At 45.6% G+C, this 71,380-nt stretch overlaps 2 protein-coding genes across 3 annotated transcripts; both read right to left on the reverse strand.

The window, feature by feature from the left end:
• Window positions 1-10,778: 10,778 nt before the first annotated feature.
• On the reverse strand, window positions 10,779-29,590 carry RAE1 (ribonucleic acid export 1). The gene is made up of 12 exons (XM_059897508.1): window positions 29,394-29,590; window positions 26,246-26,342; window positions 25,565-25,669; window positions 24,472-24,564; window positions 20,441-20,527; window positions 19,378-19,464; window positions 18,861-18,932; window positions 17,718-17,825; window positions 15,293-15,399; window positions 15,133-15,208; window positions 14,352-14,546; window positions 10,779-11,241 (listed from the first exon to the last, which is right to left on the reverse strand). The coding sequence occupies exons 1-12, from the start codon at window positions 29,573-29,575 to the stop codon at window positions 11,155-11,157; spliced, it is 1,296 nt and encodes a 431-aa protein (XP_059753491.1). The 5' UTR covers window positions 29,576-29,590; the 3' UTR covers window positions 10,779-11,154.
• A 5,929-nt stretch (window positions 29,591-35,519) lies between these two features.
• SPO11 (SPO11 initiator of meiotic double strand breaks) lies at window positions 35,520-48,140 on the reverse strand. 2 transcript variants are annotated; one of them, XM_059897771.1, is made up of 13 exons: window positions 48,010-48,140; window positions 46,073-46,186; window positions 44,686-44,774; window positions 44,198-44,264; window positions 43,857-43,965; window positions 43,429-43,512; window positions 42,684-42,720; window positions 42,283-42,392; window positions 39,884-39,983; window positions 39,429-39,466; window positions 38,419-38,495; window positions 36,124-36,235; window positions 35,520-35,639 (listed from the first exon to the last, which is right to left on the reverse strand). In XM_059897771.1, exons 1-13 carry the CDS (start codon window positions 48,138-48,140, stop codon window positions 35,520-35,522), a joined length of 1,188 nt encoding a protein of 395 aa, XP_059753754.1. The 2 variants fall into 2 exon arrangements, with proteins under 2 accessions (XP_059753754.1, XP_059753755.1); XM_059897772.1 differs by lacking the exon at window positions 46,073-46,186.
• Window positions 48,141-71,380: the final 23,240 nt, after the last annotated feature.

Raw genomic sequence — 71,380 nt, forward strand, 5'->3', positions numbered from 1 at the left:
CAAGGGGACAGAGCAGGACACGGGCGGGACATTGGTCAGCCCCCGGGTGGGTGGGCTCACTGCATGCACCTTGCACTCGGGCCCAGCCAGGAAGGGGACAGGGGGAGCATCGGTGTCTCAAGAAGAGGACAGCCAGGTTTGAATCATTGACTCATTCATCCTCTGTCCCCTTAGGTCTCTGCATCACCAACAGAAGGGAAGGTGGGTTGGGAAGCCAGATGGAAAGACACAGGAGTGACGACTTAGGCCAGGCTGCTCGGGGTGAGGGTCTGTCCGCTGCTGCCCAGCACACATGCTCCCTCTCCTCCCCTGAGGACACTTTCCCAGGCTCATAGCTCTGGATGTGGCAGGTGGATAAAGCCCCGTCCCCCTGCCCACTGCCTACCCTCGCCTGACACAGCTCACTCAGGAGATGGCTGAGTATGAAGTCCCACCTTACAGGCTTTGTCACTGTCTCCACGAGGGGAGCCTGGACTCAGGACCCTGCTCTGAGACTGTGCCTGGATGTGGGCATTTGCTATGGGTTGGATTGTGTCCCCCAAGAATATATTCAAGTCTCTGGTACCCGTGAATGTGACCTTATTTGGAAATAGGATTTTTGTACACACAAGGAGGAGGCCATGTGAAAACAGAGACAGAGGTTGGAGGGATGCGCCTTCAAGCCGAGGACCACCGTGATTGCTGGCAACCCCAGAAGCCAGCACCGAAAGGCATACAGGGGACAGTCTTCCCTCTTAGCGCCTTCACGGGGAGCACGGCCCTGCCGACACCTTGACTTTGGCCTTCTGGCCTCCAGAGCTGTGAGCGAGTAAATTTCTGCTGTCTGAAGTCTTCCAGTTCATGGTCAGATGCTGCAGCAGCCCCAGAAGACTAGCACGGCCAGAGGGGAGAGGAAGCCAGAGCCCTGAGCGGGTGGAATCACGGCTGTCAGACGCATGGTTTGCAACGGCCTTCAGAGCCACGTGAGGGTCCTGGGACTCCCTAGGGTCATTCCAGGACCGGGAAGCACCCCCTGTACCTCTCTGGGCTTCAGCTGCTCAGCTGGGAAAAGTGGGGGTCCAACTAAGGATCCTTTCACTTGAAACATCCCCAGTTTATGTCCGGTCCCATCCTTCCCTCCCAACCCCCACTGGGAATGGAACCCGTGCCCACCTTCCCTGCTCCCCCTCCTGGCCGTCTCCTGAGTCTGGGCCCTTTCACTCAGCGAGTAGCCAGGCTGAGACCCCACCGTCCATCCCCACCTGCATCTCAGAGGCAGCATCTGGCTGCAGCCCCAGGAACGACACAGATCCTCTGTTCCCAGCCTGTCCTGGAAGGCAGCCGGCCTGGTGTTTGGATCTGCTGTCGCTGATCTGGATGCTCCCAGGGCCTGGGACTCGGACTCCATCCAGGCCTCTCCTCCAGCATCCCTCAAAAGCTCGTGTCCCTGCCCGACCCTGCTTTATACATCTGTTTGTTTCTGTGTGGACCACCTCCCCACGAGAGGCCAGCTCCAGGAGGACGGGCTGCTGGCTGCTTTGTTCACTGCCGTGTACCCAGGGCCTCGCAAATAGAAAGCACTCAGTAAAGATGTGCTGAGTGAAGGAACAAGTGCGTGAATGAACGCATTCCAGAAGACTGAGACTGGGAATGTGGAGGGATCCCCAAAGCCTGTTTATCTTAACGGAGACGCAGGCTACGCAGTGTTCCTGTGGAGTCAAGCTTGGGCAGCCCCCTCTGCATCCCAGACCTGCAGCTGGGGCCGTGCAGGCCACCTGCACCCACCTCCACCCAAAACGGCGGAGGCCCGAAGAGCCTTGAAATAAAACACCGACACAGCGAACCAAAAGAGGAAGCGCGAGAGACTTTTGCGCACCAGCCGGGCATGGGTTGGGCTCTGCTGTTTCAGCTTCCGAGAGTAACCTGACCCCTGGGCTCCTCTCTGATCATCCCCGTCAGGTAGTGAAGTCCCTCCCCCTTCTTTTCGGGCAGAGGGCAGGCCACACTTGTGTCCTGCACGCATCACGTGCTTGCTAGCCAACGCCTCTCTGGGCCTCAGTTTTCTCAGCTGTAAAATGGGCATAATGACAATGACTTCCTTCTAGGGCTTTGGTGAGGCTGAAGTGAGATCATACACAGAGTGCCGAGCTCATCCTCATACTGAACGGGAGCCTGGTAAATGTGAACTCCTGCAGTTCTGGTTTTTTCACCAGGCACGCATCAGTTTCCAGGGAACCTGGCAGCCCTCCCACGTGTGCTGCTTTGGTGGCTCCCCAGTGCCCTGGGGCAGAGTCCCAGATCCCTTTGTTCAAGATGCCTTCCCTGCTCTCCATACCAGAGCCAAAGGGCCCAGCCTCCTCGAGTCATGTCCCTTCCCAGGGGCCCACAGCTCTGTGTAGGCCACGGAGTCCTGGGCAGTCTGCTGAGACTGGAGGACCCTCCTCAGACGGATGGTCTTAGACACTTAATAAAATGCCTAGGAAAACAATCATACTAAAACACAGCTGTTAAAATAGTTAAAAGCAAGCATACGCTCCTTTACTAATGCATTAAGCAATAAAATCCAGCAGGGGCGCTAGTGAGTCTGTAGTTTTGAAGGCCTGATGAGCAAGATGGCTGTGTCAGGATATCAGAGAAACGGTGCGGTACAGCCTCCGTGGTTGGGTCACAGCTGCTGCTGACGGTGGGATATCAGAGAAACGGTGCGGTACAGCCTCCGTGGTTGGGTCACAGCTGCTGCTGACGGTGGGGCCCCGTCCAAGTTCGTGGCTCCTTTGTGCCTCAGTCTGACTCTGGTTGCTGAAGATGAACACTTCCCCCTTCCATTTCATGGACCCCGAACTCTACATGTGGGATCTATGGGTCCCAGGTAAGGACCCCTTTGCATTAGCTCCCGTTGTTGCTGTCACAGAGTGCCCACACCTTATGGCTTAAAGCAGCAGACATCTATTCTCTTACAGTTCTGGAGGTCAGAGCCCAGAACGGGTCTCACGGGGCTTAAGTCAAGGTGTAGGCAGGGGTGGTCCTTCTGGCGGCTCCAGGAGGGAATCCGTTTGTTTGCCTTTTCTGGCTTCTAGAAGCCGCCTGCACCCCTAGCTCGTGGCCTCCTCCTCCACATTCAGAGTCGTGTCTCTCCCACAGCATCTCTCTGACGCTCTCTCCCTTCTACCCCCCTCTTCCACTTTAAAGACCCTTTCAACTCCACTGGGCCACTGGATAATCCAGCATAATCTCCCCATCTCATGGCCCAGGGCCTTGGTCACATCTGCAAAGTCCCTCTTACCAGGTGAGGTGGCATGGCAAGCGGGGGACGCCTTGGGGACTGATGATGGTGTGTCAGTGCACACCTTGGGACACCACCTCTGTCAGCCTTAGAAGAGTGGCCGCTGCTGGTGTGAAAATGTGGACTAAACACAGTCAGTCCCATCCCCCCGGGAAGGCTACGTGTGTCTTGGTTTTGGGTGCTCTCCAGGCCAGCAGGTGTGCTGGGAAGCCTGTCCTGCCAGCAGGAGCCCCCTTCCCCAGGATGGTGTGCGGCTAATCCCCAGCTGAGAGTGGTCCTCGAGAACCAACGCTGGGATGAGGGCCAGCCTGTCCCTGCAGTGGGAGGGAGGGCGCCCCTGCTGGCAGGGGTCTTCCCAGTGAGCGCTGGTGGGAGACCCTGCCCCGGCAGATGCAGCCTGGCAGGTGACTCAAACCACCTGCTCTGGGAGCCCAGGAGTGTGTGTGAAGGTTCCTGTAGGTGCAACATGAACATGGGCTCTATTCCAAGGAGGACACCTTGTCACACAGCTGAAATTCACATGGCTACCTGGGAACACGTAGCTCAGGGTGCTGTGACAAAGCACCACCAAAATTTATTTCCTCACAGTTCCAGAGGCCAGAAGTCCAAGATCAAGGTGTGGGCAGGGTTGGTTTTTGCGAGGCCTCTCTCTCTGCAAGACGGCTTGCAGATGGCCGTCTTCTCCCTGTGTCATCACATGGTCTTTCCTCTGTGGTGTCTGCGTCCTAAACTCTTCTTTTAAGGACACCAGTCATATTGGATTCGGGCCCATTCTAGTGACCTCATTTAATCACCTCTTTAAAGACCCTTTCTCTCCAAATCCAGTCACATTCTGAGGTACTGGGGAGTTAGGACTTCAAGATACAATGGGGGGGCACAACTCAGCCCATGACAAATACCTTCTTTGCACCTGCAGGCGACTGAGTTGTTAACCAGAATCACGCTCGGGGCCTTCCGCACTGGTCAAGGGCCCTCACTGCAGAGTCCCACCGATGCGGCCAAGGAAGAGGTTCATGTCACGTGAAGTCCGAGAGCTGAAGAGCCTCGGGGGCGTCCCTGGGCCCTGGCACCAGGAGACACGCACTGATCTGAGAACAGCGGGTACTTTCCACTCTCGGCCTCCACTGCACTTCTGTTTTAAGGGCCAACCCAGGAGTCAGAAAGATCTGTGAGGGAGTGGAAATGATGGCAGATATGGTGGCCGAGGAGGCGCCCAGGGTCAGGAGGAGCCGGGGTTCGACTCCACTGCAAGCAGTGAGTCCTGGCCGGAAGCCCGGGTCACAGGGAGCACTGGCCAGCCCCTCCCAGTCCCAGGCAGCCTTGTGAAATCTGGTGAGTGACCAATGCCCACAAGCTCACCTGGAGCAGTGCTGACACTGTGCCGAGGGGCTCGCGGCCACATCTAAATTCAGGACTCAAGAGCAGAGGGAGAGACCTTCCCTGCTGACCAGTGACGGGGAAGAGAACCTGGAGGTGCGGGGGTGAGCCAGCACTGCCAGGGGTCGTGATGACCCAAAGGGCGGTGCTGATCTGGATCCATGGGATGCCGGGGGGTTGACAGTTTCTTCTTAGTACTGCGTCCAGCTCCTCCCCCATCACCGCCTCTGCCCCACACCTGGGGGCAAAACCAAACGAATGCACACCAGTTGCTTTCTAGGGGCTGACTTACTATTGCAGCAAGTGCGTAACAGGTTTTTCTTATTTGCTTCGGAAATGGCCCTCACCTTAAAGAATATTTCTCAACATACATCAATGTAAAATTCACAATAGACTTACATACAAAAGGCTACAAAATTACTTACTCTCCTTCCATTTGCCTTTTGGTGACATAACACCTGTCGTGATTAAAAACTCTCAAAACTGCAGCCGCATGGTTTTGCCACCTTCTCCCACCTTCTGCTGGACAAGATCTGTGAAATCTGGGTAACCTCACTTAGCAGGACATCCTGCAGAGCTATGAAACAGTGGCAGTCTCTGGGTATCAACCCAGCACCTCTCAAGGAAATAGGACGCTTGTGTTGAAACTGCCTTTCCTAAACACTGCAGCCCCGAGAGATTTCCCACCAGGCAATGGGGACCCAATGACTGGGGCTATACAGCTTGTTCAAGACTACAAAAGTGTCTGGGGGTGGGAGGAGAGAGGGGGAGAGGGGGGAGAGAGAGGGAGGGGGCAAGGGGGGGGAGGGAGAGGAAATTGGCTTCAAAATATAAAAACAACAACCCAAAATTAACATTTCATTGTGTCTACAAATGTAATACTATCAAACGGTTTAGTGTTCCAAACATTTGTCAGAAAACATGTATGAGAAATTTCCTGGTATTCAAGGTGATCATTAAGAAATCATTGCCAAGTGTGAATTAAAGACTGCCAAATAATTTCAGAAGTAACATATGAAACAAAAATTTTCAGAAAATTTGCAGCAAGAATGTGTATTTAAGGAGGGATGTGGGTATATTTTAACATATGATGTGATGAGTGGGGAAACCTACAAAAAGTCAGAGGGCCTGGGGCCCCAGTGTCCCAGGGAAATATACTGCGAGCAGTAGATTTACATTTCTAGGAGCCACAGGTACAAAAGTATGATCAGGTGGAATTAATTTTATCATCCAGAATATTATTTCAACGTATAATTGATATAAGAAGTTAATGAGATATTTACATTCTTCTTTTTGTTTTTGAAATCTTCTGTGCCAAATTTTACATTTACATCTCAATTCTGACTAGTCACGCAGAGGCCTAGAGCATCCAGAGTTACTAAAACTCATTGTAAAATGGCCTGTTTGCCTCCAGTACCCATCTGGGATGGAGATTTCCCGAATCTTTCCTTCCCAAACCAGGGCAGGGATGCTGAAGGGTGAGCAGGTGCTCAGAGCCCCCTGCACCCCACACAACAAGGCTTCAATGTCCCAGGAGGAAACCAATGGGGACATTAAATTTTAAGTAGAAAAGTCAGGAATCTGACCACTGAAAAACTGTCCCCTTCAGCATTTCCTAAGGAGGCCATCAATCTTCTAAAGATAAAAGTGTATTATTTTAAAGAATAGTCTTCTAGCAGGATAAATAATCTTTGACTCCACTTTCCAACTATTTGACAAGCTTACTAACAGCAGCAAACGGAGAGTAAACATGCCATTTCTTTTAATCAGCTGAAGTCGGTGAAACTGAATACGGAACCTTGTCCCCAATACTGCCATTGGCGTCATTGGCGCCATCTGCTGGCCACACTGAAACACAGCCTCCCCCTGCGACAATCCTCTTGTCGTTTTTGTTCCAGCAGTCTCCGTGGGATAGGAAACTTCCCACCGACGCCATCCCCCCTGAAGTTACAATAGCAGCAGCTGACATTGGAGCATTTATTACATGCCAGCCACAGAAGCCCTTGGCATGCATTAGCTCTTTAAATACTCACACCCACCTTTTGCGGTAGCTACTTTTAATGTCTCCTATTTTACAGATGAGGTCACTGAGGCTCAGAGAAGTTTAAGTCACATGCTCAAGGTCGCAGAGTTGGTAAGGGACAGAGCTGGGATGTGAAGACAGGCAATCCAACTCTGAGTGCATGTTCTTAACTATAACGTTGTACAGGCATTTCAAATGTCACATTAGAATTGATATAATTACCCCTCCTATTTTGGGGAGAATGCAAGGACATAACTTATGACTGGTACTCATACAGTACTACTTGAGGTTATTCTTGAACCACAAGAACTCACTCTAAACCATAAAAAAAGCAACAGGGACAGAGAAAAATGCCCATCTCCGATATTATTAAAATATATCATACATACATGCATAGATTCATATATACACATGTAATGGTAGCACAATACTTACCATTACTGTATGCAACGTACTGGAATGGGTTCTGTCATCTTTTGTGGCTCCATTTTAAAAAATGCTACAACTACAGTCATTATACCACCTATGAATGGGTCATGATTTAATTTGGAAAATGCTGGCTTAGATGTTCCTATATGCATTCAAGGTTCATTTCTTACAGAGCCCTTCCTTAAAAGGAAACTCAAATTTTGAATAAAAAAAAGTATCCCTCCACTCTACCAAGTAGCCTAGAACACATGGAATAATGTCACCTTTGCAGAATTTTCCAGCGAGGTATGTTTGCACCTTGAAGACGACTCTCAGGTGTACGTTTTAACTTCCATTGTATTATTTCCTGTCTCATTTTCATTGCTTTATTTTCACTGTATTATTTTTTATGGTTACTTTCTACAATACCTTGGGCAAGAGATACTAGTTTTCCATATCCTGAAATTTTTTCTCTAAATTTATGGCAGCAACAAATTTATTTATTTAAATGTTGAGTTTCTTTAGGAGTTTTTGTTTAAATTCCTCTACTTTTTAAAAAAAATTAATTTATTAATTATTTATGGGTGTGTTGGGTCGTTTCTGTGCGAGGGCTTTCTCTAGTTGCGGCGAGCGGAGGCCACTCTTCATCGCAGTGCATGGGCCTCTCACTGTCGCGGCCTCTCTTGTTGCGGAGCACAGGCTCCAGACGCGCAGGCTCAGCAATTGTGGCTCACGGGCCTAGTTGCTCCGCGGTATATGGGATCTTCCCAGACCGGGGCTCGAACCTGTGTCCCCTGCATTGGCAGGCAGATTCTCAACCACTGCGCCACCAGGGAAGCCCACAAATTTATTTTTGAAAGGTAACTATGTTTTCAAGAAGTGGATCGATTTAAAGACAAATCAGTAAAGACCAGTGGAAGCGGTGGCTCAGCCTGCCTGGGAAGCTGCACTGACACCCGCCGTCCAGCGCAGGGCCCCGCCCCTGAGGAGCTCCTCACCTGCTGGAACAGCCGTTTCTCTGGAAGGACAGCAATCCCTCACTGCAGGGAGTCGGGCACACACATTGTCCCACCCAACCCCACCCCTGCATCCTCCCATCCAGGGCTGGTGACAGATGAAGCCGCCCATAAGGCAGCCTTGGGCAGGGAGGGTTCGGAAGGCCTCCCTGCCTGAGCGGGATTCTCGCAGGCAGGCTCAGACGCGGGCCTGCAGACCTGCGCTCACACACGGAGAACCACAGTTCCCTGCCATTTCCAGGACCTGCCCCTCTGAACCCGGGTCAGACCAAACCTAACAGGATCAGAGAGGTGCTCCTCCCTGTACTCAGGTTTGGGAAAACCCGCAAGGACACCTTGTTTCAACAGCATCTTTTTTTTTTTTTTTTTTTTGGCTGCACCATGAGGCATGCAGGATCTCAGTTCCCCGACCAGGGATTGAACCCACGCCCCCTGCAATGGAAGCGCGGAGTCTTAACCACTGGACCACCAGGGAGGTCCTGAGCAGCATCTTAGTATGATCATGTCCACAATTAACCAAGAAAGTTATGTTATAAATAGGGATGAGAAGAAGCCTAATAAAACCAAGTGGAAGGGGCTTCCCTGGTGGCGCAGTGGTTGAGAGTCTGCCTGCCAATGCGGGGGACACGGGTCCGGGCCCTGGTCTGGGAGGATCCCACATGCCGCGGAGCGGCTGGGCCCGTGAGCCACAACTGCTGAGCCTGAGCGTCTGGGGCCTCTGCTCCGCAACAAGGGGGGCCACGATAGTGGGAGGCCCGCGCACCGCGATGGGGAGTGGCCCCCACTCGCTGCAACTGGAGAGGACCCTCACACAGAAACGAAGACCCAACACAGCCAAAAATAAAAATAATAAATAAATAAATTAAAAAAAACAAAAAAAAAACCAAGTGGAAAACTGAATGGAAGCAAAATGTTAACTGTAGAATCTAGGTGGTAGATATATGGTCACTATAAATCTCCAACTCCTCTGTATGTTTGAAAGTTTTCATTAAAACTGTTGGGAAAAAAAAATAAGTGAAAACAAAACTTGTCTTCTCCATGAGGTTTACATATTCCATCTGCAGCAAAAGCAGGAACTCTATTTTTAACTGGGTGTAAATTTTTAATGGCAGAATGACTTGACGCTTATTAAAGCACAGTCAAGATTACACTTGTATCTTTCCAAACTAGAAGATGCCATCAAATTTATGACTACCTATTGAGCACCTACTGTATGCAACATACAGTACTGGTGCCTGCAGGGATGAGGAGGTTGAAGATGCAGAGTTCCTCAGACTTCACATACCTTTTAGGAAACATGAGAACAAGTATCTTAAGAAGTTTAATGACTTCAACAAATATTTACAGGTTCATCATTAGAAAAAATACAACAGACTTTTATGTTCTGGGTTCTAGGCCGACAGAGAACTGAGCCCGTCTCCCAGCAAGGAGCTTACTTTACTCCTGGTTTCTGGCAGCCCCAAGTCCAACCCTGGACTTAAGCAAATGTTTTAAATTTGCCAATTAGAAAAACTATCCCCTCGGTGATGTGACAAGGGCCAGTCTTGGAAAAGAACACTCTAAAAGGCTCATGACTTAAGACTCACTATTTTGTGGTCATTTTCAACCATAGCCAGTCACTAGCTTGTAAAAAAAGAGTAACAAAACTGCGGCTAAACTAAAAGTGATCCATCTATTCTCACCTCCAACGAACATTGGCTTCTGAAATAGCCTGAGCTTGGCTAGAGCTTGGCTCTCCTCATGGCAATCTTTCCTACTCGCCGTATTTGCCGATACACACAGATCGCAGAGCTGCAGGGCTGATTCATAAAGGGAAGGAAAAAGTTAGCTGTAAACAGTTAACTTGAATATTAAGACATTTCTAGTGCACCTGCCTTTCCCTCTCTCTCAAAAAAATAAAAGAAAAAAATAACCAACCCAAAACAAAACTTTTCAGACCAAAAGAACCGGAGAGTTAATGGTCTGAATTCATCTGTGATCTGACTACCAAAGAATTTAAACCATTGAGTGCTGGCAATGTCTTTCAGTAGGAAACTTTATTTTGTCTTTTAAGAGTAGGCAAACATGTCTTACAGGATTATCAATGCCAGAGCTCCACACTCAGGAAGTTAATTTACACACCAGCCCCAAAGAGTAAAGCAGAAAAAGCATTTGGGATTGCGGGGTAAAAACACAACAGACTCTCATTTCAGATACTTACCAATCAGGAATTTTGAATTACATGAAATAAAAAAGCAACACCCCAAACCTATGGCTACTGGGGGCACCAGCTCCGAGTACTTCCCATGCAGGGGACTTGGGTTCTAACTTGAAGGCCACACATGCGTCACCCACTTGGGCTTTGCCCACAAAGGCCTGTCACTCAGAACAGGAACACCCCTGTTCCAGTCACCAGGACATCTGCCCTGCAGAACTGAAAAGCACTGGAATGTCCAAGACAGGAATGAAGGAAGCAAAAGAAAAACACATTCAAACTCTGCCCACCAATGCTTGGAGAGACTGCTGCTAGACAATCCACACAGCAGAAATACTCCCAGCTCAGGATTTCCTCTCCCCTAAGGGGCAAAATTTCTGCATTTCCCACAGGGCATCTGCAATCACAAATCAAAACCCAGTGATGATGCCAAGCAGGGCCACCACTTCAGAGCTTACGGGGTGGGCAAGGGGAGAGACGGACAAAGGGAGCTTAGTAGACAATCTTCAAAATATTTTATTACAAAATACAGTACAGGGCTCGTAGAATGTTTCCCAATGTTCTCTAATACATACACTGCTGAACGAAGCACTGCAAAATACCTGGCAGTTGCCCACATAAATCTAAGAACTTCTATAATAATTTTAATCCCCTTAGAGCTACAGACGAAACCTGTAACCGGCAGTGGAATGGAGAGACGGACAGTCACCGTGGCCGCCAGGCTCCTGACTGCTGAACAACGACATCGTTTTCTCCAGGGGTTGAAATCCATATCCATGGCTGACAACCCACCGAAGGCTGGGACCCAAATTCGTACAGAGATGAGGCAGAGTGGAGAGAAGACAACTCTGGACAACCCACAAGTCTCCAGCCACTACTTCTTATTCCTGGGCTTTAGCTCTTCAGCTGCGTTACGTAGGAAAATGTAATTTTTCTTTTGGGGGTTATAAAATTCATGTCCCTAAAGGGGAAAAAAAACAGTACCTTAAAAATTGATTAAAAATCAGGTTAGCATTTTGTGGGCACTTTTAACATGCCAAGTCCTGTGCTCCATGCATGATGCGTAATCTCTCTGGAGGAATAAAACAGGTAAATGTAGAGAAATAAAAGTCAAACGTTAAAGAAAAACTTTAATCCTCAGAGTAAAGGTTAAGGACTCAGTGGAAATGTCTTCAATGTGCCCCTTAGAAGGATGATCTTCTACATATTTATCTTTTCAGCACTGAGACTTCTGTCCACCTCCCACTGCTTTAATGCCAAGATGACTCCCCCTCGGTGAGCACAGGCTGGGGAGGGAGGGTGGCGGAGGATGGGCTGGAGGTTTCTCAGCACAGGAGACTTCCGGTCTGTGACGTCACAGGGAGCGGGGCAAGCCCCAGGATGCGCCACCCCAGACGCAGAGGGAGGCGAAGTGCAGGTGTCAGCGTGTCTGCTTGCGCCTGTGCTGAGGAGGAAGGGGGGCTGTGTGACACTGGGGGAGTCGGAAGCACCCAGCTCAGGCCAGGCTAGAAAGGGCTGTGGACAAGCCGAGGCCTGTGAAAACTGTCCCACAGGGAAAAGGAATGGCAGCCACAAAGCTAAGTGACAATGACAATGACAGGACTTATGTTTCAGGAAGACAGCAGAGTGGTGTGGGTAAGACAGATGAGTGGAAACCCGAGGTAACCAAAAGGCCTGGAACAGGGAGGTGGGAAGCGCCTCTGGGTGCGTTCTGCCGCCTGCAGTGCAATGATATGCTTTATTCTCACTCCTTGACAGTTACGCCAAGATAGTTCTAGAAGTTCTGCTCACCCAATGACCATTAAGTCTCATCGTAATACACAAAGTGCAGCTTTTCGGAACAGTTACGCTCAAGCAACAAGCTAATAATATTAATCATATGTGGGGATAACTGTCCTTCGACTAAGAACAATGGAAAATTCGTAAGCAACTTTTTTTTAAGTTAAAAGATTATAATTTAAGTGTTCCACGGTTAAGTTGACATTAATTGCTCAGATGAATTAATTCTGAGTAGCATTCAAAGCGATGAGCTTTGATTTTACACTGTTTTCAATTTACAACTATTTTTTCAACGCCTGAAACATGCAGAGCCATGAGTGTGATGTGAGTTAAACATGGAGTTTTAATGTGGCTGCAGGCTGAGCAGCTGAAGAAGAGGAGATCCATCGAAGAGGCCCACGGGGAAACTGAGGCCTCAGGCCACAATCTGCCTCCAACCCCAGCCAGGCAGAACCAAAAAAAGCACACTCTTTGCAAAACTGAGTGCGTGGCTTCCACAGGTGAACGGATAAACAAACAGTGGATACATCGAGACACCATGGAATCCTACTCAGCAGTAAAAAACAAACTAGTGACGCATTCAACAGCAAAAAAGAGTACACAGTATATGAGGCCACCTATACAAAATTCTAGAAAATGCAAATTCACCTATAATGACAGAAAGCAGATCAATGTGTGCGTGAAGGAAAGGATTACAATGATACACGCAGAAACTTTTGGGGGAGATAAAAATGTTATGTTATCTTGACTGTGGTGAAGGTTTCCTGGGTATATACACAGATACTGAAACTGATCAAACTAAACTTTAAATGTGTGCAATTTACTGCCTTTCAATTACAACTCAGTAAAGTTGCTGGAAAAAGGCAGCTACGCGGCTCACATAAGCAAACGCTCAGAGAGACTGCGCCTCCCACAGGCCTGAGCAGGCATCACAACAATGCGCTGAGCGGGCAAGATGTACCGCAGGTGAAGTGGACAGAGCTCCGTGACTGCCCAGCTCTTCTGAGAAAGAGAGAGAACCAAAGGCGACTCCGAGACTGACACCCCACTGACTAGGAGGTGTTTGCCTCAAAGAGGAACGAACACAGGAGAAGCCGCAAGCAGGAGGGTAAAGCCAGGGGCGGGGTGGGGGGGGGGGGAATCCACCGGATTTTGATCTCCTAGGTTAAGGTGCTTAGGGGGTAGCCAGGGGCGGACATCCTGTTGGGACTGGGACACCGGAAGAAGTGGGGAGCGAGGTCAGGAGCCAAGTTAGACATGGAAGAGTCACCAGCTTAGGCTGGAAGAGCTGCTGCTTCGTGAATGCAGACACGCCTGGAGGACCCGAAGGAGAACCACAGAAAAAGGCCTGCATACAAGAGGTGGGCAGAAGAGCAGAAGCCACCAGAGATGGCGAGCAGCAGTCAGGAGAAGGAATACAACAGACCACAGAAAGGTCAGAGAAACCAAGGGGAGGGCTTTGTGAAGGGAAGAGGAAGGGATGGACTGGTGCCCAGCACAGACAGCAAGGAAGCTTCTGTACTGGACAAGAACAAAGGCAGCAAGAACCTGACTACAGTCCAGGAAACTGAGGAGACAGAGGTGGGGGAACAAAGAGGGCAGGGGGTCACCACTCTGGACAAGTTTAACAGAAGGGAAACCAGGCTTCTTAACACTTGTTTTAGAAGAGCCGAAGTGTGTGCTTACAGACGGGGTAACGAGACAGGGGACAGGCAGAGAAGAACGGAGTCGAGAGAGAGAGAGAGAGTTGTGTGCTGTGTGTGTGTTGTGTGTGTCTCGGGGAAGGGAGGGGGCCAGGGCCAGTGAAGACAGACACGTGTGGAGGTGAGCAAGAAAGACACCACGGCTCTGGAACCCAAGTACCCAGGTCTGCTCTCTTCACCATCACGCTGGGATGACTCCAAAACACAGCCAGGACCCTGTCAGTCCCTAACTTCCCTCCTCCCCACACAGCAAACAAGCAAAGAGCCAATGCCTCTGGTGGAAGCCCCACGGCCTTGCTGAGCCCTCTTCACTCTCGCCCAACAACCCCTGGCAACACTGGATGACTCGGACCCCCCCGAGTGGCGGCCGCTGGGTTTATGCTGACCAAGCTCTTGACGTGGGCACGTTCTCAGGGAAAGCATGACAGGGAGGCCCTGCTGTTTCCCTTTGCAGTGAGGTGACGGTGACATGCCATTTGCAGACACACAGCGTGTCTGGGGAGGCTTCGCGACTCAAACCCAGGCCTTCTGACTCCAGGGCCTGGCTCTGCTGCCTGACGGGGCCCAGCGCAGGTTTGGGAATTCTCACCTTTGACCAGTCGTAGCTGGAAGCATATGCAAATATGTTTCCATTGTGATTGAAGCAGCAAGCCGATATCGGTTGATCTAACTGTTCCGAAGTTTTTAGTTTTGTTCTGGCATCTTTGTCCCAAAAGCTGAATCTACCATCAGATCCCACAGTTGCAAGGGTGCCATGAACAGGATGGAACGCAATTCCATTTACCTACAAATGATGGATATGTACAATGAGAAGCAGAGGCAGAGGAGGGAGGAGAAATCAGGTTTTCGCCAATGCAGACTTCCTGGTTCAGTCAGGACACAAAATGGAACAGACGGTCAGTTCAGTAGAGCTGGCGGCCCGCTGATCACAGGATAAACTAGCCCCACTTCCTGAACCAATCAGCAGCCCAGGACTGAATCTCGCCTCTTGTTCAAAACACAAGTCAGCAGAGGTTAATAAGTATGTAAGCTAGTGACACCAAGGAGCGAACCTCAGGAAAATGCCTTTTTCTTTTTCAGCAAACGGCAATTTCTCGGTTTTAGCTAAGTGTATCAACTGTCTACCAGCACTCATAGAGGTGGAAGTCGCTCCCCAAAACTCCTAAGCCTGCATTCAGAAACAGAGAGAACGAAGACGGTCAACATGTTCATAAAAACAGAAAACTGAAACCTCTCACGTAAGCCATTTACCTCTGCACGCGAACACACACAATGACAGTGATCTTTTCTGATCCCATAATGACTCAGCTACCCACCTCCAAGTCTAGTTTCTAGACACATTCTCAGGGTTACAGTTTCTAAAAACGTACCGCGTAAATGTCCTGAGGAGCTGAAGTGTTGGTTCCGTTAGATCGATGACATTTAAAGGTGAAGTTATCTTTGGCACTGAAAAACAAAGGCCCAACTTAGTTTTCCTTTTTTAAAAAAAGCTTCAAGTGAAAATCTTCAAGCTGATCAGGCCTCACTTACGGATTTGGGGGGTTGATGTAGTGAATGGCAACTCTCCCCTCAATGCTTCCCAGGGCAAAACCTGTCGGCTTGTTCTGTTTGTCTTTAAAAATAGCCACACATCGATGCTACAGTTGGGGGGGAAAAAGTATATCATCACAATGTAAGCTGTAACATTCCATAACTAATGTGACTGTAAACAGCTTTTAGGGTTTTGAAAGAACCAGAAACAGTATTTCTCAAATACGGTAAAGAAGATAACTTCTATTCCTCCAGTAAGCATTATTTTCTTTTTACTCAGCCACATGATTTTATGAATAAACCTCGGACCAAGTGCTTCCATCCAGGCACTGTTCTCCCTCTGCCACCCTAAAGGCCCTGCTGTCACTGCAGCAGGGCACATGGCCCTCAGAGCCCCGCCAGGTCCTATTCTGCCACCCTGAAGGCCCTGCTGTCACTGCAGCGGGGCACATGGCCCTCAGAGCCCCGCCAGGTCCTATTCTGGCGCTGGCCCCCTGGTAGGTCGGGAGAACATGTCACTTTGATTCACAGCCCACCACTGACTAGGCAAGTGCCCTCCAGCAAGTCACCCAACGTTCCAGAGCCTCTGCATCCCCAACTGGAAAAGGGAAGTAGTGTCTGCCTGTGGAGCACGGGGGACCAAGGGTCAAGCATACAGTGGACGCGGCCAGAACTTTCTAAACCGTGCATAAGCTACACAAAAGCCAGACACTGCCCTTGATCCAACACTGAGTTTGAGGGCCCAAAGGAGGGTTTCCTGGACTCCACAGAAGATCCCACAGCAACAACCCACGGCCCAGCCTCCGGGGGCAAAGGAGCACAGATCCACATTCTTATTGTCATTCAAGAAGAGCTGCATTAAATGTGGACGGAGGGAAGGAGAGAAATGAACAGATCTGAAACCACATGCAGGGTAGAAGTGAGCTTGGTGGTTGATGAGATGGGAGAGGAGGAAAGGAGGGAGAGTGAATCAAGGACGACTCCTGATTTCTGGCTTAGACAACTAAGGGGCGGAGGCCCCATTTAGTGAGATGCAGAGCACAAGGGGAAGAGCAGGCTGGGGTGGTGGGAAGGGGCAGGTAAAGACTGCTCACTCGGCAAACACAGGATGCCTTCTATTCAGGCCTGGCTCCAGGTGCCAGGAATGAGGCAGCAATGAACACAAAATCCCTGCTCTCACTGAGTCTATGCTCTGGTCGAAAGAACAAGATGAGTAAAATCTACACGTACGTATATATAAGACACACACACATATCTATATATACATAGCCTGGGGAGAATGAGCAGGGAGGATCCTGAGAAGAGGTAACACGATCTGCAGAAAGTGGTCCTGGGTTTGGCACGGGTTTGGCTCTTGGGCTGAGACATGAGGAGGACACAGAGGAGCTGTCAGACTGTGGGTGTCCTTGTCAGGAGCGCAGAGGCAAGGCCTGCTGGGATCCAAGTCTCCAGCCCGCAAGGCGCACCTAAGCAACAGCAGCGGCCGGCAGACGTAGAGAAGGCAGTGGCCAAGGGCAGACGCCTGGGGAACCTCAACATGCAGCAAGAACCAGCAAGGAAGACAAAGCAGCAACCAGAGAGGCAGGACGTAAGAGGCTGGCATTACAGAAACCAAGGACAGAGTTTTAAGAATATGTAATAAGAACAGCAGCGAATGCTGCTGCCACGGTAAGATGAGGGTTGATGAGTATCTCACTGGAGCTACTGATTAGAAAGCCATCAGTGGCCATGCCAGAAACAGTTTCAGTAGAGTAATGGGGGCAGAAATCTCAAAGAGGGTGAGAGATGAGTGGGAGGTAAGGGAACCAAGAAAGCTCACGTAAGACACTTACTTGACTTCAAAGGGAAAAAGGGACCGAGGTGGCAGAGGATGTGGGGGTCAGAAGAGGCTTGTTTCCTAGGATTGGACTTGAGCCTGGTTCAGTGCCAATGAAGTACAAGAAGAGGGGAGATGAGACACAGGAGAGAGGCAGGTGGCTGACAGCCTAAGGCTCCTGAGAAGGCTCACCTAACAGCTGGGAAAAGGCAGGGAAGATGCAGGTGTAGCCAGAGTTCTAGATGCAGCAGGAGGACGATGGGGAAGTTCCCAACCATCAGCTTCTATGTTCTCGGAGGGAGTGTCCAGGGGTCTGAAGAGAGTGAAGGAGATCTAAGAATCTGTGGCAGGTAAAGACCAAGCTAAAGACGGAAGCTGTGATTCACGATGGAACCAATCCACCGAGGTGTGCACCCATTCAGCAGCATGCAGCGAACCCGGGGGATGTTTGCAGAAGATGGTATTTACTCACTAAATATTTGTGTTTATATCCTTAAATTCACCCCCTCTGAATGTCTGAAAGTACAACGATTTCCATATGTGGCCACATGGCCAGATTGCCTGCGACAAGTGCTAAATACGAGCTTCTTGATTTGACTTGTGACTCACCTGATGTTTCAGCGGAGATTCTATCCTCCTGAATTCAGAAGGTTGATTCTCTAACTGATAGACGATCAGTCCCCGCTCTGCAGTCGCCACGACAGCCATAGGGTATATCTGGAAAACACAGGAAAGCAGAGACGTGCTTAAAGTGGACTGTGCTCTTTTTCATACCAAAGTATTAGATCAATTTTTTTTAGAGTCTGAATTTTTTTCAAGTTTAACAGTTCAATGATATTATCACATTTCAAGGTAACCTAGAGAAATCGTATTTGAAAGTAGAACATTCATATCTTTTTAAAAGACTCGTTTTTTAAAACTACAAAATATACATTTAGAAAATGTACTGAGAAATAGAGAAGAAATGAACATCACCTCTATCGCCCCATCAAATGATAACTGCTGTTAGCATTATGGTATGCTAACCCCCGTGTTTTTTCCTGAACGTTATACAGGTGTGTATATGTATGTTTCTATATAATGCTGATCCTTTACTCAAAGCGTGTTTAGTGAGCACCACCCCACACATTTTCCAGAGAACACTAGCAGTGGCCACATATCTAACATTCCCTCAAATGAACCCACCACAGGGTTCACTTAACCATGTCTGTCTTGTTGGGCCACTGGGTCACTTCCCATGTTTTTACTATATTATAGAGAACAAAAAACATTTGCATCTTTACTTTTCTCATGATAAATTCCTAAAAGTGGAATTACTGGGGCAGTTGGTATAAAACTTCAACTTATTGCTAAACCAACAGAGAAAGTTCTTTAGTTTCTATCCCGCTCACTCAGAGACAGTCACCAGAGCTCTGGCACCACACCACCAAGCTACTGCCAGTTCTCCTCCAGCCACACAGTGCATGGCATTCTGGGGACAGCGTGGCATGTGGCTATCTGCCTATGTTCATACAAGTGACTAAAAAAATGTGACATCCAGGTTTCTGTAATTCTGGAACATATGCAGCACAAAAATCTACAGATTTAAGACGACTGAGGCAATCCAAACTACATCCCACGTCTATTATTAAAGTTTGAAGGGTTTTTACATTACCCTCTGATTGCAAGATATCATAAGGTAAGAAGTGCCTTTTTTCTTCTTTTTTTTTTTTTTTAAAGGAAATAATTATTACTAAGTTAAAAATTCCTTACCATGTCAGCACAGTAACACCTTTCAGGGAGTTGTAAAACCATCATAGGATTTGATGATCGTGTATCCCAAAACTAAAAGACAAAAAAAAACCAAAAAACAAACCCATAAAAACCCAGTAAGTGACCATTCAGAGCTAAAGTCCAAACAGTGCAAGAATAAATATCGGGCTTCCCTGGTGGCGCAGTGGTTAAGAATCCGCCTGCCAATGCAGGGGACACGGGTTCAATCCCTGGTCCAGGAAGATTCCACATGCTGCAGAGCAACTAAGCCCATGAGCCACAACTACTGAGCCTGAGCTCCAGAGCCCACGAGCCACAACTACTGAGCTCGTGTGCCACAACTAATGAAGCCCGTGGTCCGCCACAAAAGAAGCCACCGCAATGAAGAGTAGCCCCCGTGCAGCAACGAAGGCCCAATGCAGCCAAACATAAAATTAATTAATTAATTTTTAAAAATAATAATAAAATAAATGCCAATCTTGGTCAGGCCATGCAGTCCCTCAACAGTATATTATACCTTCAAAGTCTTATCCCAGCTCCCGGTCATCACACAGCTGTAGTTTGGTGCTTTGATCCAATGTATGGTTTTAACAGGAGCATCGTGCTTTCAAGATAAAACCAAAATACACCAAGGTGAATGTAATAATATGCTACACAGCTTTGGTTCTGGAAATTCAAAGAAAAGGAACCTTAAATACTGAAGTCATACCAAACAAAAACCAAAGGATAGTTCAGCCCTTCCCCATGACCAAAACATTCAATGTAACATCAAGAGCATGTATCTACCTTCCATTCTAACAAAATTTAATGTGATTTTAACCATAATTAACTAGCATGTGAGAGTGAAAGGGGGAGATATTCAGGAATAACTCATAGGGAACTCCACCACGGTTGTATCACTTAGATGACACGCACTGAGAGACTGAGGAGGTGCTTCTAGCACACAGTGCTGCGATCTCACGGTACAAAACACCTTCCTGAAAATGTCTCGGTGTCAAGAGGCTCTTCCTCGCCAGGCCAGACCCTCCGGTTCCAGGTTCTCTCATCTTCCTCATTTCTGCTTTTCTTAGCAGTCTTCACACAGAACCTGCCTGCTGTCCCGAGCAGACTGTAAAAGCTCCTGGCATGTGGAAGGGTCCCTCTTACTCACTGCTGCATCTCTACTCCTAAGGACAGTGCCTGGAGTATCACAAGCATTCATTCAATACAGACTTGTCGAATGAATATGTGACCAAATGCAGTTGGTACAAGGCAAGCCACACATGGGTGTCAGAATGTTGAGGACCAGCTGTACCACTTACAGATTTTAATGTCACTAGCTCCTTATTATGCCCTCCTCATCCACACACTACGGAAGACCCATGACAGAACAATTTATGAAATACTAGTTAAAACGAGAATGTGTACAAAATTGGTGTCATTTTTGTGCTACAGAGGTTTCTGGTATATTTAAATCTAATTGATTTGGAATGGTCAAACTGCATCTTTCCTATAATAGAGAATTATTGTAATTAAGGAATCATCGCAACCCTGGGCACCAGCCTTGCCCAGCCTTCCTGCAGAGGGTAAGTTTTTACTACCTGTGCTATCTGTATCGCCTGGTTACTGTTGAGGTCCCACATTTTGGCAGTTTTATCACATGATGCCGTAAATACTTTGCTCCCATCCTAAAATAAAATAGAAAAAAATCTGACATTCTAAGAAAAATAAAACCTCTATATGAACATCTAGATATTAGACTGAACATACCGAGGCAGGTGTTATTTTGCAATTTTAATTTTCCCAATTATTTGGGGGCCAGAGTATTGCAAGCTACAATATCATATACAAAACACATTTTCTGCTCTTAATTGTTAATTTTTTCTAAGAGATAATATGTAAAAAGGTCAAAAAAACCTGAACAGCATTTAGAATTATAGAGTGAAAACGAAGTCTCTCCTGACCCCAGCTCGCCGCTCAGAGGCAGCCATGGCCACTGGCATGTCCTCCGGGAACAGCCTTTGTACATCCTGTATCGATGTGTGTTACCTACCAGGAGCCACTTCAAAATTTTTTTCTTATTTTCATCAATTTCAAGCCTTCACAAAAGTTGCAAGAATAATACAATGAATACGCATAAACCTATCACCTAGATTCACCAACTGTAAACACTTTGCCACATTTACTGTATCTCTTTCTACCCCCCCATTCCCGCTCTATACCACACGTACAATCATTATTACTTTTCAGCTCAGTATCTCATAGCATTCTAAAGTGCATGCAATAAAACTACACTAATTTATGATAGTCACTGGTCCAATGTAAACTATAGAATAGCTTAAAAAATTGGCAGTCACTGTATAGTGGTTTTAAAATACATACAGAACTCATAAAGTAGGTCAGTCAACATGAAGCACAAGGTAATTTAAAAACAAAAAGTACTGAGTTGAAAATTCTAGACCAGCTGTCAACAAATTTTTTCTCTTAAAGGGCCATACAGTAAATATTTCAGTCTTTGCAGGGCAAGAGGTCTCTGTTGCAACTCCTTAACTCTGCTGTTGTAGCTTGAAAGCAGCCATACACATTATGTAAATGAATGATGTGGCTGTGTTTCAAGAACAGTTCATTCACAAAAATTGGTAATGGGTCAGATTTGGCCCATGGGCCATAATTTGCTGACCCCTGCCCTACAGTACTTCATTTCTGGTTCCACAGCTCAAAGATTTACCACTATCTTCCCCTAGCAAAAACTTCTTCCCATTTGAAGTCGCCAGGTCCCCACGCGAAAGAAGAGAGAAAACCTTCTTCTCTATTAATGAGGCTATGAGGGCAACTGCACAAATCCTTGGGAAGATGCTACCGTATGGAGCAGGATGCTCCGAGGCTGAGTGGAACGCTGGCCCCTCAATCTCATAAAACGCCACTCCTGCCAGCTGCAGGATGCCAGGCCCCAGTGGACACACTGAGACAGAGGCCAGTCTATCAGACGGCTGGGGCACAGAAACGAGATTCCCAAGCGCTCTCGACTCAGCTCCTCTCAGGTCCACCTGCTGTGGCCAGACCGACCGTCCTCAGACTGCCAGAGAATCACCCTCAGCAAGTTTGGCTTTTATGCCTCAAGCGTTAGCCGTGGCTCTTCTGTGCTTCGGTGCCTTTCCACAGCTGCCTTCCTCTCCCAGGCTAGCTCCTATTCCTGTAAGCCCCTGTGAGGGAGGCTGTTAAGTGCATGGGCTCTAGAGCCAGGAAGGTCCAGGTCTGGGCTCAGCCTTTCACCCCCTATATTCCCTCAAACAAGTCTCTTAACCACGTCCCACAGGTGCCCCGCTAGTCTTTACGTGGCTGAATCTAGCTGTCACTGATTTCCACTACCTGCAATCCTTCTCTGTTTCTCTACGTCTGTCTTAACAGATCATGAGTTCCATAAGCACAGGATTTGCCTACCTCGCCTACTTTGACTTCCACTATATCCCAAGTGCTTAGCATACAATAGGTGCCTGACAATTACTGGAACTAAATAATGTTATTACCTGTTGTAAATACTATTATTATCGTCATCTTATAAGTGAAAAATCAGACTCAGAGAGATTAAATAACTTGGCAAAGTCAAAAAGTGGAGATAGAGCCGAAATTTGAACCCAGGCCTGGAATGGATGCGACAATGCTCTAAAGCTATATAAGCGGATGGTTTACTTTTAAGATTCAGCTCAATTCTCGCCTCTTCTGTGGAGCATTCACAGCCCCCTTCCCAAACTTTATAGCTGCCTTCTGGGTTCTGCCCACCCAGCACAGTGCATCCTGCCTCTCTCAGAACTCAGCTCACTGAATTGCAACTCTTCATGTCTATGTTTCAATGCCTCCACTAGATGGCGCACAACTCTAATGGAGATGGAGAAAGGAAACAGGCGGTACACATCTCTGTAAAAGCCAACAGCTACTCGGTAACATCTGAGCAACAGAATTCCGGTGTCAGTTAATTCTATTTCTTACCATACTTGATAAGAAACTTACAATTCTGATCTGTTACCTGATCAGTAAAGAAAGACAGGCAAAATAAATTAGAAATATTTAAAATCTATTCAAGTTGCTATTTTTCTACAGGTAAATTAAAACTATTATTAGTCTCATAATAACCCAATCAGACATGTCAGAAATACATTTTACAGATAACAAAAATGCTTTAGAGAAGGCTGTCAGAGCTAATGATTAAAATGGGAGCAACTCTGGCTCCTTAACCATCTCAAAATATTTATAAATAGTAGAATCATTTCCTATTTGAAAGCTAAGTAAGATCACATAAATGTATGGTGTGAGTAGTTTGATATTTCTCATAAAGTTAAACATATATTACATATGACCCAGCAAGCCCACTATTAGATATTAATGCAAGAGGAATGAAAACTTATATTCACAGAAAATCCAATATACAAACGTTTATAGCAGCATTATTCGTAATGACCAAAAATGGGAAACTACCCAAATGTCCTTCAGCTCGTGGATGGTGAACAAAGAGTGATACATCCATACCATGGATTACTATTCAGCAATAAGGAAGACAAACTACTGCCAGATACAACAACCTGGATGGACCTCAAATGCAGTGTGCTCAAAACAGCCCGATTCAAAGGGCTTCTGTTTATGACATTCTGATAAAGGCAGAACCCCAGGGACAGAAAACACATCAGTGTTTTCCAGGGACTGGGGACTGAGGAGGATTTGACTACAAAGGGCAGCAGGATATCCTTGGGCTGATGGATCTCTTCTATATTTTGACCACAACTCTATGCATTTCTCAAAACTCACAGAATCATACACTAGAAAGGTTCAATTTTACTGTTTGCGTATCGCATCTAATGAAAAAATTTTGCATGAGCCTGAGGAGGGACCTTGAGGCTTAGTCTCCTCAGCACAGCCGCCCCAGACTCTCAGTCAGGCCCCTTTGTTTTCTCACTTCTGCAGGGTTCAGCCGTCAACAGAAGGGAGGAGAGAAAGGCTGGGCTGTCAATCCTGGGCTCCTCCTTTAGGGAGGGGTGGGTCCTCCACAGCTGTGGCTCTTGCTGTGCGTGACTTCACCATCCCTGCTGGTTTCTTTGTAAATGGTACCTTCATTAAACTCCCCAATCACCCACCCACTCCCCCAAAAAGAAAAATAAAGAAGAGCTCAGAGCTGAATAAACTTGAACACATTTACTTATATTGCTGATGTTCAGGATTTGGGAGGAAAAAGACTTCCAAAAAAATGAAATATTTCAGAAGTTTAATAATGGAAGAGGATTAATTTTTCCCCTAGGACTTATTTTCTGGGACAGTAATTTCTAATTTTAAAACAACATAAGCTCATGGAACATGCAGAGGTAGGAAAGGCTTTAAAAAATTGTCTAATCTCTTGCTCAAGGAAATATGTCAATAAATTAATGGATTTTTTTAATGCAAGAAAAGCTTTCAGAGAGATTAAAGTTAACATGACTAAAGTTAACTGACTACATTATGAGTATCAATACATTACTATATTTAAATTCAGAAACAGCACTTCTACAATGTGTATACATACTTGCTATTTGTGTTTCAGGTTATATAAAAACATATATACATTTATATACACTCTGAAAACATGAAAAAACTGAATGAAACTTACATCACTCCAGCAGACATCTAGCACAGGTCCAGTGTGCATCTGCTGGGCTTTTGGAATAGTCTGTCCACTGTCTTGAACTTCCCAGCATCGAACCTATAGTAATAAAACAAATTAACGCAAACAGCCAATTAATGATACATTATATGCATTTTAAGCCCTTTGCCCCAAGCCATAATCAGATAAACACAAATTTACATTACAGACATTTTTTTCCTATCAAATTAACAAAAATAAAATGAATAATACTTGGCGCCAGCAAGGATAAGCTGAAACTTTTACTACTGGTAGGTGTGTAAATTGGTACAGCTCTTCTGGAGGATATTTATCTGAAATCCTTAAGTCTGTACCCTGTGTCTCAACTATTTCGGGACTTGAGGATTTCCCATGATGTACTTTACATGCGTTATCTGAATTAATCTCTACAACAGCTAAAGCTCTTTGAACTTACTGTCATCTCCATCTCATGAAACAGGACACAAGGCTTAACGAAGATAACTGGCCCAGGTCCCATATCTAAGAGAGTGGCAAAGCCACAATGTGTTTATCTGATTAGGAGTGTGGTTGAATGTTTCAAGATTACTCCAGCAGGCCACTTGCACTCCTTTGTGAAGTGCCTCTAAGCACCCTTCGCCTATTTTTCTACCAGAGTTTTTATCTTTCTTTTCGTATGCTATGATTTCTTTTTGGTAAGTATAGTGTCCGTGCAGGATTTATGCTATATCTAAAGGTGAAGAAACTTTAACATATGCCTGAAGAACATTTGCAGGATGCCTAGAAGGGAAATTTGTGTATACCGTCATGGACAACTTTTATTTTCAATGAACACTACAGATCTGGGAATATACTTCAAGATACTGAACTGGAGTAGGAATTTTTGAATGACGCATATGATCCTGCTTTCTTAACAAAAATCGGCACAAGAAGTGATGCCTGCCATTCAGACGGGTTCACACTCTAAACTCGGTGCTTAAAAAAAGCCAAGAATAAGACTGAACTCTCTGCTTCATTCACTTGGAGCAAAAAAAAAAAAAAAGCTAACTGTGCCCATACAAAGAGATATGACAGAGAGAACACGCGTTTAAGGAGCACTTACATCGTTAGCCCACGATCCTGCAATAAGAAAGTTCCCCGGCAAGGTTGGTGGGCTAAAAGATAGACAACCAATGCTATCATCAGGAGAGGATGTGACTTCAATATCCTGGGGTGGAAAAAGTCCATGTTAAAATGTATACATCGCCACAATTCAATTCAAAATTGCCTCCTTTCTCACCAGCACCTCATGGTGGCCTTCCCTCGTGTCAAGAGCTAAGTCAATCAGACCTTTCTTACTCTGATAAGAAGGGGAGCATAACTAAGCCAGTGAAAGCACGGGCGCTGCCGGACTGCAGGCAGCGCTCTCAAGGCAGGCCCACAGCCGCACTCCCCAGATGACGGCCCACCCGCTCACTCCTGCCCCGAAGTGCTGCATCACAGCACCACCGGCCTCCCTGCGCCACAGAAATTCTGAGTCAACAGCTGTGGGCTGGGCCCTAGGAACCTGCAATTTTAACAGGCACCTCGAGGGATTCCAGTGATCAGGAATGTCAGGGGGAACAGGACACTCGTCCAGGGGACATGCAGTTTCTCTGCTCCAGTATTTGAGAAAGCAGCCTGGACAAAATTTCAGAGTTTTCACCCCCAAAGGAGGCTCCCAAGCCATCTGGGTTTCTCTCGCTGTCACCAGCGTGGGGCCCCCTGCAGCGTCTCTACAAACCCATGCAGCCTCAGGTGGTACCTTCATAGGGTTGTGATTATCTGCGGCGGCGCTGCCAAACATGCTGGCTCCCGCCGTGCCGAACCCGGAGGCTGCTCCAAACAAGCTCATCTGGGCCCTAAAAATAATGGGAAAAGCTAAAGACAGGGCCTCTCCTAGGTAATACACATCGCTGAGAGGCAAGATACAGACAACTAAGTTATGGAAGGGAAACAGAGCGTAAATAAATAAACGGCTTGATGTCAGGCTTCTCTCTTCTGAAGAGATCTAAATATGCGATAAGCAGAGTGCTTTTTAAAAATAAACTTTCTATTTTAGAATAGTTTTTAATGGAAAATTCTTAAGACAGAAGAGTTCCCTGGGCTTCCCTGGTGGCGCAGTGGTTAAGAAGCCGCCTGCCAATGCAGGGGACACGGGTTCCAGCCCTGGTCCGGGAAGATCCCACATGCCGCGGAGCAACTAAGCCCGTGCGCCACGACTACTGAGCCTGCGCTCTAGAGCCCGCGAGCCACAACTACTGAGCCTGTGTGCCACAACTACTGAAGCCCGTGTGCCTAGAGCCTGTGCTCCACAAGAGAAGCCACCACAATGAGAAGCCCGCGCACCGCAACGAAGAGTAGCCCCCTCTCGCCGCAACTAGAGCAAGCCCGCGTGCAGCAACAAAGACCCAACGCAGCCAAAAATAAATAAAATAAATAAATTAATTTAAAAAAAAAAAGAAGAGTTCCCATACACCCCACATCCAGTTTCCTTCTTAACTTTGTCACAATTAATTCACCAACACTGACACGTTACAGCAGAGTATTTTTCAGTCACCAGGTAAAAAATAAATTCGCTCATTTCTTTTTACACAGTTAGAGACACGCTGCTGAGCACCAGGAACACAACTGGAAACCAGTAGAAAGCCCCATTCCTCCAGCTTCCCACTTAGTGACAGTTCACTGTCTTCGTACTAATGTCCGCACTCTGGATTAGGTCAATATCTCTGCATGAAGTTACTTAGAAAAGCAACCAACCCTGGCAGCGATCGTAAGAGTTTAAAAAAGTAATCCATTTTGGTCTGCTTAAGTAGCAAAAGGTTTGGCATTACGTTTTGGGCATCTGCCCAGCAAGAATCCCCCCACTTTGAGTTTTCTCCTGGGCACCACAGTCTAGCAGGCCCACCTGGGTTAGAGCCATGCCTCTGCCACTCACCAGAGCTGGGACCCTGATCTCACCAAGCCTCATTTTCCCTACTCTGCAAACACAGAGAATATTAACACCTTCTCCAGAGTTGCTCTGAGGATCAAATCAGATTATCTATGTAGAAAGTGCAGTGTCTCGTGCATAGTGGGTCATAAACAACTTTCCCTTTTTTCCTTCCAAGGAGAAAGTCTATGTATTATAACTCTGATTCCTCACATACATTGATGCCACATTTTCAATTCTGTCATTGGTTAGTAAATTTTTACACCCAGAAGCCTACCGTATCAGCAACCTCTCCCAAAGGAGGCTAGCAGCTGAGTGACAAAAGTGACTAGCCCAATAACATACAGCTCATGGGACAGGAGATAACAAGAGTAGCATCTCTTAAGAAGACAACACAGAATGGGAAAACTGTGAGGAATTCTGGGGAGGCATTTGAGTTTCCTGAGCTTTATGAAAAATCATCAAGTGTAGACCTACTAGGTCTATGAACGCATTAATATCTCAGAAAGCAACCCTGTGCGAGGCCGTGGTGCTTGCTGACCACCTCTGCCTCAAATGTTTGAGATGTATTTGAAACACCAGTTAACTGCACAAGCAAACAAAGGAATGACAAGGCTTCTGCAGTCAAGTCCAGGAACTAAATATATGATTTGGGGCACATTATTTAGCCTTGATTTTTTCGTCTGTAAAAACGGACCCTGATATCCACTTCACAGAGTTACAAAAACCAAGTGAAGTTGTACACACAGTGCCTGAAACGCCTGTCCCTTCCTCTCTTCAACCGTCAAGTTTGGGAGAGAGCATTTCTGCCATTAGGGATGAACTACGGGAGAACAAGGGCCATCGAGCGTTAATCAGCCTACATGGGCCACATGTTGTGCAGGACACCGAGGACCCTCTAAACGTTCGGAAGACAAGTGTACGTCTCCAGCCTACCGAAGCGCGCGCTCCTTGCCTCCTTGCTGCACCCCAGCTCTGATGGCTTCCTCTCTGCCCCTGAACAAAGCAAGCTCCTCCCAGCCCTGGAGCATTCCTAACAGCTGTTCCTCCAGCCTGGGATGATCCGCCCTCCCCCAAACCCCCAGCTGTCTCAGTTTGAATCTTCAGGTCCCACTTCAAAAGGGGCCTCCTGCGAACTTTTGAGGGTGATGGAAACGGTCTAAAACCGCACGGTGATGATGTTTACACGACTTAAACTTCCCCAAATCATCAAAATGTACACTTTAAACGGATTATCGTGTGTAAGTGACATCCAGTGAAGCTATTAAAAGCATCTTCGTAAAGGAAGGCCCCTCCCAGAGGCTTCCCTGCCTTCCTAATGTTAACACGTTGGAGCCTCCATCGCATCTCCGTCTTCTTCACAGCACCTGTCCCCATCTGGAACTTGGTGGCAATCAGTCGCCTCCCCAGGAGTGCGCCAGCTCCACCACGGCAAAGAGCCGCCTGAACGCTCCCTTGAAACACACCTGGCCCTCAGCACAGCGCCTGGCACTTCACAGATACTTGCCTGGGCACAGTGTGTGCACGTGGATACAGGACTACTTGATGGAGGGAACAGAAACAAAGAACCAGTTCAGAGAGCCATAAATGCAACAAAGGAGATGAAACCGGTTACCGTGGGGGAGACTAAAGGGGGATGGCCTTCCGCAGAAGAACGGTCCGGGAAGGTCAACGACGTGGCTTGTGTCTTATGAGAAGCCAGACGTGTGACGAGGAAGGGCAGAGGTGACAGAGGCCGCCATCCACTCTGTGACCCTTCCCGGTGCCTCGGTTTCCCCACGAGAAAAACGAGGGGGTTAGACCGGAGGTGACCCGTAAGGCCCCTTGCAGCTCTGACGTCCCTCCCAGGGGCCACTAATGGAGTTCGCCAACAGTCCTGCTCGTGCCCCAGCACCTCGCGGCGGACCGCACTCGCCCGGGAGGACCCGGCCTCTGCGGCGCCATGGCGGCTGGGAACGGGGGGAAGCGGCACGGGGCCTACCTGAGGGTCGCGCCGCGGAGGGAAGCCGGCGACGGGGAGCGGGAGGAGCTCGGGAGCCTGCGACCCCGCTCGGGCGCGGAGGAGGCGGTAGCGAGGTGGCGGGAACAGGAATCCCGGGAGCCTGAGGTTCTTCTCACGCCGGTCGAGGAAACGGCCCTAATTACCGCGGAGACACCGCGCATGCGTCTCCGAACCACTTCCTGTGTTGTCCGGAAGGCAGGGAAAAGAAGGAAAAGGCTGCTCCGCCCTTAAGGGAGTTGCACATGCGCAGAAGCGCTATTGACGCCAAGAAGAAGTCCTCGTGCCAGCAGTTTGCGGATTGGTCGAAAGTTGGTGTAGCCGACGTAGCGGCAGAGCGACCGCTCTGATAAATCCGCGGCCCCGGCTGGCGAAGGTTAGTTACAATTTTCTCCTGTGAATGACAAGTCTAGCAAAATTACGATTGCCGCCAGTTCTCAAGGCCATCCTTCGAGAAGCTGATGGGACGCTGCCTGGTTTCCTGCCCTGGCCTCCCTATTTGCGACTGGGGTATCTTGAGCCATCTGGTCTCTTTGGACTTAAGTTTCCAGCTGTGAAATGGGGATAATGATGCCTAACTTCCAGGGCTATTCTTAATTAGGTTCAAGTAAAGTAACACACATGAAGGCCTTTTGCTAAGTGTAAGGTTACATAGGAATATTAAGGGGCTGTTATGACGCACATGCGCCAACTCCGAATATTTCAGGTGGTTGCTTTTTCCCCCTGTAAGAATGTCTGAAGGAAAAAAAGAGGAAGGGATCTCCTGAGGTTGTGGTACATACACTGACCCTTCTCCTTTACTACTCACCGTGGGCTGCGTACCAAAAGCCTTGACATCTTCAGGGAGCCTGAGGATCCGCGGGACCTGGTTATAAAATGCAGTTTCAGAAGGTCCAGTGTGGGCCTGAGAACCCACATTTCTAGCAAACTCCCTGCTGAGGTTGCCAGGCCACGGACCGCAGTTGAGCACCGAGGATCTAGATGAGGTGTTTAGAATCACTTGGGGAAACTTTTAAAACACTCTGATGCCTCACCCTCAGAGATTCTGATTTAGTTGTTCTGCGGTGGAAGGAGGGAATTAATATTTTTTAAAAGCTCTCCGAGTGATTCTAAGATGCAGGCAAGGTTCAGAACCTCTCGTCTAAATAATGATGATAATAGTAATAGCTCCTTTAAGCACTGGATACTCATCTCCTGTAATTTCTTTACCAAGTGGATCATCTCATAGCATCTCTCAACTCTCAAAGCTCTCTCAGTGCTTATCATATTCTGTCTCATAAGATTGTGGGTGTATTTGCCTTGTCTAGCTTCCTAGATTTTAAACGTTGTGTCTTAAGGCCATGTATATAGCACCAAGCACAGTCTTACATATTTTGGTGTTTAATATTTGTCGAATTATATTTTCCATGCCCAAGGAATCTTCCAGAAGCCTCTGTTATGTACAATACTGGTTATTCAGCATGCTTAAAAAAAATCTTTCTGTTGTTTAGGGGTATGTAATCGACAAGCTGGTTTTGCATATACCATCAGTGGAACAATGGTAGCAGCATGTGTACCCAAATATAACAGTAACACTCCTTGACTCTTTCTAAAGAGTGTTATTCAAACCCACACTTGTTCTCACAATGACACTATAGGTTAGGTGTTATCACTATTATCCCTATTTTACAGTTGATGAAATGAAGGCCAGGTTGTAACTTCTCCCAGCTACAAAGGCAGTGAGTAGAAGTGGAATTGGGATGCAAGCAGTCTGCCCCTCAAAATATGACTTTAGAGATGGCTGTCTGTGGCTTCACCTCACTTTTTCCCTCAGAAACAAAAAGGGGGATGAAAACAATCTGTATCCATGGGTATGATTATTGAGCCAAAAGTCTAGGTGAAAAATTTTAAAAATAAAAAGTAAAATTAAATTTTGGTCATGGCTATTATTCACATTAGTATACCCTTCTGCAGTTTTTTACACAAGGGAGTATTTATGAGTGACTACACAGTTTATATTCCATTTCTGGGTAAATAGAAACTGAATGCTTGTAATTTTAGTATCAGTTCCTTTTCATTTGAAGTGATCTTTAATTCTGTTATTTTAATTAAAAAGTCCTAATATGTTGTCTTAAGGTTTTGTAAATAGCTTGGTTGCCACGAAGCACACATTAAGTGTAGCTTTACAAGGAATTGCGGGCATCCAAAGATGATAATACAAAACGGGTTCCTGTCTAGAAGTGCTCAGTCTCACACAGAAATCCTCATGGTTTCCCCAACCTCTTGTTGTGTCCCAGACTCTTCCACCCCATTCCTGAAAACAAGGACTTGAATATATATATATATTTTAATAGATCTTTATTGGGGTCTAATTGCTTCACAATACTGTGTTAGTTTCTGTTGTACAACAAAGTGAATCAGCCATATGCATACATATATCCCCATATCCCCTCCCTCTTGGGACGAATATATTTTAAAGAAATGTCCACCCAAAACAGTGGAAGGATTTGAGAGAACATAGAGCTTCTGCCAGCAGAGGGAGACCTTGGCTTGTTTTTACAAGATTTTCTTGGGATACATAACCTTTAAATGGTGAACAGAAGTCCAAACAAAAGTAATGTTTCTCAACAGTTTACTACAAAAACATCCCGTTGAAAATACTGTTTAGTACACATGTACTTGTGGCTTAGCTTTGACAGCATCTATTCTTTTCAGCACCACTGAACAGGTATCTACATCAAACAGGTCAACTGAGACATTCATTAAGGGAAGTTATAGATAGAAATCCTGGAGTGTTTTTTGCCTATTTTGTAGAAAGTGCAATATGGGTTTCTTTTTTCATGAAATCATGACTTCTGAAATCAATTAGCATCATCAATGATGACGGTTAAATTTCCCAGAAACCTGGAGATATCACGAGAGCTTTTATTTTACGAGGGTGATTATGAGCCCTTAAGGAAAAAAACCAAGATTCTCTGAACATCTTTTGGTTGCACCAGTTTTTATTCACTTTAATTATAAACAGACTCCAATCCAAATGTTCTTTCTTGATTAAAATTATGGAAATATTAAAAATAAATACAGATGGTAGAGACTGGAGCCTACCCGGGCTCTTTGGTGGGGCTAATGGCGGACTCTGGGAGGGCTCACGCCAAGGAGTACTTCCCAGAACTTCTGCTGCCAGTGTCCTTGTCCTCACGGTGAGACACAGCCACCCCCTGCCTCTGCAGGAGACCCTCCAACACTAGCAGATGCTAAAGAGATTCAGGGACTTCCCTGGTGGCACAGTGGTTAAGAATCCGCCTGCCAAGGCAGGGGACACAGGTTCGAGCCCTGGTCCAGGAAGATCCCACATGCCGTGGAGCAGCTAAGCCCGCGAGCCACAACTACTGAGCCTGCGCACCTAGAGCCCGTGCTCCGCAACAAGAGAAGCCACCGCAGTGAGAAGCCCGAGCACCGCAACGAAGAGTAGCCCCCGCTTGTTGCAACTAGAGAAAGCCCGCGCGAAGCAATGAAGACCCAATGTAGCCAAAAGAAAGAAAGAAAGATTCAGAGGAAGGGAGAGATCTATATAGGTTAAAGCTCATGATGAGAGACTTCTTAGAAAGCTCCTTCAAGAAATGGCTCAAAATGTGACACAGAACAGTGCTACTCCAAGTGTAGTTAACGGAGGCGGTGTACTCCTCAAACTGTTAGCTGTCCGTGATAAATTCAGAAAATAAGATTAAGCATTTAGAAACTTTTATAGTTGACTATTTTATGTGTTGAATCTAATAATATAAAAGTGAGCTATAAAAAATAAATAAATAATAAATACACATGGTTAGAGGGGATGTCTGTTGTCAGTTGCCATTTTAAACAGCTGCCTATTTTACAGTAATACTTTTTAGAAACAAATCTTAAGAATGAGAATTCTAGCTGGGTCCCAAATAGCCACTAACATTAACTTTTCAGCTGCATCTAATAAAGATAGGGAGCAAAGCCAAACTGCAGTGCATTTTGCTCTCCTCCCATTTTCACTTCCCAAATAAATGAAAATTATTTTAAGTAAATTTCCACATATAAACTTGAAATGAACTTAATTATCCAAACTGAATGTATCTGCAAGCCTTTTTCAAATTTATTTTCAAATTTTAATGGCTATTATAGATTTTTTTGTTCCTTCCCATTTTGACAGTATATCCTAATCCAGACATTTTGTAGCTTAACCATATATTTCTAAGTTAGTATTTTTCTCCTTTACAAAACTTGTCCAAATTCAATGATTATTAGCTGTTAAGGGAGAGACTATGGCATAAATTCAAAGAAAAACTTGAGATTTATAAAATGTTTTTAGAATTTTCAATAGTCTCACAAGTTAGTCAAATTAACAGTTACCAAAATGTTCTCAGAATGAAATACCTGGTTCTGATGTGACTAGAGAATATAACATAACAAGCTTGACATCACAGGCTTGATATCAGGGAGCCTTGATTTGACACCTTGCCAACAATAGAAATTGTAGACCCTTCCTGAGTGGTGTGCCTTCCCGGCCAAACGTGAAGCACTTTACATGTACCAGTATCGTGATTACAGCATGAACTCTGGAGTCAGACTCTCTGGGATTAGGTCCCAGCTCCACTGCTTGATTGTTATGTGACCTTGGCAAAGTTACTTAACCTCTCTGTATGTTTGTTTCTTCATCTGTAAAATGCGGATGATAAGAAAGGTACTTAGCTCATAGGGTTTCTGTGAAAATGAAATGAATGTTCGTAAAGCACCTAGAAAAGTACCTGGCACATGATAAGTGCTGTACAAGTATTTTCTTCCATTATTATATTTGACCTTATTTACCTCTTGAGCAGGGCGGGCTTCATGGCTGTGCTACATGTGCAGTCACACTGGGCCCAGGCCGAGAAGGGCCCCATGCTCGGTTTAATTCTCGGCTGCTGTCATTTTGAAATTCTTAATAACTCTTGAACAAGGGACCCTACACTTACCTTTTGCGCTGGGCCCCAAATATTCGGCACCCGGCCCTGCTCTTGAGGTAGAGAGTGTTACTGTCCCCATTCTGCTACATCTGGCTGGGTGGCTTTGGACAAGCAACATCCTCAGTGTTCTCACCTGTAAACTGTAAGTGTAACTACTGACCTGACAAGGCTCTTCTCAGGAGAATTAAATAAGATAACGTGCAAGCAGTGACTGGCACATACAAGTTCTCAGAAACATCTATTATTATTATTAACATTTATCTCAGTAAAAAACTAACCCAACATTTCTTTACTTCTCCTATAAATACATAATCTTGCTTACAATTACAATAAACTTTCCACTGCAGTTAAAACTTTATTGAAAGTACAGAATAAAATCATAAAACTCATCTCTGGAAAAATTAAGATAAGTTTATGAGAGGAAAAGATCACATCTTTACTGTTATAGAAAGGCCTTATTAAAACTTGAGGTTTCTGATAATCTTAAAACCAGTTCTTTGTTCTCTAAACCTAGACTAGAGAAGAATTCAGGTGACTTGAATTTGGGTGAGAACTGATACAACGCTGGGGAAATTTTTCAAATAAGTATATTATTAAAAAAAAGTATGCTCAAAATCAAAACAAAGCACTGAAGACTACATCAATCCAAATATTTATTCATAATAACCATTACTAATTTCACAGTAAATGAATGAGGTATGACCTTTATACTATGAAGATAAAGGAAAATATAACTAAGAAGAAACTGCTGGACACTATCATTCATTTGCAACCTCTCAAAGTTAGGTTATTATTATTTTTGTTACTAATAAGATACTCCATGCCTTAACATTACTTGTATTGTAGAAAGTAAATAAAATATTTCTGCAGACTTTGATGACATGTGTAAACATTTTTTTCAAACAAAATTTAAAAGTCAAAATAACATACATTCTTTTATGATTTACGTTAGAACATAGGATAGAAATTAGTCTCTACAGAGAAGGATAAAATAAAGCCTTCTGAAGAAAATTAGAGTGCAGCATTTTTTTTGACAAAAAATACAATTAACGGAAATTATTTTATTAAGACCATATGTTCTTTCCACAACAGCACCCACTGCTGAAAACAAAACTAACGAAAAGCCTCTTGCAATCACAAGATATATTCTGATATATTTTTATATCCATCCTCCAAATTTTAATTTGTTGGGTAAGTACACTCTGGAAAGATAATCTGATGATAGGAAGGTCAAAGCTTGAATTTCTGCCTTCATTTTAGAGTCTGCCATTATTTCCATCTGTCAATAAAAGTAAAATATAATCATACCAGAGTCCTTTGCTACAGTTCTGTCAACTCAAACTGATAAATCTAGATTTGTTTTATTCTCCAAAGCCATCGGCAATAACCTTTAAGTCAGCCAGAATATTCTGGAGCTGCTACAGCTAAAAATATTAGTATGGATTCCTTCAATAATTAGGAATGGTCTGGGATCTTTATAATTTCCTTCTCTCCTTTTTTCCCTCATGAACTATAATACAGCCATAGACAATGGGTATATAACTACGGTGAGGATAAACTAGATCAGCTCCACCCAGCTGATCTTACCTATTAGCATTCACAATTCAATGTTTCTACAACCATTTACTGCTGAACAACACACACGTTAGTTGTTGGTTATATAAAAATTCAAGGAGGATAGTTCCAAAATATTACGTAAATAGCCACTGCTAAAGTAAAAGGCAATAAAACATACAACATTTGAATTTTAAAAAGAAACGTACTTCTTTTCTCCAAAATGGTTGGCAAGTAATATAAGGTCTCTTCAGGATACTGTCAAGTTTCATTTGGTCCTGTTTTGTCAGTGGAATTAAAGTACCTTTAGGTATATTTAATCTGGAAAAAAATAGATGAAAAAAATCAGTAAAAACAAAGTGCTCCTGTAACTTTAAGGTCACATATATTTCATTTTTATTTATCATACTATTTCAAGAGACTCAGAAATAACAGATGAGAAAATTAGTACAGATCCACTTTTAAATACAGAATTTGGGGGATCTGGCATGTCTTAGACCAGCAAATGTTCAAGATCATAGCGGAAGTCTGTTTTAAGTTGTTGTTTTCTTTCATGCCACACTCACAGGACGATGACAGGAAGACAGACATTGGTTATAAAACAAATGCCGAGAACACTAACATCGTGTGTATCAACACCAAGGCAGCCCCCAGGGCACCGCAGTTTCGACGCGGTGAGCGCCACTATGTGTGGCCAGCAGCAAGATCCACTGTGGCATTTTAGGTTCCACTGAGTACTTAATTCTCTGTAATTCATTGAGAATTTTCTGGGCCGAAGAAGTTAGTCTATCAATTTTCACTTATGCATTCATGCATGCACACAGACATGCACACATCTATTTAGTTTTACACTTTTAAAAAGATTGTAATTTTATCTTGGTATGTGTTTTAAAAATAGAACATGAGAGGTCCAGGATTTATGTTGTGAACTGCTTTTTGAAGTCACAAATCCTGGATTTCTCAGGAGAGCTCCAGTTTCAAACAGTCTTTTTCAATGTCCCCATAATTATGACCATTTGCCAGTGGCAGCTCCTGAATAGGATGACAATTTGATTGAAAGGGAGGCCTAGAGGATTTCCCTTGAAGCCATGTTTGTGTTGCTATCACACTTTTTTCTTTGATTGTACATTTATTTAGAGTGGCTTTTGAGGGCACTGATGGAATTTATGAGATGCAGCTAGAGTTTCTTCAAGTTTTCCACCTCAATAATCAGATCCTCTGTCCTCAAGTTGTGTTAGAAATGATATTCCTACAAATAGATGACCCCCAAGGGATTTTGACCATGACATATACACTAAACTGACAAAACTTTGATTCACTAGAGCGTAAACATTCAAAAAACGAAAACTGAATGTTTTCTCTGGTGCCCTCATTTTGTAAGAAGCAGTGATTACCCAAAACCTGTTCATGTTCCATATTTATAAAATAAGTACCTGTTACCACGGTTTGCTCACTGCTTAAAGAAATCCAATAAATGTTTAATTTCATTCTCACTGGCTAATTAAAACAATAAAATATTTTAAAATATCACATTAGCAGAGATGAATAAAGTGATAATGTCTCATGCTGAAGGACAGATGGGCTCTTACTCTCCAGGGAAAACAAAATAATTAACCTATCCAGAGGGCAGTCAAAGCCTTAAAAATGTGCATACCCTTTGACCCAGCAATTCTGGGAATTCGGCCTATGGGACTAATTAAGGATACCGGGCAAAGATTTAGTTACAAGATGGCCCATCAAAGCACTACCCATTGGAACAGAGACGTGGAAACCACCCAAGCGTCCAACTGCAAGGAGCTGACTGAATAAACACACTCAGAATTGGAACTCAGCAGAAGAAGACATTCAGATGAGGTCTTAGGAATGTATTTATTGATAAGGAAAAGAGATCACATTGTGTTATGTGAGAAAAGCAGACTACAAAATAGAGTATGACTCCATTCTTTTGGAAGAAGTTGTGGCAATGCACAGCAAATAATCAACAAGAGTAAAGCTGTTCATCTGTAGGTGACTTTTATCTTGTTACTTAATGATAGTTTTTCTATAATGAACATATATATATTAAAAATGACAAAATTTAGATTTCTCAACTTTAATCTTAAAATGAGATTTTTAAATGAAGTTAAAAATTTAAATCTATGATAAAGTTAATTCATATGGCAAATGGTGTTGTCAAGGATTACCATTTAACTAGATTCAATGCCTTCATACTTTCTAAGTATAAAAAAATTACTAAACACTTTAACCATAAAGGTAAAACAAAAAATGTCTTCTAGCTAGCTAAAGGTTCAATTAACCAAATATATTTAAGTATTTTAGTAGTTGAAACAGAAACGTGGATAAATGTAATTCATAATTATATAATCCCGAGTCATTGTGAACACGGTAAGTAAAAACCATTAAGTGCTTTCCCAGGTAGTGACTTTTTAGGCTGTTACATATTACATATTACATATTACAATGAATCATCATTTTAAATATCCTACTTCTGCTAACCACCTAACCTTTTGATATCAGAAGGGAGGAGACCAAGCCATCTAATAGCCGGAACTGTGAGATTATGGGCTTCAAAAGACATAGCCTAAAATAAAGAGCAGAATTATATTAGCTAAGGTATGCAGAGAACTAGCATACTTGTTTTTGCAGCAAATTTTTTAACTTATTAGGAAGGACCAGTACTGAAGACTTCACACCCCCAGAGACCACAGAAGTAAGAAAAAATCACCAGGGGCTTAGCTAAACTTGACTTTCAGTGGAGGTTTTAAAACTGCTCTGTAGTATTTCTGTATTGGTTTTCTATAAAGTAAAACTACAAATGACCCCTCTGACCTGCATTTACTGTTGTTCATGATTCCATACCTTAACACCTTGCTCCACCATCCTTTTCATCTGCTATTAACATATACATCAGGACACTCAAGGTGTACACCAATGGTTCCCAAACTTCACCATGTGTCAGAACCACTTGGAACGCTCACCCTTGGAAATCCAGACTCAGGAGGTCTGGATGGGGATTGAGATTTGCATTTCTAACAAGTTCCCGGGTGATGCTGATGTCCAGGACAACATTTTTGACAACCATTGACGTGTGGTAGTTGCCGTCTCTAGTGGTGAAGTTTGGTGATCTTTTCCTTTCTCCTTATGGTTGGAATTGGAATTCAACCAATGGTTGGAAGTCGGAATTCAAGGCTATATATAATTTTCAGGGTATAATCAATGATCAATGTTGCTATGCTGAGGGCCCACAGTTACTTCAGCAGGCCAGGAAAGTGGAGGATAATTAATGCCTCTTGCCCACAGGTAGTCCCACTCTGTCATCGGCAGTCACACTGGTCATGCTGGAAGCTGGAATCACAGGTCTCAAATAGACTGGCCCTAGACTAGGAGAGTAGCTTCCCCGGTACATTTTGGGGGCGCTTAGCTTACTAGGGGCTGATAAGTAAATGCAGAAATCACTTCAGTGAATATAAAATATCTCAATAGTGAAAAAGGAAAAATATTTTTCTATACTTACCATAGATCCATACTTATAGATACACATTATTTCTATGCCTGTTAAAAGAAAGTTAACTTTAAAATTAGTCTTCTTGCATATTATAGGCTAGATAATTATACCTAACATCTGCAATTTTTATTTTTGTGGACATTACCAATGGAAAATTTATGGTTCAGTTTAATACGGTAAAAACAGCGATAAGTTGCCCCCAATGATTACAGTCATTCATTTTAATCTAATAATCATATTCTTTTAATTTTTTTTTTTTCAGCCACGCTGCACGGCATGTGGGATCTTAGTTCCCAGACCAGGGATTGAACGCGTGCCCACGGAAGTGGAAGTGCAGAGCCTTAACCACTGGATGGTCAGGGAAGTCCCAGAATATTTTATGAAAGTGTTCTATGAGCAGAAAAACACAACTACAGATATGATTTATTATGACTATTGTTTCAAATAGTCCAACAATAAATTACCATGAGGATCAGCATCTACAAGAGTGAAAATAGGAATGTGAAATGTATCCCACAGCTTCTTGACTAAAAGTCTTGTGTTCAGATCAGGTACTCCCTTTCCCTAAAAGCAAGTATTGAAATCATTTAGTAGAATGAAACTGATCCAACTATATTCTTATTTTGTTAGTAACTTAAAAGTTAGATCCCCTCACCTTAAATTTCAGGTGATGGAAGACTGGTTTTGACTGTGAAAAAATGTACACTATATACAACAGGGTGAAAAAGCCCACATAACTTCATACCTTTGACAATTATCCCAGTCCTAGAAAATAATCCTAAGGAAATATTTCAGCAGAAACAGAAATAAGAAAAATCTGACATACATAAAGATGTCCACTGCAGGGTTATTTAACAGGACAGAAACTATGATAAATAGCCAAAATACCTCACAACAGGGACATGGAGAGGCAGCAGAGCACGGTGGTGACATGCACCAGCTTTGGGGCCAGACAGCCTGGGCTGGCATCTGGCTTTGCCACTTCTTGGCAGCATGAACCCGAAAGAGTCATGAAGACTCTCTGAAGTTTGGGGCTTCTTAACACCTTATAAAATTACGATAGGAATTAAATTATTTAATGATTTATAAAGCATTTAAAAGAGTACCTGGCTTACATTCAGAATTTAATAACCCTAAGCAGTGGAAGAGTATTATGAAGCCATTAAAACAATAATTATGTAGAAAAGTAATTTAAAGAGCTTTACAATAGCATTAAGAGAAAAAAGCAGAAAACCAAATGAAACATGGAGCAGAGAAGGAAGCAAGCAGAGAGAAGAATGGGCTTTCCATGCGACCGCTCTGAGTTTGAACTCCCTCTCCGCCAATCATGAGCGGGTAAAGTTGGGTTGGTTTCTTAGCGTCTTTGGCCGTGGTTTTATTTATAAAATGGGATAAATATGCCTGCCACACAGTTATGGGGCTACAGCAATGTGCAGCTGAACTACCTGAATCCCAGCCCTAGTTCTGACCAGCCTTAAGATTGCGGTGAAACACCTTCCTGGGTCCCATTGTCCTACTGTTAAAATGGGGATGATAATAATACCTACCTCACAAGGTTGGAGAGACTTTACACGTTGCTATGTGAAAAACAGCACTAAAATGGGAACCCTTATTGTATCCAGTGCCCGGCAGAGCTCCTGGCACATCATGAGCACTTACTGAACGCTAGTGTATTTTAATTTTTTCCTTTGGGAACGACTACACATGTATGTGGTAGAGGAGACCACAGAGGAGTACCAAAGGCTCCTTCCTAGCCTGGCCCTTGGTTCTCAGCTCCCCTCTGTAGAAACAGCTACTACAGGTCAGCTGCTTGTGGGTGTTTCACCATAGCAAAGACAGCAATTATCAGTGGACACCATGATAGCACCAACACGTAGGTAGGCAAGGACTAGGAGGCAGCCTACAAGAGGAAAAACAAGGTAGAAAAAGAAATGTGACAGAAAGCCGAGCTTTACTTGCATCTCCGATGCGCTAGTACCAGCCGTGATTCAAACGCCAACAGCTGAACAGAGGCCGGGGCCTGGGCAGCTTCCTCTGTCGGTAGTGGCTTGGCTTCCTATCAGCCCAGCAAGCATGCACTCTCACCAGGGAGGTGTGAAAGCTGAGGAGGACTGGACCAAAGTGTGAGCCACAGGACACCCCCACTGAGAGATCACTTCAGGGGTTCAGGTAGCGCCTTTATTACTTATGAGCTCTCAGTCTGCATTTGCCATCTCAACCGTTCTCCCCTCATTTCAAACTGGGCAGAGGCCACTAGGATTTCCTGCTATCATCTCAAATTCATATTTCTAAAACTACATTCAACATCTTTCTGCCGCGAAGAACTGAGCCTTCCCGCCAGTTGCCCTGTAGTATCGCTGGTGACATCATGGTAAAGTTCCACACACCAGAGTCATTTTGACTCCTTCCTCTCATCCCGTGGTCACCACGTCCTTTTGGATTTGCCTTGGAAATGCCCTTTGCTTAAGTCCTTTCTCCTTAATCATTCCCCTGCCATCCTTCCACCCAAGCAACCACCTGAGAGCCTCTGGACAGGCTCCCCAAATCCAGTTATGTCCCTCTCCGTCTAACTGATGATGCTGCCACACTAATCCTTGTCATTTCCATTCTCACCAATCCACTTTTGTAAGCACCTGACATTTACACTATATCAGGATGCCTCCTGGGAGGCGTTATTTGATTTCAGTCAGATTTGAGGATGGTTAAATAAACACCTTGGAAATTCTTGTTCTATAATCCCAAAGGATGCATCATATTGATAACAGAATGCTGTCCAAGCTTATGGATGATGTTATAAACCCCTCTTACCAATCACCAATGTAGTATGTTAGTCTTGGAATAGTGGTAAAAGTAGATAATATACCGTAACCATGATGCACGGAGACATTTTGGTGCAAAAATTGTCATCTAGGAGCCGCTGAAATGTCGCATCTTTTTCTACAATTAATAGAAATTTTGCATCTGTAATTAAATCTGTGAAGTTAAGGCTGATAAATTTAAGGCACGAGTATTTCAATTTAACCACTAACTAAGTAACGGTTATATTTGAAGGTAAACAGATATCTATTCACACACAGTATTTAGATATCTGTCTCTCCTACTAGATGGTGAGCTCCTAAAAGGATCTTAAAAAAGGGACCATGGTGTGCTCATCTTGACCACTACAGGGTTTGGCTTGTTGGTTACACATTATGAAGGCTTGATTTATCAAAGTCATGGATGAATGAACATTCTAGACGTTTAAATAGTTTTCCCAAAGGATACTCCGAATTCCTTGAATATTAGATGGCACAGCAACAGCCTAACAAAACAAGACAGTTTTTATTGTAAATAAATAGCAAGCTTAACGACATTTAAAAATTTATCACAAAAATCCTATATTTTCATTAAAAAAATACACCTGTTATCAGAGGTCTATGCCTCAGTAAGAAAACAGTAGGAAACAGATTTACTTTTCAGTAAGAAAACAGACATATGACCTAAACTACTTCCCAGAAGGTGAGAATTTCTTGGAAATTTTATAGATATATGGCTTAAAAAGCAGAAACTGATGAAGGAAAGACTTCCTTATGCAGGATCTCATAGGTGTCATTCTCCTCTTTCCAAAATGGTGAGCTGGCCCTTTCCAAACTTCTGTGATAGTTCAGTACTGTGGGCTTTCTACGTACCAAGCCTAACAAATAGTTTAGTAACAAACATTAATTTCAGAACCAGAAAATTTTATGAAGATTACATAAATAACCATGCTAAAAGGGTCAGGTCATGCTCTGCCTGAAAACAACAGTGTATTTTAAAAAGGAATGTGTATGTTTGTTTCTTTCAATATGACATTTGGCAACTGGCATATTTTGAAACTAATGTACAACCCTGTACAGCATATACATATTCATCGATTTTATTTTAAAATCTTAAGCTCCAAACTACATAACAAGGCAGTAAATAAAATGCATTTCAAAAACAAACGATCTGAAATGGAGTTAAAACACATGAAAACATTAATGATGCTTACTGTTGCACATGCACAATTCACCTTGGTGCCATCTTCCTCGATATACCTTAAATTGCCAGCAATTAAACCTTTTGATGTAGATAACTGAAAAAATAATAGACATATCTGAAACCTTTTTCTTGAGTTTACTTTATGCTTCTAAGTCCCTTCTCATGTTCACCTGCTAAATTATATGTATTTTGGCTCAGACTGGAATTTAAGAAATAAAGGAGAAAATATGTAAGAGCATTTAGAAATGAAAAATATTTGATAATTCATCTGTTTTGGCTCAGTTATCCAAGGGAATACAATGAGAATAGATGATTTAAATTCATAGTGAGAAAAACATAGTATCAAAAATATGGAAAGAAGGCACAGATTACATTTATTCTTCTATTACAATTTTTATATGTTTTGTCTTAAAATGTTTTGTATGAAATGCTACTTACTATATGCAGACTTCTCCTCGGCACTTTTAACATACAGGAAATATCATTGATAATATTGTCCACAACAGTCTGGTTACCAAAGAGTTGGCTGTCGGTGTAATATATGTCTCTATGAAAATTTTAAAAATATATATTTTAATTAACCATATTCTCTTTGAATATGATAAGTATTGGAGTATTAATTGAAGAAAGCTTTAAGTGGATGAAGGCAACATACAAGCAAAGTAGTTTACTACCCATAGCCTAGTTTTATGTAACTTTTCAAAACATATAATGAAAGTTAATGCCACTAAATCTCACACTGCATTTTAAAGGGTAATTTATTAGAACAATGTACTTACCGTTTGGTTGCGTAAGTGTTGCTCTGTACTAATTTATAAATCATGGACAATATTTTAAGAATTAGCGCTGGAAAATAAGATGCAGTAAACAAGTTACTCATCATTTTTCTTATGAATTCAAAACATACTGCTATCAAGGATTTTAACTGTCCTCAGTTACTTTCCACAATATTACAAAAATTATCCTCCCAAAATAGAAGTGTTAAGTACAGAATAATAATTGCCTGAAGAATCAGATAAAATTAATTGCTCTATGTACAGCAAAATTGAGAGAATACTTTTCCACTGACTCATGCATCTTGAAAATTTCTTTTGAAATAATACTTTACTTCCATGGTTATTAACAATGCAAAATTCTATAAATGTATTTCAAGTACAGGGTGGCCTATTAAAGAACAAGTAAAATTATTTAGCTAGGAAAAACTATAACCCAGAAGGTAACCAAAATTATTTATTTTACTACAGAAAGCTAAGAAAGATTAATTTACCAAAATTTTTAACTGATTTTGGTGAATCACTTTTGATTTTTCTTGTGGTACAATGAGATACCATGTGAAGACCCACAGAATCTTCAAACCTGTCATTTTGTTTAAAGCAAGGGAATAGAATAAAAAAGAATTAACTTCTGAACACCAAACAATATACACTTAATGTCCTCTTCTGAACATCATTTAAATCCCCATTTCTTCTCAATGTAAGCACTGATATATTATGATAACCTCGTTTATAAGCTTAGATAATTCCAGGTGGTAATTAGGTAATTAGCTTTGCAACATACAGAGGCACTAAAAGCAAGTGTATAAAATACATGAATTAAATACCTTTAATTATGATGTGTGTGTGTGTATTTCTTTCTTTCCCAGGAAGATATTTAGGGTATGTGAACTATTACCAAATATTTCACAATTTTATTAGCATTTTGCTCATTTTCTTGATTGGTTTATTTAATTGATTGGTTTATTTAATAATTTTACTCAATTTAATAATAAGTTTTGAAATGTTTTGTTTAATTTACCCCCAAAGTTACAGTAAATGAAATAACAATTTAGACTAGGTTGTTAAATTGAACTGCCAAGCCTGTCCTAAAGGTGGCAGAAGGCACCAGGCAAATAGGCTAGGTGACAGCTGCTTCAAGATCCATCTTACAAAATATGATTCAAAAGTTTACAGTTACATTAATTATATTGATCATAAAAGAATACTTAGTGCCTAAAGAGCCTTAAAATTACTTTAATTCTGTTTCTGTAACTCTTATTGAAGACTATTCTTGTAGTGTTTTTCATTATTAAGTGGAAAGTGTCTACAGGTTGATGATCTGAAAGAAACAAACTATGTAACTAGGTTCCAGGACTTAGATAAAGCTGTTTGCTGATTTTACCCTCTTGGACACAGGACTTAGCAGGGGGAGATTTGCTAGGGGAAAGAGCCATCAAAATGTGCTCTATGTTCAGGATACATTTATTTTGGTCTCAGTATCAGGACTGGTTGTAGCTCCCCTGAGCAAGTGGTTTGCTTTTGCAGTGTAGATGAGAATTCCACTGGTGCTATTTCCCCCTTTTGAGTGCTAGAAAGCTTAGATCCAAGTCTGGAGCCTATTTTTAGCAGGACTGTGAGACTTTATCATATGCATTTTGAATTCTAACCCCTTTTGGTGCTCCATTTTTTGTTCCTAGCATTGTTTTCCCTTTGCCTTATCTTTCACACCTACTTCTAGTTTATAAAACCTGCCTGTATGGTATGTATTTTGTAAACTTCCTTAGATCTTTTTGGCAGGGTAAAGGCAATAAAAAGAATTAAATCCAACTAGAACTCGAACTCAAACTCAAATAATGACATAGATACTGCATTTAAAAGTAAAAAATGCAAAATGCCCACTTTATATTCTCCCAGCTTGATCTGTTGTCTATTGTGAATGCAGGTGCTTCATTTCTTGCCAAGCTTGTGATTATGTCTTGGATAACATTTTCTATAGATGCAAGAACCTCAGAACTGAAACAATAAATACACCATGATTCAATCTTAATTCTAAATTAGACCTTTAAAGTATGTAACATTTCCCCAGATCAATATTAAAGTAATTTTTAGTTTCATTGGTTGTTTTTTAAGACTAGGTGATATATGTCAATGATATTCTCTCCCACTAAATTTTTACAACAGTAATGCATTAAAACAACAACTGTATTTATAGTGGTGAATTACAGAGAAATTTCATTTGCTTGTAATTTTACTTCTCAATTACCAATTGAAGTAATATCTCCCTTTTAATGACTAGACAATATAATTTATAAATATATTTTTATCTACTCTTCATATCAGCCTACTTTAAATACAAACTCATTGACTTGAAATACTACTGATAAATCTTTTAATTAAAATTGATGTAATACTTGCTTTGAATTAATTTCCCCAAAATGCAAAGCGAAAATATTTCAAAAGAAAAACTTCGTGCTGTAGCACGTTACCTTAATTGATCTCATGCCATAAATCAGCCCTTTTGAATTTTAGTGACACAAAAAGAAAAAGTTTAATCACTACCATAAAAGGACTTGGCAACTACTACACCACAGAAAATTATTAAGACTTAGCCCAGTTTTCTGTCAGCTGACTTTTAATTTCACAAGCCATCAGCTTCAAAAAATGTTTTTCTGTTATAAACACCGTAAGAATATTGCCTAGGAAGGGAACTCATATTAAATCTAGAAAATGCACAAAATGTAGTGTTCTAATTTCCACAGAAACATCAGAGTTTTCATTGAAAATGCATGTATCAGAAAATAAATTTTAAAACATTTCATATTTTCTAATAGTGGGATGCAAAACCTGATTCAAATATCTCATTTTTCCAGCCTGGAAAAAAAAAGTTACAATAACATTATGACCAACTTTAAAACAACCAGATTTCCATCTGAAATGTAAAAAGGGACTTCCACCCCTTTCTTTCCTTCACTCCCAGTTCTCCCTTAAACTAAATCCTTTTGTAAAAAAATTTTTGTGGGTTTTTCCGGCTTTTTGGTTTTTTGGTAGTTGGTTTGGGCTTAAAAGTAAAAGGCAGTAATTTGTTTAAGTGAAAAAGTTTGCAGATAAATGGGAAAAGCAGATCAAGGAAGCAGAACAACAGAGCATTTTAAGTAAAAGTGGTGAATAATGTAAACATAATTTCTGTAGTTAACTCCAAGCTGGGCAGCTGGAGAATCTCGTAACTGATTTTATCAGCACCGCACTCTGAGCTAACCTCTAACTGCTTTAATCGATTTAAAGAAGTGTACATTCTCTTCACTTCGAAGTCAAAAACCCCATTGCCTCACTAGAAACCACTTAAAATGTGTTGACTTCCTTGTTCATTTTGATAAAACACACTTATTGAGAACTCACAACATTGACTTTCCCCCCTTCCAAAAAAAAAAAAAAAAAGCCTGAAAACTTCTAAATTTTTACACTTTTGTTTTTTTTTTTTAAACAAACACAAGGCCAAACTGTGCCCTAAACTCCCCCAAACTGTTAGGATTTCAAAAACTCGTGAACCCAGCTGTGGGGTTGCTCCTGGAACATTCTAGAAGACATGGGGGGGAGGGTGGTCTGTCACCAGGCTTTCTGAGTTCAAAATAAGTTAACAGCAGAGAAAGGGGGTCGCTAAACAAGGGCCTTTCTCGGGGTTCAGGGCTGGCGGGCCCAACAGGCCTCACCCTGGGGCCGCCACAGTGGGAGACGGGAAGGGGGTCCAGCATTTCCCCACAGAACACCTCAAGCCCGGCTGCGCCGAGGAAGTTTTTCGCCAAGTCCCGGCGTCTGCGCCCCAGAAGGAGCCCTCATACCTAGAGGCCAGGTGCATCCCCCCGCCAGCGGGCTCCCCGCCGCCTTTCCTCAGGGCGGCCAGCAGGGAAGCCCTGTGCTGGTCCAAAACCTGGAAGAACGAGGCCTCAGGACCCCTGGGTGCAAAGGCCATGAGGACCGCCCGGCAATGAAAGTGTCCAAGAGCAGGAACTTGACTTGGGCTGATATCGCCCTTCCCCGCACCCACAGAGCACTTCCGGGAAAGGACGCAGCTCCTTTCCCGCACTTTCTGGAGAGGGCTGACCGCGCATGTGCACTCCTCACCACCACCCCCCCCTCGCCCCAGGCGGAGCTGGACCAACGCATGCGCATAGCATCTCCATTGAGTGAGGCGTGCATGCGCGGGGCTCTCTCAGGTGCAATCCTACCTGGGAGGCAAAGTGAGGGACCGTTGTCTGGGCGCCGTCTGGCAAGTATGGGGACCAGCATAAGGGACCAGAAGGGTGTGCTTGGAATGTGGGACCTAGATTTGGGACCTTGAAATTGTTTTATGTCTTTTTTTTGGGGGGGGGGGGTATTTATGGACAGTAGCACCAGCGGTTTTTCACTGAAACAAATAGTTATGGCTATCCAACTGTGTGTCAGATACAGCTCTAGGCACTGGGTTCAGCTCAGGATCAAGGCAAACAAAATTCCTGCCCTTGCTAACATTTATGAAGTAGTTGAGGGCTTAAAAGCCCATTTCATTCAGCCTCTCTATTTTAATTCCCATAACCATGCCAAGAGTTTCCTAATATGATCATGGGGATTTTGCAGGAGAGGAGAAAGTGAGGCCCACAAGCTCAGGCAGGCCTGGGTTAACATCCCAACTCCATCACTTTGTTGGCTTGCCAGATTTAGCAAATTATAATACAGGACCCTCAGTTACAATTGAATTTCAGATAAACAGTGAATACTTTTTTTAAGGATAACCAGGTTCCACGCAATCTTTGGGACATACTTTTACTAAAAAATTATTTCATTGTTTGTCCGAAGTTCGAATTTAACTGGTCGTCCAGTATTTTAACCTAGCAACCCTGCCCTCGCAGGTTTGGTGAGCTGAGCCTTTACCCCTGCTCTCTTCTAGAGCAGAAGATAGGAATTCTGAAGCCCCGCGGAAGGAGTCCTGCCTCTGGGGGACATTTCTTTGAGAGAGAGGACAGCGGGAGAGGCCCTGGAGCAAGGTGGCTCTGAAGCCTGTGGGAACAGGTCCTTTATGGTTGGGGTCCTGGGGGCTTTGCCCCAGAAGAGCCACCTGACATCAGGCCCTCTCCAGAGAGCTATTTTGTTCCCTCAGTTCCTGGTGATTTGATAGTGTTGAAACAAAACCTGCTTTCCCATCATAAATAACAAACTCCCTCTGTTCATAACGATGAGTGTCTGTGCCGAGCCAGGTGCTGAGGGCCTTCGTTATTATCAACACAAATACTTCCTCACCGCCTACCCTGCACTAGGCACTTGTAGTTATTGAGGTCACGTCTGTGAGCAAGGCGGACAGAGTCCTTGCCTTTAGGGGACTCACAGTCTAGGGGAAGGGGGGAATTGAGGAGAAACAGGTGAACACTTAAATAATTAAATTGGCAGGGTGACTTAAATCAACAACCCTAAGCTGTAAAAATTATTCTCCCCATTTCACAGGTGAAGAAACTGAGGCTTGGAGAGGCTGAGCAGTTTGGGCAAGATTGCATTGTGGTCGGCGACGGAGCTGGCAGGTAAACCTTGACTCCCCAGTGGAGCTCTTACCGCTAGATTATGAGGCACCACTGAGGGTCTGGCCGGGAATGCATCATAATTTTGCGGGGGTTTCTTTGGTGGTGGAATTACCCCTCCGGCCTCAGCTTTTACATCTTTCAGATGAAGGCATTGCAGCAGGTGGGTTCTCCATGAGAAACAAACAATAAAAGGCCTTTGAAGGGAGAGGCTGAGTCAATGACACCATTGAGGCTTGTCTGCTGGGAGGCACCTCTCTCCTGGGACAGAAACCATCTGACCACTGATCACTGTCTCTCAGGAGGGCAGACCCTTCTGTATCACGTAGCGCTACGCTCAGCCAGGAGCCAGCGGCCTCACTAGACCTGACATGGAATGAAAGGTCCTGAGCTGGGCGGGGGCCCTGGGAGGGGATCAAAACAGTGAAGGGAACAAACCCATAATAAAGCTGGCCTTCCTGTGGGGAGAAACCGCAAGGTGCAGACTTGAAAGGGCCTCGCTGGGGTTCCCACTGCGCAGACCAAAGGGGGAGGCCTTAGCCCTCCTCCCAGGCAGCTGCAGCCTTGCCCTCAGGTCTCCACCTCCACTCAGGTAACTCGCATGCACACCGTGCACCTCCTTCACATCAAAGTGAAGCCCAGCCCCAGGCTGAGAGGAAACCAGAAAAACAGATATTCCACCCCTAGCAACAGATTGCAGAGGAAACTTGCAGACGCCACTTTGCAGGGCAGTCCCAGTACCAAGTTCTTTCTTCCTACTGGCCGGCTGTGCTCAGCACAGGGACAGGGGGTGGGGGGACGCCCCAAATTGTGTTCAAACGGCATTCCGTTGGGAAAATGAAAAGCTTTTCCCCAAACCTTACTAGTGGGTCTTTCCTCCAAGCTCAGCCTGTCACTTAGAAACTTGTTTGAGGGCCAGAGCCTCCATGAGGGTTGGAAAGAGCGTCGCTGAAATTAGGTGCAGTTATCGTTTCCATGTCTAACGCACCAAAAAAGGGAAAGGAGGTGGGGAAGGATGGGGAGGCCCTTCCAGCAAACCCGGCGGGAGAGGGTGCTGTGCATGTTAGATTTTTTTTAAGTGTTTTTTTTTTTTTCAAGCAAATGTGAATGAATTTTAACATATTGTAGAATTCTTGAGAGGAAAAGAGTAGAGAAAATGCTCTCATAATTTCTTTACTTCCTGGGGCTTTATAAGGTGTTTTACTTTTGTGTTTTTTTAACTTCTTAAAAATTATAAGAATGACACATGCTTCCATAAAATATTTTCGTAATTCAGAAGGTATGAAGTAAAAATGAAAGAAACCCTCTCCCAGCTGCAGCCACTCACTGCCCCACCTCCATTTGTCCTGCTTGGGACTCTGTGATCCTTCTGAGCCTGGAATTAGTCCTTCTTGCCCTGAGGGCCTTTGCACTTGCTCTTCCCTTAACAGCTTGGAATGCTTTGTCCTTTTTTCCGTCCCACCTCTCCGCCCTCCCTCCCTAAATCCAACCTGGCTAATTCTCCTATGTCCTTCAGATCTGGTCTGGACATCTCCCTGCACTGCCCCTAAGTCTTGAGCCCTGTTTTCCCCTTGTCTCAACATGCCCTCCTTTCTCTCCCCAGGAGAGCAGGGGCTGTGCTCAGACAGTGGCCCCAGTTCCCCTGGGCCTGGCACATGGAAGGTACTTACTCAGTTGTGTTTGTTGAATGAATGAATGACTCCCTGTGGGATTATCTCTCTGTAATCTCTTTGTAGTATTTCATCCCAGTCATCTTTCTGCAGATGCCTGAATAAGCATACTTTTTTTATATTAATAGACCCTACTCTGCACTCTTCTGGTATTGCTGCCACTGGTCATAATAGTCACTGCAGTTTTCTGACGGTCATACACTCGGCCAAGTGCTCCACATGCAAAATCTCACTTACTCCCTCCCATTTTACAGGAGAGAAAGTTGAGGCTCCGAGAAGTATATTTACTGGGTTTCCTAGGGATGCAAATGACAAAGCACAGACAGGAATAGTTTCTCTACTCTCAGCCACTATATGATACTGCCTCCAAGTCAAGGTAATTTAGTACTGATGAATGAATTCACCCATTTTTCATAGCCAGGAATTATATACCTGGGTGTATGATGTAAAGCAGAGCAATAAAGAAAGTTAAACTGAATTTTAGTAAGAGCACCAAAATATTTGTAAGCTTGTAGGTCATCTGATTGATGAAGTCATGTTTGTTTGTTTTTAGGGAGAGGGTATGTAATCTACTACCACAGACCCAACAGCAGCTGCCATGATTGGTCAATCACGGCCAAACGGCCAAACTTTTTCCATCTACATCCTCCCCTTCCCCCACCTCATTCCAGATTATTTAGAAGCAAATCCCAGGCATCATTTCTTCCACAAGTATTTGAACAAATATCTCTAAAAAATAAGGATTCTTTAAAAAATAATCATGATCCCATTATCATACCAAAACTTGCATTCACAATCATCCTTTAATAGCACTGAATATCCCATCACTGTTGAAATTTCCCCAGTCGTTTCATGAATTGTTTTCACACTTTGTTCTTGTCAAAATGCAAACAAGGTGCATCCATATGTGGCTGTTGGTTGATGTGTCTCTTAAGACTCCGTAATTGCACAGGATTCCCTCTTTTCCTTCCTTGCCATTTATTTGTTGGAGACAGCTAGTCATTTGTCCCAGAGAGCTTTGTGCAATTGAGAGTTTGTGGGTTGCATCTCTGTGGTGTCATTTAACATGTTTTTCTATCCCTGGTAGTTCCTGTAAATTGGTGGTAAGACTTGGGGACTTGACTGTTTCTGGTTTGATTTTTTTTTTAATAAAAATATTTAATAGGTGGTTGGAAATATTTAGGGCCTCCAGTCTAACCTCCCAGGGCCACTATGGCGGGGGCTTCCAGGTCGAGACATTCCAAGCAAGCCTGAGCCTCTCATTAACAGAAGGAGAAGCCGAGCTCAGGAGGCTTAGTTGTGCGCAGCAAAATCCTTGCAAAGTTCAAAATCCCTTCACAGAAGACCACCCCGGAGGAGGAAATCTGGGGAGAGCTTTAGAAGCTGCAGTTCCTTCCGGCGCATAGCCGTATCCTGTGGATTTGCCAGGAAGGTTCCTCAAGCCGGCTCTCTCTCTGCCTCCTGGTGCTCAGGGTGGCCCCAGCCCAGGCTGACTCATGCCCTCTGCCTTGTATTTCCTTCCTCCTCACACCCCAAGTGGACTGCTCATCGCTCTCCTCCACCCACCCCGTTGTTGAGACTGCCGAAGCCGTGACCTTGAGACGCCCCACCGCTGCTTTCCATTCCCATTCCAATGTCTAGTCCCTGCTTTATTTGGAAAATCAGCCGACACTAAGCAGAGACTTGCTTTCATTTAAGAAGACTTTAAAAATTTTAAAGTAATCTTCGTCCTCCTCTTCTGCTGTTTCTTTTCCTTCTTGTGTGTTTTCCTTTTTAAAGACCTCTTGGCAACCGGTTTTGAAAGAAAGAGACCTTTTACAAAAGACCAGAAGGCATGTTCCATGCCCACAGCCACGGTGATAAAACTGATAAAACTCCTCAGGTGTTTTCCCCTCCAATCGCCAGTCTTGACCGTGCCCAGGCACGCGCCAGGAGAGCTTCCCGATTTACCTGTTGACAGGCTCATGATTCATCCAGCACTCAGAGACAAGCGGCTGCCGGGTACCCAGGCTCTTCTTGGCACCAGAGATTCAACGAACAAGATCACCAGGCGTCCGCACACACGTTGCTGGTGTTTTGGTGGGGAGAACAGATTATAAGGAAAAAACTAAATACATATCATAAATTCAATAATGGTGTGTTACAGGGAAAACAAATCCGAGTATTAGGGGAGTGAGTGACTGAGTAGAAAACAGCAAAGAAGGTGGACAGAGAAAACCTGAATAATGAGGAAGAAGGACGGAGGGAAGAACACATGTGAAGAGCCAGAGGGCCGCGCTTGGAGAGTTAGAAGATCAGAGAGCAGGCCCCTGTTGCTGGGGGGTGTGGGTACCGGAAGGTGGTAGGCGAGGAGGTGGGCAAGGCCAGACCATCAGGAGCTTCTCAGCCACAGTGAGGAATTGGGACTTTCTTCTAAGGCAGCAATTCCGACCTGGGCAATTTGTCCCTGTGAGCATCTGGCAATGTTGGGAGATATTTTTGGCTGTCAAACTTGGGGAGAAGGTGCTATTGACATCTAGCAGGGAGAGGCCAAGGATGCTGTGAAGCCCCCTACAAGGCACAGGGCAGCCCCCCCGGCAGAGAGTGAGCCAGTCCCAAAGGTTAACCGTGCCGTGGTTGAGAAACCCTGGTGCACAGGCAACAGGAGACCCCCGGGGGGCTGGGAAAGGAATTGCACTTGCTCAGGAGGGATGTGCTCCTGGACCAGGGTGCTGGCCTTGAAGCTGGAGAGAAGGCAGATATTTCGGGATTCTTTTTATTAAAGTAAGCCATGGTCAAACATGTTTTGGAAATGCTGTATACTACATCGAGATATGCAGTCCAGCATGAATCTCAGAGCAAAGCTCGTTGGGTTCAATTCTGGACATTGTCACTTGCTGCCTGTGTAATCTTGGGCAAGATTCTCAACCTCTCTGGGTCTCAGTTTCTTCATGTGTGAAACGAGGGTAATAATAGTAACTACCTCATAGGGTTAGCATAAGAACTAAATTAGTTAATATGTGTAAATGAGTTAGTGTATGTCTGGCCCATTGTGAAAACTCAATAAGCATTATCTATTATTAGGACATGTTCCTCTTAGGAGTGTCCCTGTGCATATCTACGAATTGAAGGCTCTGAGAAGTCCTGCATTAAAAACCTTACTGAGCTTGTTAAACCTGAATTTGCCAAGCTTATTTTTTCATAACCTTTCCCCGTGAACGCTCAGAAAACCAGAGCCCCTTAGAACATATTTTGAAAACAGCTTTATTGAGATATAATCACATATCATAAAATTCACCTTCTTCTTTTTTCTTCTTTTATAAATTTATTTATTTTATTTATTATCTTATTTTTGGCTGCGTTGGGTCTTCGTGGCTGCACGCGGGCTTTCTCTAGTTGCGGCGAGCGGGGGCTACTCTTCGTTGCGGTGCACTGGCTTCTCATTACGGTGGCTTCTCTTGTTGCAGAGCATGGGCTCTAGGCGCACGGGCTTCAGTAGTTGTAGCACGTGGGCTCAGTAGTTGCGGCACGTGGGCTCAGTAGTTGTGGCTCGCGGGCTCTAGAACACAGGCTCAGTAGTTGTGGTGCATGGGGCTTAGTTGCTCTGCAGCATGTGGGATCTTCCCGGACTAGGGATCGAACCCATGTCCCCTGCACTGGCAGGCGGATTCTCAACCATGGCGCCACCAGGGAAGCCCCCAAATTCACCCTCTTAAAGGATACAATTCAATGGTTTTTATAGTACATTCCCAGAGTGTGCAACCATCATCACAGTCTAATTTTGGAATATTTTGTCCCTCTCAAAAGAAACCCTGCCCCTGCTAGCAGTCATTTCTCATTCTCCCCTCCCCCAGCCCCTACAACCACTAATCTACTTGCTGTCTTTACAGATCTTCCTGTTCTGGACAATTCATGTAAATGGAATCATACACGGTGTGCCCTTTTGTGACTGACTGCTTTCAGTCAACATAATGTTTTCAAGGTTCACCCACATTGTGGCATGTATCCGTGCTTCATCCCTTTTTATGGCCAAAAAGTATTCCACTGTATGGACATACCACATTTTATTTATTCACTTATTAGTTGAGGGACTTACATCATTTCCACTTTTATGACTAATGCTGCTGTGAACATTCCTGTGGATGAACATTGTGTGGGTGTGTAGTTTCCTCTCTTTTGGGTGTGTACCTGGGAGTGAAATGGCTGGGTTGTGTGGTAGCTCTGTTTAGCATTTGGCAGAAGAGAGTGCTCTTTGTGGTGTGTTGATGCTGTCATTTTGTCTTCTCTGCTGTTTTCCGTCCTCCTCCTGCCCCTCCTCCCCTTCCCACCCTATCCACCATCTAGGGCGTGGGTCAGAACTTTGCCACTCTCCAGCCGTGTGTGGCCTTGAGCAAGTAACTTACACTTCTCTGAGCCTCCATTTTCTCATCTGTAAAATGGAGATACAGGTGAAATGAGGTTGTTTATGTAACGTTCTTACGCTCACGTCTGGCCATCAACTGCAGCCGTATTCTTGCCAGCAGCATCTGTGGGTGTGCCGGTAAGATTGTATCGGTATAAGCATTATACGTTGGTAGCTGTGATTGCAAGCAGTGTCATTACCAGGCGTCCTGTGCTTGCCTCCCAGGAGGAATAGGACAGGTTCCTCCTCTTCACTTCCACTGGATTCTGCCAAATGAATCTCTAAGGGATTACATTGCCCTGCAGTCTCAGTGGAAGCCCCTGTCACACACATCCTTGCCAACCCTTGATCATGTCAGCGTTCTTTACTTTTTGCCTATCTGAGGGTAGGAAGCCGTGCCACCTTAGGGTTTTGATGTGGGTGCCAGGCACCTTACCTGGACTCTTTCATTTAGCACCTACAGACACCCTGTGAGGCAGGTACGAAAATTCTCCCTGTGTCGCCGATGAAGGGGGGACCGGCCCTTATGACATGGAGGCAGGCAGTCTGGCTCTGCTGCCTGGGCTCTCGGCTGTAGCTTCACTCTGCTGCCCGTGGAGCCAGGACTGGCAGACGAACGTGAGAATGACCTCGGGGTGACTACTTAAGACCATTAAGAAATTTAAGAAACACTTATTGAGCATCTACTCTGTGCCAGATGCCGCAAACAAAGTCAAGTCCCTGTCCCCAGGGCTTAGAGTCCAGCGGGGGAGACAGAGCAAATAAATCTGTAAGAGCACTTCAGCTCTAGGGAGAAAAACAAAGCTGGGTTAAGAGGCTGCAGAGTGACGGGGTTGATGACTCTGATGGGAGGTTGAGAAGGCTTCTGAAGGAGGTGGCGTCTGTACAGGGACCTGAATGAAGTGAGGGGCAGGCCACGTGGCCACCTGCAGGGAGAGCTTTCTTGGAGGAGGGAAGAGCAAGTGCGAGTCTTTTGCCGGGGGGGGGGTACTTGGTTGGGATGTTTGAGGAACAAGGAAGCTGTGGTCAGCAGAATTCTAAAGGCAGCCCCCCAAGATTCCAGCCTGTGGTCATTCGACCAAACACGAATCCAGCTACTGCTGTAAAGGGACTTTGCATTGGTAATTAAAGTCGCAAGTCAGTTAACCTTGAGATGCAGAGATGAGCCAGGTGGGTCAGGTCTAATCAGTTGAGCCCTTTAAGAGCAGAGAGCTCTCTCTGGCTCTGGCAGGGAAGTCAAGGGGGACTGAAGCACAGGAAAGATGCCATGTGCTGTTGCTTGCTGAAGGTGGAGGGAGGCACATGCAAGGTGGCCTCTAGGACCTGAGAGCTGCCCCCAGCTGAAAACTGTGAAGGAGGTGGGGACTGCAGTCCTACAACCACAGGAATGGAGTTCTGACAGTTACCGGCAGGAGCTCAGAGGAGAACCCTCAGCTCCAGACAAGAGCACAGCTGGCCAACACCTTGACTTCTGCCTGGGTGAAGGGCCCAGTCAGCCCTGCTGGACTTCCAGCCTCCAGAACTGTGAGCTAATAAGTTGGTGTTATTCTAAGCTGCTAACTCTGGGGGTGATTTGTTACACAGCAGAGAAAATGGATACAGAGGCCGTGTGGCTGGAATGGAGGACGGGCGTGGGGCGAAAGAGGAGATGGGGCCCGAGAGGTAACGACGGGCCAGATGCCACAGGGCTGTGTAGGTGGTGGTGAGGACTTTGTCATCTGTGCTGAGGGACACAGAGAACCACCACAAGCATGTAGCTCTCAGCCCTCCTCGTCCACTGCTCCCACACTTGTCTCCTCTCATTTTCCATCCTGCCCGGTGTTCCTTCCACCACCACACCCCAGTTCCTGGTGTCCATCTACCGATGTGTGCATGTGAATCAGTTGGGGCGCTATTGATTGGGAGTGACAGGAAAGCAACACAAACTACCTAACCCGCAAGTCCAGGGATTTCAGGCTTAGCTGGATGCAGGAGCTCAAATATTATTGAATACTTTCAGAAATCTGCATCTTTCCATCCCTCCACTTTGCTTTCTCCTGCTGTCTTCATTCTCAGGCAGGCTCTTCCCACATGATGGCTGATATGGTTAGCAGCAGCTGTGAGCTCACATCCTGCCATGTTATCCCAAACAGAGCGATCCCATCTTTCCTGCATGGTTCCCCTAAGAGTCCTGGGATGATAGCATTGGCTCAGCTTGGGTCACATGACCACTGCAGAGCCAGTCACAAAGGCCGGAGATGGGGTGGGTACAAGAAATTCAGAGTCAGACCTCTGCCATGTACCTGTTCTAGGACGTGGAGCACAGGGGAGGGGAGGGGAGCACGGGGCTGTAGGCCTGAACTGAGAAAGGGAGGGATAGTCCTTTGGGGTCTTTTAGGTGCTTGCTGGGGTGCTGTGAGCAGCAGAAAAGGGTCTGGATACTGGGGGGCAAAGCCAGCAGATGTCCACTAGAGCAGCCAGCTCCGTCCATGCCTCTGGGTGCCGTGGGCACTGTGGGTGCCTGCAGCAAGTATGCAACTTCCGCATGGAGATTCCAGAACCTCACACGTGCTCTGCTCAGATCACAGGGCGCTCACTCCTCCCCTCATTATCTCTGCATCCTGTTAGGTCTTGGCACAGGTACTGGGAGTCGTGGGAATACCACAGAACCCTGCCTCTGCCCTGGTTGTTCACTGGAGAAATAACCAGAGAAAGAAACTCAGCTGAACAGAGGCTTGGACCAACGGAGCAGCCCTGGGAGGCTCATGCCATAGAGAGTCACTGTCACAAACAGACAGGCGCTGAGAGGAGCAGCTCAGAAAGTCTGTCCAAGCCCCAAACAAATGAGGACCCACAGCCAAATGTGAGGCCAGCTGGAAGGTCCCTAGCCAGGAAGGAGGAGAGCCCCTGGGATGGGGGAGGGTCCAACAGGATGCTCCAGCCCATTGCCTGTGTGGAGGGTCAGGATGGGCACCAAGGGCTGCATCTTCTCCTTGTGACTTTTTTTTTTCTTAATTTACTTATTTTATTCATTTTTGGCTGCATTGGGTCTTCGTTGCTGCGCGCAGGCTTTCTCTAGTTGCAGTGAGCGGGGGCTACTCTCCGTTGCGGTACGCGGGCTTCTCATTGCGGCGGCTTCTCTTGTGGAGCACAGGCTCTAGGCGTGCAGGCTTCAGTAGTTGTGGCACACAGGCTCAGTAGTTGTGGCCCACGGGCTTAGTTGCTCTGCGGCATGTGGGATCTTCCCAGACCAGGGCTCAAACCCGTGTCCCCTGCATTAGCAGGTGGATTCTTAACCACTGCGCCACCAGGGAAGCCCTCCTTGTGACTTTTGAAAGGCAGGATTGGAAACAGGTCCGGGAGGACAGGTGTGCTGGTTGGTTTGGAAAGCCTCCCCTCCCCAGACACCAGTAATCATCGTGCTTGGCCTTCCAGTGACCACAAGGACATCATCAGGCCCCCTCTTCCCTGCCACACGGACCCTGCTGGGGCTGGTCCAGCCACACCAGCCTCTGTGCTGTTCCTGAAATCCACCAGTCCACTCCTGTCTCCGGGCCTTTGCACCTGCTGTTCCCACTGCCTGCAGCACTCCCCACACATCACACATCGTCCTGCGGCTTGCTTCTAGGCTTCTGCTCCTAGGCTTCTACTCAAGTGCCCCCTTAAGGACTTCTAGATCAGGCTCAGTTTACTGCAGTAACAAACAGGCCTCAATTCTCCAAGTTCAGGCACGGCCAATGCTCATCTCTCACACACACTGCATGTCTGGTGTCATCCCCTGGGGGCTCTGGTGGTCACTCAGAGGCCCAGGCTGACTGAGGCTCCGTCTCTACTTATATTTTCACGGTCACAGTGGCCACGGGACGGGAGTGTGGAGAATCACACAGTGGCTCTGCAGTCCCACCGGGTAGTGACACCTATCACTTCCATTCACGTTTCGTGGCCAAAGCCAGTCACAAGTGTCCAGAAGGAGAACCAAACACTTTCGGTGAGCAGCGCAATGTTACCCCTTTTCTTAATCACCCTACATCTGCTCACCCCCCTGCTTTAATGCCCTTCCCTGCACTGCTCCCTACCTGACATTATATTATATTTAGTTGTTTGCGTCTTCCCCTAGAATCTAAGCTCCGTAAGGGCAGGGTTTGTCTGGTTTTGTTCACTGCTGTACCTGCAGCACTTAGAACACTGCCTGGTATGCAAAAGGTTCTCAAATAAATTTTATTTAAGTGGGTCAGTAGTAATACAAATTGTTAATGTCTAAGGTGCTTACCATGTGCCTGGCACTGTTCATGCATTAACTCATGCGATCCTCATTTCAGTCCTATGGGGGATGTAGGTCTATTATGACTGCCAGTTTCCATACAAGAAACTGAAGCTCAGAGAGGTTGAGACACTTGCCGAAGGTCACACAGCCAGCTGGTGGGCAGAGCCAGCCTCTTGATCTGAGACGCCCTGCTGGGCCCAGCTGCTTATGACCAGGGAGCAGGATCACCACATCCAGGCATAGCAACCTAGTGTCCAACACATGCGGGGACGGGGACGGGGAGCACGTGCAGAAGATAGAGTGACAATGGCTAAAAAGAAATAAAAGGATCACGGATTAGTGGGTACCAGGGAGGCACATCTTATTTCCTGCTCAAAAAAATCACAAGAGCAAGTGTTCAAATCCCCACTGAGCAGAGGGGGAAACTGAGGCGGTGCTAGGACTTTCCAGGGTGCTGCTACTCTTGAAGGGACAGTGGGACTTTGGCCCCAGTCATCCAGACGTGGAGGCTGGAGACCTAACCTCACCGCTGTCCTGCTTCCCAGCCGACCTGTGCAACCAGGGCATCGAGAAAGATGCACTTATTTCCATCTGCAGCCCCTCAGCAGTCAGCTGGACCAGCTTTCCTCACCCGACTTTCCGAAGCCCCGTGATAGAGATATAATGCAGGACGTTGCCTTATTGCTTTGCAGGGGCAGTTCTATCTTTCCAGCTCAGAAAAGTAGAGTAATTTTCATGTTTTCTTCCCACACGTGCTTGTACTCTGCCCCCGTCGGTGCCTCACCTCACTTTGGGCTCCATCTCCCACTCCCCACCCCTTCCTCACCCTCTGTCACACCCGTGTGGCCGCGTGGTTGCGATAATCTTACGCGTGAAGTGTGTGCAGCGTGTCAGTCCCTAGCCTCACCACTTACTAGCCCTCTGACTCTGAGCATGTTTCTTAGCCTCTCTGAGCCTCAGTTTCCTCATCTGTCACGTGGGGGTAACCATCATACCTGTCTCAGAGGGTTGCGAGGATAAAATGCATTCACACTATTAGGACACACACAGTAAGTGCTCAATAAATGGAAGCAATCGTTACTTCGAAGGCCTCTGGTGGTATCAAATTTCTCTGCTAACACATTCGGTGTCTATAAAAATCGGCAGTGTTTTTCATTGCCTCACTGTTTGGAAATGCAAAAAACTTGCAAGCACTCAGATATTCTCCAGTGGAAGATTGAGGCAATGCTTTCCATATACACAGTGGAAAACTCTCTAAGCTGATAATAGGAACAGAGTGCGTACTGCCTGGCCACCCGTTGGGTGAAAAGGCCAGCTGTGTCACATTATCCCGCTTCAGTACATTATATTTTGGGGGACTTCATCTTCTATATTATATATGTCTGAAGTGTTTGAACCGTTTTATAAGGTAGGGATTATTTTGTCTTTAGGAAAAAGGGAAAGAGACATGAGTCTCATGTAATCCCAGTCAGCAAGGATCTTTGTATTTCTGTGACTTTGTCTCCCTCCTTCCCAGACTTGGCTTCAAAGAGTTTTGGGTTCTTAAAGCAGAAATCCTTGTTCCTGGTGTTTTTTGGAACTTGATTTGCTGCTGAATATAGAGTAAATGGGTCTTGTAGGTTTGATTACAGTCTGCTGTGAGGGCATCGCTCATTTCCCTTCACTTGCCCTGTGCCGGTGCTCAGCCCACCTGTCTTTAAACAAAGTTTGGTGCTGCCTTATTTGGTGGCTTTAGTGGGAGTTGTCCCCTAGCCCTCACTGTGGAGGTAGCAGCAGATGAGGCCGTACCCTTTCTACCTCGTGCACCTCTTTCTTCTGCCTGCCTTGAAAACCATACCCACGTGCTTGAAAACTGTTTTCTTAGCCCTGCATGTGGAGGCGGTGCTGGTGGCTGGACAGCCCTTGAACTCCACTATCCCAGTGCCACTCGGCATCCCTGCCCGGTCCTGTCACTCAGGTTCATTCGCCAATGCCAGCCGTTCTATCGAGCAAGTGGGTTTCATTAAGAGACACTACCAGCCGTCCAGACCTTCTCAGGTAACTCATTAGCATGTTGTCTAGACAAGGTAAATTCTGGAAAGAAAATAGCAGGGGGGCAGGCAGAGGGGAGCAGTCACCAAATCTGTGGTTGGGGAACCTCTCAGGTGATTGTCCCAAAATCACAGGGCATCCAATGACCAGTGGCTTCTATTTCTACCGCATTTGATGGGGAGTTGGTTTGGCGTCTCTTTCAAAGGACTGGTTCATGGCTCTGCAGTCAGGACCAGGAGCAAGGACCTTCCTGAGAGTAGCCAACTTCCCAGCTGCAGGCACAATTCACCTTGGTTTTTGTAGTGGCTAATAGCATATGATCTGTGGCCAGAGTTCCCGGGTTCACACTTGAGTTCTGCCAGTTATTAGCTGTGTGACCTGGGGCAAATTATCAGTCTCTCTGGACCTCACTTTGTCTGTCTTTAAGAGGAGGATGGTAAAGTATCTGCCTCATAGGTTGTTAGGAGGATTAAATGAATTAACACATTTCACTCATTCATTCATTAATACAAACATTCATAAGTAAAGAGCATAGAATGGGGCCTAGCACATAGTAAGTGCTCAGTAAAAATTAACTGTCATTATTACTACTACTGTTATTATTATTATCATCATCTTACAGTTGTGATGAAAATGTAGGTCAGTATAAGCACATGTTCAAAGCTCTGGTCACATCTTCTGTGTGTCCATTTCCATCAGTTTGATCAAAAGTCTGTCTGTGTTGGCTAAAGGTTATATTCTGACCCCCTTCAAGATCCTGGAGTTTGTTAACTGTAACATCAGCTTTGCCTCCATAGAACTTGGCAATCTCACCTGTTTATTTCACTCCAGCCATCACCTGCAGTCTCCCACATGCTCCTTCATCCTCATGCAGAATGCCACCTCACTCCTCTGGTCGGTGTTGTCCATTCCTGGGGACAATCTCCCCTGTAAGTCTTCCTCACTCCCCTGCCCACCCCGTCTCTTGCTACTTCTTGTTCCTACAGCTCCCAATTCTGGGAGCACTCACATGGAATCTTATACGCAGACCCGGCCGCCTACTCGGTCTCTCATCTGTAGGTGGGACATCGGATCTGATCATCTCTAAGATCCTTTTCACTCCAGTGTGGGTTTTTGAAATATAAGTAAGAAAATATTGATGAAACCTTTACAGGGAAAATTATAAAACATTATTTAAGGTCATGAAAGAAGACCAGAATAAATGGAGACATATGCCATATTTGTGGATGTAAGACTCAGTATTATAAAAAGAAGAATGTGTCCAAATTAACCTAGATCCCATGAAATTCCAATAATTCTTTTTAGAATTTGCATTCTCAGTGGACTTAACAAATCAATTCTAAAACTTGTATGGAGAAACAAAGGGCAAGAATAATTTAGATAAATTGGAAGAAGAAGTTGGGCCGATTTAAGTTACCGGACATAAGACTTGTTACAAAGCTCTAGTTATTGAGAGAAGCTGATGTTGAAACAGTGATGGATAAATAGATGAGTGAAAGACTTGTTCCATGACTTGTTCCATGAGTGGAGACTTGTTCCATGACTCAGGTGACCTTGAAGATAGGGGAAAGGATGGGCTACTTTAAAAAATAGTGCTATGACAACCATTTTTCCATGTTAATTTTTTTTTTTTTTGATTTCTACTGTGTATCATACTCAAAATTCACTTCAAAGTGGTTTAAAGACCTATGTGTGGGAATTCCCTGCGGTCCAGTGGTTAAGACTTCCAATGCAGGGGGTGCGGGTTTGATCCCTGGTCAGGGAGCTAAGCTCCCACATGCCTTGGGGCTAAAAAACCAAAACATAAAACAGAAGCAATATTGTAAGAGATTCAATGAAGACTTTAAAAGTGGTCCACATCAAAAAAAAAAAAAAGACCTATGTATGAAAAACAAAACTTCAAAAAAGAAAGCACATGACTTTGGGTAGGGAAGGATTTCTTAAATGCTGTAGGTTGGAAAGGTCAGGAAGACTAGTGGCCAGACTGTGGGTCTGGAGTCACCACCAGCCAGCAGTGTGATGTCAGACACCCAGCTTCATCTTTCTGCACCTCGACTCTCCTCGTCAAGGATGGGTGAACATTTGAGAAGACGCTATCAACTGTCTCCCTCCCCCAAGTCCTTCTCCTTGCTGGCAAAGCCCACCTCCCACCACGGGAGATGAACAGTCGGGCTAATTCCTTGCTAGTGAATGGTGGGGCTAAGTGGAGGGCTCTGCCCCAGTCCTGGCAGACGACTCCCGACGGCCTGCGTGCCTTCAGTTTAGGGCAAAGGCTTCCCTTCCTAATAGAGACGGACAGGACAAATGCCACTCGTCAGAGTGTTGTCACATCTGCGTGTGACACCTGGAGCTGCAGCAGCATTCCGTGACCATGAGGGAAGAAGCCAGTCTGCAGTTGATGGGGGAGCAAGAAGATGGAAAGAGCCTGGTCCTTGGAGAGTTCACGGGGACACCAATCCCACCTGGTACAGCCTGCCAGCAGACATTGAGTGCTGGGAGAAAACGCACTTTCCCCCTTGTTCTATCCGCTTTTAATCGGCTGACCTGTGACCTGCTATCAGAAGTGTTCTGAGGGGGCTTCCCTGGTGGCGCAGTGGTTGAGAATCTGCCTGCTAATGCAGGGGACACGGGTTCGAGCCCTGGTCTGGGAGGATCCCACATGCCGTGGAGCGGCTGGGCCCGTGAGCCACAACTGCTGAGCCTGCGCGTCTGGAGCCTGTGCTCCGCAACAAGAGAGGCCGCGACGGTGAGAGGCCCGTGCACCGCGATGAAGGGTGGCCCCCACTTGCCGCAGCTAGAGAAAGCCCTCGCACAGAAACGGAGACCCAACATAGCAATCAATCAATCAATCAATCTTAAAAAAAAAAAAAAAAAAAAAGAAGTGTTCTGACTGATGCAGCAATGGTCCCAGTGGCATAGGTTTGCTGGGAAAATTAGTGAGGTAATGATGTTTGTAAAACACTTAGCACGGTCCCTGGTGCCTGAGAGCACTGGACAAAGGGCAGCCCTACAGTCACTGGGACACAGAAGCCCTTCACCGTGGCAACCGCAGTTAACAGGGCCTCAGAGGCACTCATGGAGCACATACAACGTTTAAAACTCTGGTGAGTGTTTGATGAGCACGATCTCACCGAGTCCTCCTAAAGATCATTTGCGGTTGGTGCTATTATTTTTTATTTTTTTAAAAATTATTTATTTATTTATGGCTGCGTTGGGTCTACATTGCTGTGGGCGGGCTTTCTCCAGTTGCGGCGAGCGGGGGCTACTCTTTGTTGCCGTGCGTGGGCTCCTCATTGCGGCGGCTTCTCTTGTCACGGACCATGGGCTCTAGGCACGTGGGCTTAGTAGTTGTGGCACACGGGCTCAGTAGTTGTGGCTCGTGGGCTCTAGAGCACAGGATCAGTAGCTGTGGCGCACGGGCTTAGTTGCTCCTCAGCATGTGGGATCTTCCCGGACCAGGGCTCGAACCCGTGTCCCCTGCATTGGCAGGCGGACTCCCAACCACTGCGCCACCAGGGAAGTCCTGGTGCTATTATTATGTTCATTTTACAGATCAGGAAACTGAAGCTCAGAGAGGCCTCAGGGCCTCAAATGAGGCTGAGGCTCCCAGCAAGAAAGTGGTGGAGCTGGGCCTTGAATCCAGGCCTGTCTCCCAAACCCTGGAGCTTGTCCACAGTGCTGGACTGGTTGTCCTGGGACAGGAGCCCCGCTGGTTCCCGTCCCAGGTGGAAGCACTTTTGTGCGATCAGCAAGCGCTGCAGAATGAAGTGCCCCTCAGCTCCTGCAGATCCCAGCTCAGGGCCTCCGGTCCTTTCTCTTCCCCTGCCTGTGTTATGGCTGGTCCTGACGTGCTCCCCAGAGAGGCAGGGAAGAGCCAAAAGCGCCTGGCTCAGACGCCTCCTAATAGAATTAGAATGTTCTTGTCAAGATGGATTTCTTCTGCGGATGGCCAAACAAGCCACGTACTCAGCTGCCAGAGGCAAAGGACAAACACGATGTGTCACCACCGCTGACACTTTGTCTGCCGGGCTGGGCCTGCGCAGAAGGGCCTGTTATTTGCACTCCAAATCCAACTTGACTGGGGGAGTTTTGATAATTTTGATAACTTTGGGCTTTCCTCCCATGTTTCTGTCATTTCTCCCCTTCTTCTGAGGCCACTCTCCGTGTCAACTTGCAAGAGCTCCACTGCTGGGACATGGCATGACATGGTGGCCCCTACCCTCTTTGGGGGTCTGATCAGCCCAAGACAGGGACAGCAAGGCGCTGATCTGGGGTAGGGGCCCCCGGTGGTCTTCCTTGACCATCTTAACATCACCTCCTTCATGGAATTCCACAGACCGTGGGGAACCCTGGGTCAGAAACTGCTGTTTCTGTTGGCTTTAAATCCCGTCCCTGGCTCTCTTCAAGGATTTCTTGGCCGGCTTCAACCTGGACCCTGCACAGCGGATTCCCTCCGGAGCACAGGACTGGATGCTAATGAGGTCACCACCGAGCTCCCGGGGGGCTTCAGAGGCGAGAGCAGCTGGGAGGCTGAAGCCTGCAGATCACAGCCTTCTCGGGATACCGCTTGTGCGGCCCGAGACTTGGCGTCGGAGGACAGTTGCACGCAGACCTGAGTTCTTTTTCTCCTTGTCCAGTGTTCTGCAAATCTACCCACCCCGTTTTGCATGATTTGCACCTAGGAAAGCCGGCCATACTGTCCTGCGCCTGTGAATCCCCATCTGCACTGGCCTCTCACTTGTCCAGCTGCTGCAACTCAGGGTTTAGCATCTACATTTTATTTACCCCGTTGAAATTCCACTCCGGTGTTCTTGGTTCTTATGTACTGGTCATAGATGAAGGACATCCTATTTGAGACTGTGCTGAGCTTTTGGCCACTCACTCAAAAGAAGGCAAAATACAGGATTCGGGAGGCCCCGTCCCAGGTCAGCTAAGCCGGCAGGGGGGGCGTATGTGGATGCCATCTGCTGGGGGCTGCCTGGTCCTGTCTTCAAACTGTGCCGTCAGCTCTGAAAGCCAGGGCGGGCAGGGGTGTGTGTGTAAGGAGTCCACCCCCAGGTCGACCTCATCAACCATCCCTCTCTGTTGCCATTTCAAAACCCCTGGTGTAACTTTCACTGCTATGTGGTGGCATTTACTTTGACCAAAGCATGACAGAGTCACAAATACATCCCCTCTGGGACTTTTCTCACTGCCCCTCTGGTTCTAAAATTCCACATTTTCAAACAAACTCTAAATTGTTTCCCTTTCAGCTCCTGTCCGTCTCTTTCCCTTTGGGCTGCTTCACGTCACCTCTGACATTATACTATATCTGATACTCTAGCTGACCGTAAGGCCACTGCCTGTCCTCTCCCACTGGGATGGAAGCATCCGGAGGTCAGGGGCCTCGCACGTCTCCATTCCCTGTGTCTAGAATAGTATCCTGGGCATGGCACGAGCTCAACCAGTATTTCATGACCAATTGCGTGAATCCGTTCACTAAATATTGACTAGTGGATGTCCTACAATGTGTGTGGAGTCCTGTGGAGGGCATGAATGACAATCAGATGTACAGTTTATGGGCAGCTGGGTGCAGATGCTGTGCCGTGTGTGTGTTTCACATCCATCATCGTGTTGAACCAGGGAGCGGTGGGGCTGGTGGTCAGAAAGCTGGGCTCCACTGTCCAAATGCCTGGGTTCAGTTCTGGCCCCAGCACTTGCTAGGTCTGTGACCTCAGGCAAGTTGTTCAGGCGCCCCCTGCATCAGTTTCCTCATCTGTAAATCCCTCTTCTCTGGGGATGCCACTAGTACCTGTCTCATTGGGATGTTGCCCAGATTAGATGAAGTCATGCCTGTAACACACTTAGATGCCCTGCGCGGGATACAGGCTCAGCAAAGGCAGCCGCCACTCATCCTTACAGCAGCCCTACTAAGCAGGAACTACTAGGATCCCCATTTAGCAGAATAGGAAACTAAGCCAGCTTGTTAGCAGACAAAGCCAAACGAGACCCACCCTGCCCCTCAGGGGTTTGCAGTGTAGGGTAGAGGAGGAGACAACGGTACAAAAAACTGCTGTGCATTGCACTGTGCTTAAAAAAGTCAAATGCAGACAGTGTACTTCATTTTCAGCACTCAGTTCCCAATCCTTACAGAGGGACTGGTTCCAAAGCCTACACCCAGCTCACAGAACTATATTCCATGACTTCCAGAATGCCTTGGACTGATCTGTGTCATTTCGAGAGAATCCCAGTTATGCAAGGACGCTTGGGGTGTGACCTCAGCCTCATGTGATGGTAAGCGTCTTACACAAGTAGCAGGATGTTTGAAGAGTGCTCTGTGAATGGAAAAGTCTCCAGTAATAATATCACAGCCCAGGAGCATCCCCAGTGATGGTTTAGGGTGGGCATACTGTTCCAGTCCGTTCACAGGCTAAATTCAGTCATGGCTTTCCTAGCATCTCTAGCTAATGTCCATTCATTCATAGACTGTTCCATTTCTGCCGTAAGAGTGCTGAGCCTGGGGATTGAGAGGACCGGCAGCAGAGTTCCCACGTGCTTCTTATTCCTTAAGTGGAAGTGAAACGCTCCATGCAAGGCGAGGCTCTTTGCTACAGCCTCACCTAAGAGAAGCTCCAGGCCCTGCATAGCAGGCTGGAACCTGCCTTAGACTAAGGCCCGAGAGGGGTAGTCATTACCCGGCCCTGGGCTTTGAATCTTGCCGATGGTGCTATTTATATTCTTAAAACCTGGCTGAGCAGGCAGGCATTTCACTGGGGTGGGCCTCGTTTGAAGAGTTAAGTCATCAGCTAACAGTGTCTGCAGATGATTTCATGGAGACCACCCGGGAGATGGCCAGGGGCTCGGTCTCCTCTTTAGTCCTCAAGGTCACCGATGGCAATGGGCATTAATGGGCCAAGGACTGGGGAGAGGAGGTAAAGTTTAATAATAGTCGTCAGTGTGGATGAGTACTTCCTATGGGCCATACGGTGCGCACGGCGTTATTTATAAGACTCATGAATAGGAAGTAGTATCCCCGTTTTACAGAAAAGCAAAGCAAGTCTCAGAGAGGTTAAGTAATCTCAGCAGAGATTACTTGATGCTTGATCTCTGATGTCTGGGGTGGATGATTCCAAACTCCACACTCAGCCTTCATTGGTCCTTAATTCATCCTCTTAGGAAAGCAGGAAAGAAGACAGTCTCCGAGAAGGGGAAGAGGGAGAAGAAATGAGGGGACAGGAGGGTCAGGGGAAGAAAGGGTTTCAGGCGTAAAGGAGGGAGGTTGGGTGGCCTTGATGATTTGCCCCAAGCCTCCCAGAGGAGCCCGAGCCTGTTGGGCAGGAGTGTCAGCTGGCAGCCGGCTACGGAGCTCCCAGGGCAGATGACGGAGGTGTGGCACTGAAGCAACTTCAAAAGCCATTCTGTGTGTTCTGCCTCGGCATCAGCAGGACTCTCCAGGTTGCAAGTGACAGAAAACCTAATCAAACCAGCTTAACCGAAAAATAAATATCGGCTCACGTAACATAAAAGTGCAGAGTCAATGGCTTCAGGCAAGGCTGTGTCCGGGTGCTCCAACAATGCTTCTCTCTGTGTTGTCTCCTTTTCTAGGCAGATGGTCTCTAAGAAAGATGGTGGTCAGCAGCCCCGGGCTCAGATCCAGTGCCCTCATCAACTCCGGTGGAAAGAAGTGCATCTCACTAGAGTTCCAACAGGAACTTTAGCACTGAGTGGCCTTGATGCTGACTGACCTAGCCTGGGTCCATTTATTGCAAGCTCAGCATGGGCCAATCCGTTCCAAGTGCCTTACTTGTTCTAGCCCACTGCATTCTCCTGGACTCAGTGAGGTAAGTGTTGTTCTTACTCCCATTTTACAGAAGGGGAGAAAGAGGCTTAGAGAGACTAAGGAAGGACCTTGCCCTTGATCACCCAGCTAGAGCTGCAGAGCTGGGATCTGTAGGCTCCGGAGGAGACCACACACAGCGGCTGCGACGGGCTGCCCGCCGGCTGCATCTCCCACGTGTCCCCTCAGGCTCATGCTTCTTGTGGCTGAAGAAGAGGAGCTTTCATACAACATGGACCCTAAGGCCAGGGCCCCTAGTGAGTTGGGGCTCTCTGGACAACATAGTGTCTGTCTTGTCCATCCCCAGGGGAAAATCTGGCTGTACTAGACTCTGGAGATGCAGCAAATGGGGTCTTCACCAGTGTAAGTTCCGGAGAGATTTTTTTTTACATAGTTTTTTTGCTTGTTTACTTTTTGAAAAATTGAGATGAAATTCATGTAACATAAGTAACTATTTTAAAGTGAACAATTCAGTGGCCTTTAACATAGTCACAATGTTCTGCATCCATCACCACTATTTAGTTCCAGAACATTTCATCACTCCAGATAGAAACCCCACACCCATTAGGCACTCACTCCCCACTTCCCCTCTTCCCCCAGCCTCTGGCAGCCACAAGTCTACTTTCTGTCTCTACGGATTTGCCAGTTCTGGATATTTCATATAATTGGAATCATATAACATATGATCTTCTGTGTCTGGCTTCTCTCACTCAGCGTATCATTCTCAAGGTTCATCCCTGTTGTAGTAGGGTGTCAGTATTTCATTCCTGTTTGTGGCTGAATAGTATTCCATTGCATGGATATTCCACGATTTGTTCATCCAGCCATCAGTTGATAGACATTCGGGTTGTTTCCACCTTTTGGCTATTGTGAATAGTGCTGCTCTGAACGCTAGTGTCCAGTGTTTGTTTGGGTCCAGAACTGAATGCGTTTTCAATTATTTTGCGTACATACCTAGGAATGGAATCACTGGGTCATATGGTAACTCTGTGTTTAACTTTTTGAGGAACCGCCAAACTGTTCTGAGGGATTTTCATTTCAGTTGAGTTACAACTTTTTTATTGACTACACACGTTGTTAGTACACATCTTGATACATTTTTCCATATATATGGACCATTTCCATTCCCCCATGGTGCTTCCTCAGATCTCTTCCCCGGCAGTACCTCTCCTCGTCCCCCGAACACTCTCACCATAGATTAGTTGTGGGATTTTATGGAAATAGGTTCGCACAGCACGTTCTCTTCTGTGTCTGGCTTCTATGTCTCAGCATAACGTCTGTGGGATTCATCAGTGTTGTGTACTGGTTTATTTTTTATTGCCGTGTAGTATTCTACTGTGTGAACGTGCCATAATTTATCCATTCTATTTCTGATGGACATTTGGGTTGTTTCCAGTTCTCGGCTCTTAGGAACAAAGCTGCTTTAGGCAGTCCTGTGCTTATCTTTTGTGGGGATAGACACATGCTCCTGCACATGCCACGGGGAGAGTGGCTGGGTCCCGGAGTGCGGCGGGGATGTGCTT

The sequence above is a fragment of the Balaenoptera ricei genome, chromosome 15, assembly GCF_028023285.1.
Source record: "Balaenoptera ricei isolate mBalRic1 chromosome 15, mBalRic1.hap2, whole genome shotgun sequence".
Lineage (NCBI taxonomy): Eukaryota > Metazoa > Chordata > Mammalia > Artiodactyla > Balaenopteridae > Balaenoptera > Balaenoptera ricei.

Coding starts and splice junctions, on each gene's coding strand:
- RAE1 (XM_059897508.1), bottom strand. CDS start 29,575: ATGCGCGGTGTCTCCGCGGTAATTAGGGCCGTTTCCTCGACCGGCGTG. Junction 24,565..25,564: donor CAGGATCGTGGGCTAACGAT/GTAAGTGCTCCT, acceptor TTATTACTATAG/GTTCGATGCTGGGAAGTTCA. Junction 20,528..24,471: donor TAGATGTCTGCTGGAGTGAT/GTAAGTTTCATT, acceptor ATTTTATTTTAG/GATGGGAGCAAAGTATTTAC.
- SPO11 (XM_059897771.1), bottom strand. CDS start 48,140: ATGGCCTTTGCACCCAGGGGTCCTGAGGCCTCGTTCTTCCAGGTTTTG. Junction 43,513..43,856: donor CGAGGAGAAGTCTGCATATA/GTAAGTAGCATT, acceptor TTATTTTTTCAG/TTATCTACATCAAAAGGTTT. Junction 36,236..38,418: donor CTCCCTTCTGATATCAAAAG/GTTAGGTGGTTA, acceptor ATTTTTTTCCAG/ATTAAATATACCTAAAGGTA.